The 72,089-nt window shown below is 35.8% G+C and overlaps 3 protein-coding genes across 3 annotated transcripts; 2 read left to right on the forward strand and 1 right to left on the reverse strand.

Annotated features, from left to right (window-relative positions):
• The first annotated feature begins 19,804 nt into the window (after nt 1-19,804).
• LOC126670513 (protein DOG1-like 4) lies at nt 19,805-20,867 on the forward strand. Its single transcript, XM_056104831.1, has one exon. It carries the CDS (start codon nt 19,940-19,942, stop codon nt 20,381-20,383), a length of 444 nt encoding a protein of 147 aa, XP_055960806.1. The 5' UTR covers nt 19,805-19,939; the 3' UTR covers nt 20,384-20,867.
• Nucleotides 20,868-38,399: 17,532 nt separating this feature from the next.
• On the reverse strand, nt 38,400-39,593 carry LOC126668311 (uncharacterized). Its single transcript, XM_050361515.1, has one exon. The coding sequence runs from the start codon at nt 39,591-39,593 to the stop codon at nt 38,400-38,402; it is 1,194 nt and encodes a 397-aa protein (XP_050217472.1).
• A 28,388-nt stretch (nt 39,594-67,981) lies between these two features.
• LOC126668312 (uncharacterized) lies at nt 67,982-69,672 on the forward strand. The gene is made up of 7 exons (XM_050361517.1): nt 67,982-68,123; nt 68,223-68,368; nt 68,443-68,630; nt 68,781-68,964; nt 69,079-69,203; nt 69,324-69,453; nt 69,508-69,672. The coding sequence occupies exons 1-7, from the start codon at nt 67,982-67,984 to the stop codon at nt 69,670-69,672; spliced, it is 1,080 nt and encodes a 359-aa protein (XP_050217474.1).
• The last annotated feature ends 2,417 nt before the right edge of the window (nt 69,673-72,089 follow it).

Here is a 72,089-nt window from a genome sequence, read left to right on the forward strand (position 1 = left end):
GACACTTTGACAGCTGGTACTAGTAATACACTTATTATTACTCAAGCCAATTTAGATTTCACTTCAGGTACTATTTTTGCCCCTTTGTTTTCCACTATACGAACTATTTCACGAGCTGAGCTTATTACAACCACAAAGGCTAAACCAACTATTCCCATTACTTTACCACCTCATTTTATTCGCATATTGAGCCCAAGGTTGAGAGAAAAGTATCAGAAGTTAGATGCTTTCCCTATTTTAGATGAGGTTGCTCAAGTTGAAGTATGCTCGGACCTGCTATACAGAAATGACTTGCTGAATCCTAATGCTTCTTATGAACTGAATGTATCCTACCAGGAAGAAATTGGCAAATTATTTCAAGAAGTATGTGTTAATGATTATTCTCTTCCGAAGCTTGCTGATATACCTACTACCTCTGAGGCACCTGCTAATCTGGTCATCGCTTCTCAAACCTTAAAGGCTAAAACTTGGAAGAAACTAACCAGAGATCAACCTGCTGATGCTGAACCTACGGCTGGAACTCTGATAGATATAAAAGAGACATTCTTCCAGCTAGCGTCTTCAATGATGAAAAAAATCCAGAAAACTCACCATGATCCAAATACTCCACGGAATCAAATGCTCTTCATTAAAACTACTAGGGATCCCTTACCTTGTTTCTTACCCTTCGAGTGATGATGAAGAATCAGAGAAGTTTGACACAGACATCTTTCTTAGGGAAGAGGAGAGCAGCCCTAATGGGTCTCCAAAGGGTTCATGAAAATCATTTCCTGGAATTGTTAGGGATTGGGGAGGCCTCTGACAATTCAACAGTTACATAATTTGTGTGAAGAACAACTCCCTGATTTAGTTTTCCTTATGGAAACTAAGAACAAGGTTTAAAAAATTTATCTTTTGACTAACAGGCTTGGGTTTAAAAACTCTTTTTGCATTGACCCAGTAGGCTATTATGGAGGCCTTTGTTTGCTTTGGACTTCACAGCTGCAATTATCAGGTAAGTACTATGATAGCTTTTATATAGTTATATATATTATTACTAGTTCATCTTTTGCTTTTGACCATGTGTGCTGTCATCTGAGTACTACACAATCAGTTCGAGAGGGACAACTGCAGCTTTTGAAATCCTTCCAGCAACATCTTAGTTCTAGTTATATTTTTATGGGGACTTCAATGATTATATAACTCAAGATGAAAAGATAGGAGGTTTTCCATTTGATCCAAATCAACATGTAATCTTTGAATCTCTTATTAATGATACGCATCTACATGATTTGGGTTATTTCGACTGCAATTGCACATGGAGTAATAGACGTAGTCATCCCCATTTAATTAGAGAACGTATTGATAGATGTTTAACTAATGATGCATGGCTGGATCAATTTCAACATCTTAAGGTGTTTTATTTAGATGATATAGGTTCTGATCACTGTCTGATCCTACATGCTTCAATTTTCTTAAACCTCCTAGACTGTTCTTCTTTAACAAGGAATGGATTTACAACGAACACATCACATCCATAATTGAATCAATTTGGCAACACATCATATCTGGTTCATTAATGTATCAAATCCATGCAAAATTAAAGCTATGCTGCCATTCTATTGTGCAATGGAATTCAACTCATCAAAGGAATGCGCAAACAATTATTCAACAAAATTCTGATCTCCTTATACAGGCAAAAGCAGTCAATTATTCTTAAATTGATTGGCATAGTATTAATCAACTGGAACACCAATTATATGTTGCTAGAAAACAAGAAGAACTGTTTTGGAGTCAAAAATCAAGACAAATTTGGCGTAAACATGGTGACAATAATAAGAAATTTTTTCATGCAACAACCATGCAACGATGTCGGAGGAATACAATTCACAGAATCTTGGACCACAATAACAATGAGCAATTTGAACCGCAACAATTAGGAGATCTTTTATAAATCACTTTGCCAAACAATTTTCTTCATCCAATCCTCCATCATTACCAGAGATATTCTCCAATTTCCCTTCTACTATTACTCCACGTATGAATTCTATTTTGTCTCAACCCATTACTAATGAAGAAATTAAGACAGCAACTTTCTCCATTCATCCTTCCAAGGCTCCGGGTAGTGATGGTTTTACGGCTATTTTCTTTCACAATTTTTGGTACCTTATTGGTCAAAATATTTGCTCTTCAGTTAAACATTTCTTTAGGGGGCCATATACTTAGAAGTTTTAATCACACAATCATTTGTCTTATTCCGAAAAAAACTGATCCTTCTAGAGTAGTTGTCTTTTGCCCTATAAGTCTTTGTACACTCTACTATAAAATTATTTCTAAGATTATTTCTTTTAGGCTGCAAAGAATTATCCCTCATATTTTATCCCCCTCTCAAAATGCCTTTACTAAGGGAAGATCCATCTCCGATAATATTTTGCTGGTTCATGAAGTAATGCACTACTTGAAAACAAAATCTACTGGGAATGCTTATTTCATGGAATTGACTTGATGTTAGTAAGGCATACGACATGTTATTATGGTCTTTCATAAAGGTTATGCTTATATACTCAATTCAGCTGCTAGGGCCAAAAGTCTTAATGGAATTTGCATCAATCCAAGATGCCCTACTTTAACTCATTTACTATTCGCAGATGACACAATTCTATTTTCTAAAGCTTCTCTGCCAGAAATTGCCTCCATCCAGTTGTTATTTCAGCAATATGGAAACTTAAGTGGACAATTCATCAATTATTCAAAATCTTATGTCTAAATTAGCTCTAATACAGATGTTTACCAACATTGTCTTTTTTTGAATATGTTGGGTATAGCACAACATGCCCTTCAAGAGAAATATTTAGGTCTGCCTATCCAAATCTTACGATCTAAAAAAGGAACTTTCTCTGGTATTATTTCATCTATTGCTTCAAAACTTGCTGGTTGGAAAGGATTGTGTTTATCTTCAGCAGGTAAAGAAGTTCTTGTAAAGGCAGTAGTAACAGTAATTCCTATATATGCTATGATGTGCTTTAGAATTCCAAAATCCTTGTGTGACAGAATTCATCAACTCATTCGTCATTTCTGGTGAGGGCAACAAAAGGATGAAAATAGAATGTGTTGGATTGTTTGGGATAAATTTTGTCGAAGTAAATGGGAAGGTGGTTTAGGGTTTAAAAATCTAGAAGCTTTTAATCAAGCATTATTAGCAAAACAACTTTGGCGCATAATAAAAAACTCTAATGCACTTCTTTTTCAAATATACAAAGGTAAATACTTCCATGATTGCTCTATGCTTCAGGCTAATATTGGTCACAGACCGTCTTGGGGATGGAGAAGTATCATTTGGGGAAGACATATAATACTATAAGGAACTCCATGTAGCATTTCTTCAAGACAACATATTGACTGTTTTTTTGACCCATGGATAACGAATGCTTATCCTTTTATTCCAACGGCTTTAAATCCTCACTACCCTTTCCCATTCAAAGTATTCGATTTCATTGATCAGCATACTCGGTCCTGGAAAGAAAAACTACTATATCAGTTTTTTGATCCAACATATGTTCAGAAAATTCTATCCATCCCATTATCATATTGGCCTTATTCAGATAAATTAGTTTGGAATTTTCATCAATCGGGTGTTTATACAGTCAAATCTGGATATTATATATTGCTTTCCATCAGCAACGCAGAGATTACCAATCTCTTATTCCAGCTTTATCAAAAAAGGATTGGAAATTTCTTTGGCATCTTAATCTTCCTTATAAAATCAAGATATTCATATGGAAATGCATTCGTGATGGACTTCCCTCAGGTGCTAATCTTTCTTACATGTTAAGTATCCAATGTGCATGCTTATTTTGTGATACGGAAGAGACTACTACACATCTTCTTTTTCATTGTCCAAGAACAAAAAAAAAATGGTTTGCATCCACTCTTAGTTTTCGTTCAACTTGGGATACTCACCATTCATTTTTGACAATTTGGAAGAATGTTGTAAATTCACTGATCAATATGGACTCTGGAGATAACATTAATTTGTTTTATTTCATCATCTGGTATATTTGGAAATCTCGTAATAATCTCATTTTCAAGAACAGGCTACTGCAGTCTCAGCGGTATTAGCTCAAAGCATTAATGCTTGCACTGAATTTCAGAATTGTTAAGGTATTCTCCCAGAATCCTTATCGAGGAGTACTCTCCCAAGGAATCCTTATTTTGTCAACTCATCCATTCCTGCTGGTTGGATTCTACTTTGATATGATGCGACCATAAATAAAGCTTCTAAAACAGTATAAAATTCCAAATTAAAATACAGACATTCATATAAATTGTTTTTTTTATTTTTAGGTTTAAATACACCAAAAATCACCAACTTTTGTGTGCTTTTGGTATTTGATATAATTTTTTAATTTTGACATTATTTAACAGAAACTTTTTATATTTTTACAATTAAGACTACGTGTGTGTTTTCTTTGAAAATAGTGCCATTTTACATTCAAAATGGTGCCGTTTTAATCCAAAACGGCACCGTTTTACATCCAAAATGGTGCCAGTGTCTTTAATTGCAAATTTTTAAAAGTTCATGTTAAATATGCCGAAATTAAAAGATTATATTAAATACTAAAAACACGCAAAAATTGGTGATTTTTGGTGAGTTTAAGCCTTATTTGTACTCCATATATAAAATTAATATTATTTTACTAAACAAATAATGTATAAGAAAATGGACCTAAAAATGTTATTGTTTATCACTCGCTAACTTTGAGCGTGTAATCACGCTCCTACAAACATCCAAGGAGGGATCAAATCTTACGTTTTTCTTTAGTTGAAGGACCAAGAAAAGAGTAAAAATATAATTAACGAATCAATGAATCGAAACACATACTAATAAGGGACATGATTATTGTAATATCCCAAAATATTTAATTAGCTAATTGGACCACGTGTCCAGTTTTAAGTCTTCAGAGTGGCGGTATCGGAAAACTTTCCGAGAAAATTAAAGTAATTAGAATTCTAGTAGGTCGGTTTTGGAAAATAATGATGAGGTATAAAGCACTATACTTCAATTCAAAAATTAGAATTGGAAATAAAAGGAAAAATGTCAAGAAAAGCCCCAAAATAAAGTACAGGGACTAAAGTGGTAATTTAGCCACTACGACTCAAAAATGGAAATTTTAGGTTTTAACGGGAAAATTTTAATATCAGGATTTGTATTATTTATTGGATATAAATAATACATATAAGTTATAATTAAAGTGTTAATTGATTTAATTATGGATTAAATCGTACAAAAGAAAAGTTTAAAGAATAATTTGTAACAGAGAAAGAAAAGAGGGATCAAAGTGAGCTTTTAACCTTAATATATAAGGTTTTAAATTGTGAATGATGATCAGAAGAAGGATCCAGATACATTAAGAAATCCACCGATCGATTACGTTTCGCCGCCGTTTCTCCGTTCGACGTCCGATTTGAGCGATTTTCGCGGCAATCTCTTCAGAATCTCGTCCTCTATTAATCTCAAAATTCGTTTTAAGGTAATTTTTCGAGATTGGATGTTGAATTTGAGTAACAAGGGGCTGTTTTGAATTATATGCTAAGGATTTAAATTTTTATTAATATTAGCTTGATTTTAGCGTTTTGGTGAAAACGAAGATACATGTTTTGAGCAGTAGGGTGTATAGCACGCCGGGACGGTGGCGAAACCCCGGAAAATCAGATTTCCGGGGGTGTGCACATGGTGCACGACCGTGCACCAAGTGAGGTGCACACACGTGCACCCACCGAAATGCACGCCCGTGCACCACGACTCGCCCCCACGTGTATATGAATCGTAATTGACCTAGGTATTTGACGTTTTTGAGTGTTTGACTATAAAAGATAAATTTCGGACTTCGAGAATCATAAGTCTCGCAATAAGCTCGATGTTTTCGATAGTCAACGATAACGGAAAACTTTAAGAACGTTATACGATTCTCGAATACGAGGATTGGTATTCGTTAAGTCGTAAATACGACTAAAAGTTATCGAATACGAGAATAGTATCAAGAATGAAACTAAACCCTAGAATTTGAAAGTATTAGACGTGTAACAACACGAGATTAATATCTAACTATTAAACGTTAATTAATATGTATCAGACGTACGAGCGAGCAGTGAGGGCACTAGACGTGGACTAGTACTAGCATACCACCACATCGACCTCATTATAGAGTGGATAGCGGTTACAATGAGTTGCACTTTACTTTCGTGTATTACTTATTTATATATTTTGATATTATATCTTATGTTATTATTTAAACGCATCGCATTACGTATGATTTGCTGGATTGTTATTTATGTACTATTAAGTTTATATACGAGAAACTAGTATGCGATCCGAAGAAACTAGCTACTTATTGAGTGTCAATAGGTTGTATGATCACCAGTATCGAGTCAGTCTAGTATGTTTGCATATGAGAAATGATTTGATATTAATATGATATGAATATGATATGATATGAATATGATATGATATGAATATGAATATAAATATAAATTAAAAGTTGGACAATGAATTCGATACGAGCGAGCACTCGGTTAAGGTGTAACCTGGAGTCCCCGTATCTAGTGAGTTGGACTCACACTTTGGGATTAAGCGATTGGTCGCGATCAACGTGGTAGAGTGTGAACACTCCCGGGTCGGACCATTTGGATCAGATGATTTTAAATATTCGTAAATCATGTCACATGCTAGGATATTAGTTTCGAATGGACCAAGTACCTGTTTATATGTATTACTTTTATATTATTGTTTTCTTGAAATGCGATGTTATGTTTTTATAATAATACCGTTAGTAAAATGCAAACTCATTCAATATTTTTCCAAATACTGACCCCTCACTTTTGATGTCTTTCAGGTGCTCAGCGTCTGGGCCTAGTTAGAAGCCAGTTTTGGGATCCGGAAGTCAGCTACGTATGTATAGTTCTTTGACTTTCATAGTGCTACAGTAGTGGTCCTGTGTCGAAAGAGTCGTAGCCTAGAAAGCAGTGCATTTTGATTATATATATTAATTGCTGTCTTGTTTATACTTTTGTAGGCTACTTATTTTTTGTTTTGTTCACGGCACCAGATGCCGGTGATATGTCTAATACACTAACCTATGTATATAGTACCGTGAGGCCAGTTCGTACAGGGTACGGTAACTAGAGCCTGCAGGGTTTCCGAACAGTTAGTGTAAATATTCGATTATATGTATATATGTATATTTGCTTCCGTTGTTTGATTTTATTTGTTTACTATGTGCGAAAAATTGATAGTGGTTTTAGGCTTGCTACGGGTTCCGGAGCTACCACTCCCGTTCCCTAGCGCCGGTTACGGCTCAATGATTTGGGTCGTGACAATTATAGGTTTAGCCTTAGTTTCAGTTCGCTCGAAAATAATCCCGACTCGAATATTTGAATACATGATTGGGAACCGTATCAGTTTGATGCTTTGACCTGATTCAGCAGTCAAACTCACGCATGGCTTTCGAGTTACCCAAAGTTAACCAATAAACACTACAAGCATTAATCTAGAGGTTAAGAAACCCAAGTAAGATTAATATCAAAACTACTCCTAATAAAAAAAGGATCAATTCCTTAAAAAATAATGACATTTACATGAAGTTTCATTTTATTCACAGCCTTTAAAAGTTGACATTTTAAAGGCACGACCTTTCATTTTGTTTCAAATTTATCATTAAAATAAAATTCGTATATTTTTTAAAAATTCCTAATTTTACATATTCCAAGTAAAAGATAATAATATTTGGTGTCGATTTATAATTCGGGACATTCATTATTGGTTTTGTGAAAAACTTAGTAAACAAAAATACACTGAAATGATAGATTTAAAAAAAATCATGGTTTTATATGAAAACTTTTAAATGTCGTGATTAAAATTAAATTTCGTGTAAATGTCATGATATTTTTATGGAATTAGCCCTTAAAACAATCCAGAGATTGCGGGATAAAAAGCACAAGGCTTTGGTTTTTTATTGATTGACTGAATAATAAAATTTAACTACGATGAATGCTCAGCTATTTATAGCCATCAATAACTAGACTCCTAATCTAAATCCAAGTCCTATTCCTCCGATGAGAAGAATTCTAATGAGTATAGTACTCTTATTAAAGCTAATCTCTAATTAACTAGCTTTTCCTGGGCCATACCGCCCAAATGAGACCATTCAGTTACTGGACTTTCTTATGCCCTTTTTGAGCCGTTGTAAACAATGCATGCAACATGCATATTAAGATATTATTGGGCTTGTTCCTTTCATCCCGTTTGCAACTGGATTGCTAACCTCTTCCTGAAGCTTTGTTCCAGCGCATCTATTGACTTTTCGGTACCCTATTGCCATGTCACCCCATGTATGGACGCTTCGGTTACCCCACGATTCCATGTCCTCTAAACGGTTATTCTTAATTTTACCTTAATAAGAAATTTCAATCTCATTTCTCATTATCCAATTCTCTCGCAATTCAGAAGATTCCAGAATTTTACTATTTTAACCTCTAGTGAGTGATCTCATTTCTTTCTTTGCCTTCTTTCCTTATTACTTCGCCTAACAAGCGATTTTCTTTTATAAAGCTAACATGGTTGCTCAAAACAACAAACTCGCCGCCCAAGTCAATGCCAATATTGAAGAAACTCGCTCTGCCGCTCCAACCACCGATTTCAAGGTAATTACTAACGCCGATGATAACTAGATATGTGTTGGTACTATCATTACATGGCCCTGCCAACTATGCCAAACATCTTTCCCTTTCTATGAGGAACCTCCACCATGCTTCACCCTTCCCCAACATTCGTCCATCTGGGTTAACACCACTTTAAGAAACTGGCTGATTGAACACACTGGGTTCCAAGATTGGGCAACTAGATTTCCACCTCACTTTGGCAAACTTTGGACTGATATCAACATCTACGACTTGATCCATCACTGAAAAGCTAGTAGACCTATCGCTAAGCACTACATTATGGGCGCATCGCGGTACTGGTCAAGCGCCACCAAGTGGTTATGCTCTAAGTTTGGCCCGATGACGATCACTCTTCTTGACTTGGATTTGATGCTCAACATACCCAAAAGCGGCGAGAGGATCACTCTTAACATTGATGCCGATGTTCTTGAATTTTCCTTGACCAAGGTACAACAGAGCTATGGTCCTTTTAGCAAACCTTTCAAGGGCGCCAGTAGTATCCCGGACTACCAAGAACATGTTGCTTTCTTCACCTTCTTCGTGGCTAAGTATGTCTTGTATACTGTTTCCTTCTGGGTAACCCAAGATTGTTTCATGCTCACCTCAGTCCTAGCTGAAGGAAGACGGTGCAATTTGGGCAAATTCATGCTGGCTCTACTTTACCATGCATTGAATGACATTTGCACCTTTCAACACTCAAATGATTTATAAATATCCAAGTGGTCCTCTCTGGATCGCCCAACTAAGTATTGCCTTGTACTTCCCAAAAGTATTTGAAGTTGGCCCTTCCATCAAGGCCGAATACTATTATTTCTCTCTAATTTCGGCCGGAGCACCTCTCCCTCACATCCTGAATATCTTGGAGGTGTTCAACAACAATTCTTATAGATCGCTTAAGTTGTTCTGATCGGCGTTAAGATTGAAGTATCAGCCCGCTTGGCTTTTCTTTTGGTGGGAAGCTAAGATACTGAGGAACTGAGGGCCGATACTAGACTTCAACTTGGGGGCCCTTACAACGGTAGTGCTTTGAAATCTCGCAATCTAATCGCTGGACTAGAGTATGACCAGAGTGGTATCGAAGCCCTACTGCCCTAACTGCTTGTCCCGTCAATTCGGCCTTTGTCAAGGTCTTCCCTTTCCTTTATTGATCGCCTTAAATAATCGCGGGACTCATAAACCTTCTCTTGAAAATTTCAGGGAACTTCAATACCTGATTCGCCTAAATATATCTTATCTCCCCAAAGTTTTTGACTTGTCTCGCCCTAGCCTTTCTCATGGTTGTACCTTATAATTCACGAGTTGGTGGGCTTCAATAGTAGAATCCTTCTTTGACTTTTCTCTAAAAGAAATTCTCGCCCTTCATGATTTTTCTTTACCTCCTTTAAAGAGAAATCCTACTCATGCCGATTTGTTTTTTTTTTTGCAAGCCCCAAAATTCCCCAAATTCGCAGGTAAAAACTTTATTCTTTATGAAATTGCTAAGTTTGAGCATTTTTACAAATTTAAGTATGACCCATTGATCGCCTTGTATGAACTTTAAAATGCAAGAACATAGGAGAATAGCTCAGTGTAATTTTAGTAAAAAAATGAAAGGAGTCTAGGAAGAAAAATATAGTACATTTTCTTATGAATACACCGTCCAATAAATTCGTCCAAAATTTAAGTATAAAAGTCCACCGGTCCCTAATTGTAGTATCTCTTCAGTTGTTCCCATTCCAGAATGTAAAAATAAGAAAACTAAAATCTTGATCCGAACATAAACAACAAGGGGGTGACATACACTAGCATCAAGTGCCCTTCTGACGAAAAGGGCATTAACGAGTTAATTCGTTATGGTTACCGTAGGATACCAAGAAAAAAATATTTCCTTAGCTTTACCATGTGTTAAATCGGCCCAACTCTAGTACCTTTGCAGTTGGTGTTCCCCACTTCAACAGAGCAGACTACTTCTCCAGCGAAGATGAGGAGAAGAAACATCCTGCCAAAAAGGCTAAGACAAACACTGGTGAAGAAACCCAAAACCAAGGAGCCAAAAAGAAAGAAAGAACTGAAGCATTCCAACATGTTCGACCCCAAGCCTGTTGGGATTGCGACTTTCTTTCATCGTGCTACCCCTTCCTCGAGATGCGACTTGTCATCCATGGGCGATACTCAGTTTGGTGACGAAGAAGACCATGTAGATGACTCGTTTTCCACATCCCTCACCATCTCAAAAATGCTTCACAGACTCTCCTCAGCCTGCTCTACTATCGCCGCTTTCTTCCAGTTTGATGAACTTGGTTGAATTGCCACCTACACCGAGTAAAAAGTTATTTTGTCCGAATTTACTGTTTTAATAGTCATTTGGCAGCTAATCTTTTATTACGGGCGATCATAGAAGGTTCCTGATGATGTATCTCCTGGTCATGATGACGTCGTGGCGGCCAAGATTGATCATGAGAAGCTCCTTCGGCATGAAAATGAGGCGAAAGATCACATTGAAGTTTTAAAGGGAACGGTCAAAGCTGCAGTGTCTCAACTACAAGGTCGGAGGACGAAAGTGAAAGACCTGACTGCCCAAATTGATGCTCTTCAACTTGAGCTGAAAGATGAAGAAGAAGGTGTCACCAATCTGAAGAAGAACCTTATCGAGGATATGGCTGAGGGTACGGACCTGAAGAAGCGCAAGCGAATCTTGAGGGGCGAGATCTTGAAAGGGCATACAATGTACCAGTCGACCCGCCAAGCGTTCAACCAGATTCAAAGCGAGCTAGGCGAACTTTTTATCAATTTTTAAGTTGTAATTTTATGCTCTGAACATGTTTCCTCTTGAATTCTCATACTTATATCCTGGTGATTTGGTTTGGCAATATCGCTTGTTTTAATCTATGCATTTTATGATTTCATCCCTGTTATATCGGCCTTTTGTCCGAATTTATACCACTATTAGCATAATTAACATTATTTTATTTATAATTGAGAAAAACGGCCTCAATTTACATTACTCGGCCTTTCCTCCAAATATACATCAATGACAAATCGGCCTATATGTCCGAATTATCTTACAATCTTTGGCTAAGGAGAATTCCCGCTTCCAGTCTCGAAAAGCCGCCGATCTACATTCTCCCAACAGCTGGGAACGTACTTCTTCAAGAACTGACCGTTGATCGCCATATCATATGATTGCTCATCTATATTGGCAAGAATATATGCGCCGTTGGTCAATACTTGAATTATTTTGAAGGGCCTTTCCCAATTTGGACTTTATTTTCCTATTCGCATGTCCTTTTGGCTGATAGGAAGTATCGTCTTCCAAACCACGTTGTCTAGAGAAAATCGCCTGGCCTTTACTCGCTTTTTGTAGGCTCTTTCTACCCTTCTTTTCTGTGCTTCGATATGGTCAAGTGCCATCAAACTTTCCTCATCCAAATCTAATGCCTCAATCAACATCTTGTCATAATAATCGTCTCATGACAATTTTCTCTAATTAGCACGACGAATAGAAGCCACCGAGAGCTCTATTGGTAACATAGCATCGTTCCAATATACTAACCTAAAGGGTGATGTTCCCGTAGCCAATTGTTTGCTAGTCTGATTCACCCAGACTTCCTCTGGTAATAAATTATGCCATTGCCTTGGATTATCCTCTATCTCTGGATAATTAGCTTGATGGCTTTATTCGTTGCTTCGGCCTGGCTGTACGCTTGCGCATAATAAAAGATCATGACAGAGATCTAGCATAGACTTTTAAGATATTAAAGAGGTACTGTTTGAAACTTAACCCCGAAAAGTTTATTTTTGCAATCAGGTCGGGCAAATTCCTATGACACATTGTCTCGAAAAAAAAGGATCGAAGCTAATCCGGAAAAGATTGAGGCCATCATGAGCATAAAGTTTCCCACCTCGGTGAAGAAGGTCCAAAATATGAACGAAAAAGTTACAATCTTGGGACGATTCATGAGTTGCTCGACAAATCGTTGTTTGCGTTTCTTTAAGATTTTGAAGAATACAAAGAACTTTTAATGGATAAAGGAATGTGAGGATGTTTTTGAAGAATTAAAGACCTACTTAAGCACATCACCAGTGCTAGGAAGGCCGGAGATGGGTAAGGTGTTATATTTATACTTGGAAGCCACTGAGGAGACAGTAGCGACGGTGTTAGTAAAAATACGATAGGAAAGTTAACATATCTCATCCCTAATCTTTCTCTTTTAAATTTTACGATCATTCTTCTTCGAAAATAAAGAAGCCATTGAATCAAACAGAATATGGCCTGACCACCGTTATGATCAATCAAATGGCACTTTTCTCATCACTCTTCGCACTTTTATCAGCTTCACCATCGCCCATGGAAGCTTTGGTCGCCGGCGCCGCCTCTCCTCCACGTTGTCGTCATCTTCAATCTGTCCATCTCCGACTCTCCATTCTTCGCCTTCTCTTCATCTTGTCCCTCCACGTTTCTCCAAAATTAAGTTGTTAATCCAAATTTTCTGGGTCTTAAATTGTGTTAATTTTAATTCTCTTTGGCATCAGTATTTCGGTTTTGACTTTATACTCTGTAGTTACAAGCTACCATTGTAATAAGGTATGCAGAAAATTTCTGAATAGATGGCATAAGCACTAGAATTAGTAAATAATTAATTTGTGGTATAGAGATAAAGAGATGCTTCAATCTGGATTTTATCCCAATTGTCATATTAATATTATCTTATTGGAGTATCTTGTCATTTTTTGTGAGTTATGTTTTGAACTCAAACTGTTAGTTTTATTGTCTAACTGAGTTTGTTCATATAAATATTATAGTGTTCAAGATGATAATTTTACCTATAAACACTCATTTGTCCCTTTTTACCATACAACTCTAATCAACAATACTTTGCTGATAACAGGTCTAGTGCATAATATACACTTTACTTTTTATCTTGATTCTAATACCACACTTTCAATAGCCGAGGAGATGGTTGAGCAGGTTGATCCATCAAATAAAGATGTTGCTATGCTGAGTTGATTAATGCCTTGATATTGAACCTTGTTCCTTGCTGGAATCCATTCGGAGGTGCTTCTAGTATATCAAATGGGTCCTCTTGACTACAAAATGGTGCTTCAATTATTTTACTAATTTATGGGTATTTGCCTAAAAAAACCCTAATTTTAACGTGTTATAGAGACAATATAACTAAACAAAAAATCCATGGACTTGTTAAAACTTCTTTAGTGGTTAGACTGCAGCTTTGGCAGATGAAACACAATGCATGTATATTAACTTTGCTAAACCATTCAATGGAAGTCTAATGGTTGCTTTGGAAACTTATAAAAAAAAGGCGAAAAAGGCTTACATAGACTATGTATTTCATATTGCAATACCAATAATTTTTTTATAACAAAAAAATACATACAGATTACTGAAAGTTCACTATCAGTTTACTAAACTACCGAATTTATAAAAATCAAAATAGTAAATTAAATTGTTTAAGGATATTTTTACTATTAGTAACTATTTAGTAAGTCTTTAATTACTATTTATAAATTCATTTTACTTTTTAAAAATTCTTGATTTCTAAGATTGAGAAATAGGACCATCTGATTTGATTCGTTCTCAATAGCCATGAAAACTATTAGAATATTTGAATTTTGAGTAAAGTAAGTTTTATTGGTCAAATTTGGATATAAAATGTGTTTTTATTGTTGGTGGATAATATATTTGATTACAATGGGTAACCATTTAGTAAATTATAGTAAATCTACCATCAAATTTATTGTAAAAATATAAGTAACCTATTGGTATACCATTAGTAACTCTTTAGTATGTCATTATTAAGCTTATATTGAGAGTATGTATATTATAAAAATATGTGTACTATTAAAATACCAAGATTTACAAAATCATTTATTAATAGGTTTCCTAATATTCACCGATAATAAACAATTTATATCGAGATAATATTGCTTTACGTTTGTTAATAGGTTACTAAAGGTTTACTAAATGGTTGTCAAATACTTTTTCTGATAGGTTACACTTTCAACTATTAGGTAACCTAAAGATAACCAATAAATATTCCTAACGTTTTCTAATAAATTTCTAAAAGTTAACCAATAAAACTTATTTTACATCCCTTTAACATTGTTATAAGTTTACTAATAGGTTACTCAAGTGTCTTGATAGATTTTCAAATGTCAATTACAACCAGTAGACAATTATTTCTATTATTAGTATATTATATAAAGGTTTATTAAAAATTTCCTATCAGGTTACCAATAATCCTTTATAAAAAAGATACATGTAGTTTACTGCAAGTTCACTAATAGTTTACTAAACAACTACTGAATTTATAAAAACTAAAATAGTAAATCAAATTGTTTAAGGATATTTTTACTATTTATTAATAAAATTTCAAGTGTTTATTAACATGTTATCCAATGGAAACTAATAAATATCTCAATATTCACCAATTTTGTATCAGTATACTATGAAAATATATGTGTACTATTAAGATATCCAAGGTTTCCAAAAAAGTTTACTAATCGGTTTCCTAATATTCACCGATAATAAAACAATTTAAATCGGGACAATATTGTTTTACATTTGTTAATAGGTTACTAAAGGTTTACGAAATGGTTATCAAATACTTTTACTGATAGGTTATACTTTCACCTATTAGGTAACCTAAAGATAAACAATAAATATTCATAAAGTTTTCTAAAAGTTAACTAATAAAACTTATTTTACATCGTTTTAACATTGCCATAGGTTTACTAATAGGTTACTCAAAGTGTCTTGCTAGATTATCAAATGTCAATTACAACCAGTAGACAATTAAAACTATTGTTAGTATATTATATAAAGGTTTATTAAAAGTTTACTATCAGGTTACCAAATAGTTACTAATAATTTTTTATAAAGTAAAATACATGTAGTTTACTGCAAATTCACTAACAGTTTACTAAACAACTACTGAATTTATAAAAACTAAAATAGTTAACATCCATCATTCATAGTTTTAAAAGACAAACATATATAATTTAATTTATTTTAATTTGATTGGAATTGAAGTTGCTTTTTAATTTAAATAGGTTTACTAATTAATTAATAGTTGCTTACTTGAAATTTGCTTGTCCAAGTAAAATGAAAGTAAAATAAAGATATTACAAAGCCTTTAAACAAGTAGTAACAGGAAAGCTAGTTTGGTGGAAACTAAATAATTATTTATGGTAATTAGTTTGTACAATTGTATTTGCTGAACCCTCAAAGTTTGGTTCTTCTTTCATTTATTCCAATTCCATTGATCATTGTAATGCTTTTATCGGTGATTGAGATCCCAACTTTATGCTTAAAAAGGGTCCAACATCTTCAAAGAAGTCTTAAAGAGCAAGACAAATAATATCGTCATCGTAGGAAAGAAATTAAATTATTTACACTAAAAAAATAGTAATTCCAACTAACACAAGAGAACAATTACTATAGTTTAATAGGACATAACAACACTGTAATATAAATATCACTTCAGATATAAAAGTTGTTGATGGAACAACTGTATGTGAAAATGGAGCCAAATCAGCCAAATAAACTCAGCTCATTAAAAGTCTAACTGATTAATTATAATGTTTACCTGGACCATCAAATTGAACCATTGGCACAGCTTGTAAGGTTTTGTTGAAATATAGTGGTAGTACCAAGAAATGTACAAAATACATGTCGACTTCCGAATAGTTGCTAGAGGGTTCATAAGACTCCAATCATCTGTAACAGTCAAAGCATCATAATGGTTTCATTGGGTTTAAAACCAAAATCCCTTATTTTTATAAAATCTTGATTTGCTTCTCCTATTTTTAAAGTCACAAAACTGCTAGTAATCACCGCACGAAACAACAACTCTTTAAGGCATTTCATCGAACAATTTATACCCATCTAAAATCCAATCCTCAAATCAGAATCTAAACCATCCACACAAATCAAAATCCAAACATCCACATGAACGTAGAAATCATAATCCAGACCATCTAGATAAAAAAATTTGCCGGACACCAGAATTGACGAAGCACAGCCAAAATGTGACGAAAAAACAGACTAATATAATCGAAAGATCCCTGATACTTCTTTGATTTATACCTGTTTTTTTGTAAGTTAATTTCACTCGCAAATGCCGTTCTCGTATGTAGCCATCGTCGGTCTACCCAACCAGGGACGGACCGTCTATATGACCTGAGGATGTCATGGCCCCCTCAAAAAAGGAAACCAAATATTTTTGCTAGATATTGATTTAATAACAAAATTTGCTAGTAGCTCAGTGGTAATTTTTCAATTTTTTAGTCAACCAATGTTCGAAACTTGTACTCCACCTTTTGAAAAAAGGAATAAAACCTGAAAATTAACTATCTTTTATTCTAATAGGACATTATAATTTTCTATTCTAAATAAATTAACACTTCTAATTTTATATAGAGTAGGATTTTCCAAATATTCATAAGTTTATATGGAGTAAGATTTTATCTTCATATTTTTCTATATAAAAACCTATTGAACCTAAAATCATTATTAATTTTCTAAACAAATCAAATATAAATTATTTTATTGTTGTCAAATATAAGATTGTGAAATATTCATCTTTATTCAAAATAATTATTTTTAAGATTTATGCTTTAATATACTTTATGTTATAAGATTACGTTTAAAAATAAATTATATAACAATAAGAATTTTATTGTTTAGATTATTAATTTTTTCTTTTGAATTATTTAATATTAAATATTATATGCAATATTTTAATCATATGTTGGCCCCCTCATATTTATTGGTCCAGGTCCGCCACTGTACCCAACAATTGAAACAAGCTGAATGAAGGTAGTAAGGAATAATAGAGGTCGCTTTTAAAGAAACTGTATTTTTCAAAATAAAAAGATTATATCCGTAATATACTTTTGTCAAATCGTAAATTTCAATATTTTTTAATCAATAGGTGTTTTTGAGAATATTTAGGTGTTTGATATGTATTTGTCTAAAAATTCCCTAAAAGTTTTAACCTTTTATGAAACTTTCATTAAAAATTTGGCCTTTTTAGTCATTTGATCTTTATTTTCTGGTACAAGTTCGATGAACGACAATTGAGCCGTGTTCTAGGTTGAGTTATGCATTTTATATTTTAATCAGTGTCATAAAAACCATATAGGTGGCCGAACCGGTGAAGCGATCGGTTTCCAGTTCAACCAGTTTGATAAATTAAAAAAATATAATTCACCGGTGTTTTACCGGTTCGACCTGATTCACCGGTTCAATTTTACCGGTCTGGTTCATTCAGTCTAAAACGATCCAATCCGGTTTTTTATAGTTTAGAACAGATTATTGGTTGGTTTTTGATTTATCTAGTTCGACCGGCCAGTTCGGTCTAATTTTAAAATACTGATTTTAACAGAATATCAACTTTATTGTTCTTTAGTATGATAATTAAATTAGATATATAAATGTTTTTTCAACTAATGCAGCGAGATAATAAAATATTTGGTGCCATATTTTTGTGTTCTTTTTTAAAAACGTTGGGTACAAGTATGCGAAAATTGGTTGAACGTTTTTACCTCTGTGTTTCAGATAATTGTAAAATGTGAGTCCTAATGGTGATACAAGTGTCGCTGTGCATGCCGCATGAGAACATGCAACTAGCCACGTACTCCTTTCTAACCGCTTTGACTTTCTTCTTTTGGTGGAATACTTTGTTTGCTTCGTAAGATTGTAATAATCCACCAAACTCATCGGTTTCATTAGCTCACCACTTATTTAAATTTGACTCAAATAATAAGTCGTTACTTAAATAGATTTTTTTGTTTATTTAAATAGATTTTTATGTAATCTATTATGTTATTATTTTACATATCTAAATATATAAATTTAATATATTTATACAAATATTAAATTAAGTCAAATTGAACTCTCTCAAAATAAATTAGGCCGAATCAAGTAACAAATTTTAAATTTGTTAAAAGATGAAATAGAAAAAAAACATGCATGTTATAGATTTTGACCAATTAAATTTTTAATAATTTTAACTATATTAGTTATAATTTTACTTAGATTTTTAGATGATTTGCAGTCAAAACGGTAATTTTTTCATTATAGTCATTTTGTTGTACATTAAATCATCATATTTTAGAGATTTTATAATTACAATTGTTACGGTTTTGAACACACAAGTTTTATATATCTTAAAAAAAATACAAGTTGATTAATAGTGTCAATTGACCTTTTGTCTTTTAATTATATAATAATAAATATTCTTTTATTATAAAAATAAAATAGTTAAATTACTTTCAAATACTTTTATGTTTTAAGATATAATATTTTGATCAAAGTAAATAGTATAAATTAACAGAAATTGATTACTACTATCACATTTTTTATAAACAGTCGAAATACGGACAGTTACCCAACCTCATACGCTTGGTGAAGAGACTTAGCCATTATGCCAAGCCTACAATGGCAAGTAAATAATATATAGTTGAAAGAATTTTTTATTATCGATATTTATTATATACTGTATAGTTGAAATAAATAAATAAAAACTAGATTATTTTTATCAAAAGATAATGATATTCATTGATTAACAGATTATATTTTACCATTAAAATATATCGTAAATTAAAATTACAAAAAATAAAAAAAACAACTGAAACTCTATATTTGATCTACAAAATAAAACAAAATAAAAATAAAAATTTAACGATACAAATTTAACAGGTGATTAAAAACATGATGAATTCAAGAATGAATTTTCTGGCACCAACATAATTTCAATTAACTATTTGTTCCGCTGTTAAAATATTTTAAACGTTGAAAATAAAAACTTTAAATCTTCAAGAAAGTAAAACTGAAGTTCGAACAAACGCTGAAAAATTTTGAGCGAACGAAGAATCAAAGAAAACTACGAACATGACACACCAAAACTCCAAAAAAACAGAGCAATTAATTCACACAAACAAATGTTTAAAGAAACGAGATAAGAGACGATGATCCCGTCTAACATCGAAGATCACCGGCCCCTGCACTCGAAATCGAAGAAATAAAAGTTAGTTTTTCTATTTAAAGAAAAAAGAGATGTAGACATAATTGAGTATAAAATATACAGTTTGTTACATAAATAGATGATGCGTGTAATAAGTAATTGTTTGTACGGTAGGGTGGCAAAATAAATCTTCTCTCGCCTTCTTCTTCTGCTTCTATTCGGTGGTATAGCAGACGAAACATAAAAGGCTATCGAACAAGAAAAAGCATATTGAAATGAGCAACAGCGTGAGCTTCAGCCGGTTCTACGACAACTGGTTCGAGCAGCTCCATCATCTGGTTCATCAACTCAACAAAGCCCCTAAGCCACCATCGACCGATGAAGATGCAACCCATCTGGCTCATTTAGTGGACAAGCTCATGAGTCACTACGCAGAGTACTACCGAGTCAAGTCGGTGGCGGCAGAGCGGGACGTGTTGACGGTGTTTACCGCCCCTTGGGCCTCATGGCTCGAACGCTCGCTGCACTGGATTGCTGGGTGGCGCCCCACCACTTTGTTTCACCTTGTCTATACAGAGTCCAGTATTCTGTTCGAGTCCCATATTGTTGATATTTTAAGAGGCTTGAGAACCGGAGATCTCGGTGATCTATCGCCCACTCAATTCAGGCAATTCACTCTGACTTTTGTTTACCTGTTTTATTTCGTTTTCTTGTCATAAGTTGTAATGTTTATTGAAATGTAATTGAACAGAAGGGTGAGTGAGCTGCAGTGCGAGACGGTGAAGGAAGAAAACGAAATAACAGAGGAGCTTTCGGAATGGCAGGACGGAGTGAGTGAATTAGTCGGGTCATCGTCGTTATGCTCCGATGTGGAAGACAAGTTGACACAGCTCGCGAGCATTATAGACAAGGCGGATGATCTCCGGCTGCGGACGGTGAGGATGGTGGTGGAGCTATTGACTTCCCAACAAGCTGCAGAGTTCTTGATTGCTGCTGCTGAGTTGCAGATTGGTATCCGATTCTGGGGAACCAATCAGGAGTACCGTCTACGAGATGGTATGTGATCGTCAGTTGGAATTAGGGTTTGCTTATCATCTTTTTGCTTTTTGATGTTGTTCAACTGTCAGATTCTTCTCATTTTTTTACAATCTAAATCAGATAGTATTGTATGTTTTATTTTTAATATAAAATCAGATTGTTCAATTGTTTTATAACCCAACACTTTGTACCAACTTTTTTAACCCACATTACGTGGCAAAGTTTCATTCGTCTAATTCCTACTCAAAAGTATATATCTCAAAAAACAGAATTTAATCAATCCCCCTCTTTGATTGCCACGTCAGACGGTACAAAAAAGTGAGTTAAAAGTGTTGGGTTCTATAGCATTACTCTTTAAGAAATCACAGATAATCACATATAAATTATGCAAATTAGAAGCGAATTTCAGTTTCTTTCACAAGGAAACTACGATCAGTGATTATTTATTGAATATCTGGATACATAATTAATTTGTAACATGTATCTTAATAGTGTTAGTCCAATTTTATTTTATGTTTGAGATAAGGATGTATTAATTAAACAAAAAGCTGATGATCAGCCAGTACAAAGCAGTTAATTTCTGGACGAACGACTCCTTCCTAGATATGGCAAGAAACATTCTCTCTAAGAGCCTTCTTTGCCAAGTAGTGAGCTACATTGTTAAATTTTCTAAGGTCTCAAAATTTCTACTGGTAGACTTATCCACCATGTCAGGTGGGTGATGCGGGTTGGATCGAGATTAATCATGGCCAAGCCTTGAAAGCCGGATACAATTATACCAAATAAACAAAAAACATAGCAGCTCCTATTGGCTACCAAACTATAAGTGAGCAGCTCCTCTTTGTGATTGAAAGCATCTATTATACTTTTAGCAATTATACTTTTAGCATCAGAATTGACACAAAAAAGAGTTAGATTTTCTTTCATTGCCACCATGCAACATTTGTTTTAGTATTGTATTGCCGCCTTCATCGCACAATTTAATAATACATACTAGCTCATTAACGAATTATAAATAAGAGTATGTTTAAAAATTAGAAATAGAAAAGAATTTTGGGGTATCTTTTTTAAAACTGGACATTTATATTGGACGAAAAAAATAATTATTTTTATTGATTAAACATCAATAGAAAGAGTCGTCAGATTTTATAGTAAAAATATTTACACGTGTTCTGAATGTATTTTTCTCCGGATAGAAAATCATACGAAAACTGAAAAAGCATTACCAAACAGTTAGTATATGTTTGCGTGAAAATAATTCCAAGCTCTGCTTTAATCGGTTGTACTTAAATTTGATTCAAAAGTCGCAAATTATAACTCACGAGTTATCAGGGATAACTCAAGAATCACTTACATGCAAGTAGGTACTAATCTGAGAACCTAGGTTCAAATGGGATCAGTGTCAAGTTATAAGTATTAATCCGGAGGTTAAGGAATTCAAGTAGAATTAATGTCAAATTTACTCCTAAGTTAAATTTAATTTGGAGATTAAGATAATAAGCCTGAACTTTGCTTTTTGGTTTGTTTGATAATTGATGTGTAATTTTTATTAAATGAAAAATTAACTATTTATAGGGACAACCCCCTAAAATAGGAAAACCTATTCTAATATGACGAAAATTCTAAATAAATAAAAAATAATAATAGAAATTCTAATCTACTTGGCTAACCATGCCCAAATAAGCCCAACTCAGCTCATGATCCACGCACTCATAATTCAGCAATATTTTGGGCCAGTATAAACAATGCCCCCAACAAATTTGATATTCAAAATATTAAGCTTGTTTAATCTTGACCCAAAATTATAATATTAACCTCAGTCGAATGCAGAACTTGTCGTACTAACCCCGCTAAAAACGTTAATAGCGCCGAAGCAATTTAAGCTATGTCGAACTTAAAGGAGGTTGCTTTTGCCAAACTAATTTGAGGTTGTCCTTGCCAAACTTCATCATCTGAACCACCTTGTTGAATTTTGTCGCTGAACAAACTCCACCTCCGAGCTGCCGCATCTATCACTGACCCTGCTGCCGGACGAACCTCAGAGCCGAAGACCGAACTCACATAAAAAAATTGCCGAACTTGGTGGTAAACTTACCATTAAAACTTTTTAATCTTTGAAATCGTTGAACCCAAGTTAGCTTTTGTAGTGCTGAAACTTGTCAGAATCAAAGGTACCGCAAAAACGAGCTCAAGCCTACCTATATAAAACTCGCTGAACCGACTCGCCGAGTTGACTCACCGAGTTAACGAGTTGACTAGCCGAGTTAACAAGCTGACCCGCCGAGTTGCCGAATTGATTTTACCCAATTGTTGAACTCAGATGAGGCTAAATGGTCAAACCCACAGAACCAATCAGCTCACCAAACTCAGTAACCTCGCCGAATTACTTAGATTGTAAAGAATACCCTTAAACTATCAAAATTTTATCTAACTATCAAATTCCAACTAAGCACCAAATTTCACCTAAGTGTCAAACTTTTAATGTTAGGTACGAATTTCACCTAAGTGAAAAATTACCAGCCTTAGGTATGATCTTTAAATCTTGAACTTTAGGTGAAATTTCACTTAAATGTCAACCTTCACCCAAATGTCAAATTTCACCTAAGTGTTGAACTCTTAACTTTAAGTACGAATTTCACATAAGTGTTGAACTTTTGACCTTAGGTACAAATTTCACCTAAGTTCCAAACTTCACCCAAAAGCTGAATTTTGCCTAAGTGTCGAAATTTAACCTTAGGTATGAATTTTACATAAGTGACAAACTTCACCCAAGTGTCAAATTTCACCTAAGTTTCAAACTTCACCTAAGTGTCGAATTTCTCACAAGTGTCGAACTTTTAACCTCATGTACGAATTTCACCTAAGTGACAAACTTCACACAAGTATCAAATTTCACCTAAGTTATAAACTTCACTTAAGCGTCGACTTTCTCACAAGTTTCAAACTTCATGATGTTGGTCGAATGTAATACCCCAAAATAATTAATTAGCTAATTGGACCACGTGTCTAATTTTGATTCGCCAGAGTGGCAATATTAGAAGAATTTCTGAAAAGATAAAGTAAATAAGTTTCAAGTAGGTCGGTTTTGGGAAATTGGTTATGTGGAAATCAAGGTTATATTTCAATTCTAAAGTTAGAATTGGAATTAAAAGGAAAAATGTCAAGAAAAGCCCAAAATAAAGAGCAGGGACCAAAGTGGTAATTTAGCCACTTTATGTCAAAAATGGAAATTTATAAGTTTGACGGGAAAGTGTTAATATCGAACTTCGTATTATTTATCGGATATAAATAATACGTATAAGTCGTAATAAAAGAGTTTAACGATTTAGCTATGGACTAAATCGTAAGAAGGAAAAGTTTAAAAGATAAATGATAAGAAATAAAAAGAACAAGGACTCAAGTGAGCTTTTAACCAAATCATATATATTTAAGGAATTATGAATGAAGAAGAAGAATCAGAGTCCAGAAGCTTCAGTCGATCGATTTCCGTCGTTTCGCCGCCGTTTCTCCGTACGACGTCCGATTCACGTGATTTTCGCGGCAATCTCTTCGGAATTCAATCCTCTACTGATCTTGAGCTTCATTTCAAGGTAAAATTTCGGGAATTGGTGCTGAAATTGAGTTATTTGGGCTGTTTTAGTTTAGGAATTGGAATTATGGATTTAAACTTGATTTTAGCGTTTTTGGAGAAACAAAGTTACGGGTTTTGTTGGAAACGGAGAAATTGACATGTATGACAAGTGATAGCATGACGGGAAGCCCGGAAACGATGTTTCCGGGGACTGCGTGCAGATTGCACGTGGTGTGCGATCGCACACCCGTGGTGTGCGAACGCACACCTGAGATGGTGTGCGAACGCACACCAGTGGTGTGCGAACGCACACCAGTGAAGGTGTGCGAACGCACACCAGTGAAGGTGTGCGAACGCACACCCACAGTGTGCGGACGCACACCGGTGTGCGAACGCACACCCATGGTGTACGAACGCACACCACCTTGTGCAGACGCGTATTTCATGAGAGACTAAAACAGACTTTTGTCCGAGGGACTGAAATAAACTTAGCTCGACGTTTTACGCGAGTGACGATAATGTAAAGTATTAAAAGAAATATATAACTCTCGGATACAAGAAGTAGTATTTAATACGTCGTGGACACGACTAAGAGTTTCTGAATACGAGAGTAATACAAAGAATGAAACCAATAGTTAAATTATGAAAGTATTATATGTATTAAAGTATAAAGTGCACGTCTAATCAAAAACAATGTACCAGACGTGTCAGCGAATAGTGGAGTCAGTAGAAGCGGACTAGCGGGGGCATACCATCAGATCGATCATATCATTTCTTGGTTTGCGGTCACAGTGAGTTGCACTTTACTTTCGTGTATTATATATTAAAGTTATTTTATATAGATATATATACTGTTTATACGCATCGCATTACCTATAATTGATTGAAATGTTATATGTTTACTTAATTTCTATGTACGAGAACTAGTATGCGATCCGATGAAACTAGCTACCTATTGGGTGTCAATAGGCTGTGTGATCACCAGTATCGAGTCAGTCTAGTATATTTGCATTTAAAAAAAGACTTGACACAGCTGGGAGCTGTTGATGATTATAAAATTTATGTGGCTGGGCCACCAGCGAGTTAGACTCGCGATTGATATTTACGATTGGGTATATGATTTAGATACGCAGAGTGAACTCGGCTACGGTGTAGCCTGGAAGTCCCCGTATCTAGTGGCTGGGCCACCAGCGAGTTGGACTCGCAATTGATATTTACGTTTGGATTGAATGATATGTGATTATTCGAGAGATGAGTCGCATGCTAGGATATTAGTTTCGTACGGATCAAATACCTGTTTATATGTTTTACATTAATATTTTCTTGAGATGCGATGCTATGTTTTTATATTAATACCGTTAGTAAATGCAAACTCACTCAGTATTTCCCCAAATACTGACCCCTCACCTTTGATGTCTTTCAGGTGCTTAGCTTGTGGACTTAGCTAGAGACCAATTTTGGAGTGCAGAAGTCATCTGTATATGTTAGTTTATGACTTCTGTTAATGCTGCAGTAGTGGTCCGGTGTCAGCAGAATAGTAGCCTAGTCAGCAGTTTTATTTTGATTGTACATATCGACTGCTGTCTTTGTTTATATGTTTTTGATAGGCTACGTGTTTGTATATGATCCACGGCCCCAGATGCCGGTGTGACAGTTGAGACACTAACTGCTGTGTATAGTACCGCGAGGCCAGTTCGTACAGGGTACGGTAACTAGAGCCCGCGAGATTTTGAAACAGTTAGTGTGTATATTTGGTAATATGTTATATACGAGTATTGGCTTCCGTTGTTTGTTGTTATTTGTTTATTTTATATTTGCGAAAAAAATAAATTGTGATTTTAAGGCTTGCTACGGGTTCCGGAGCTACCACTCCCGTTCCCTAGCGCCGGTCGCGGCTCAATAATTTGGGTCGTGACAAAGTTGGTATCAGAGCAGTTTGGTCCAGTTACCACTGCAAGTTTATTTCAATGTTTGTTTGAGAGCAGTTTGGTCCAGTTACCACTGCTAGAGTTGTCTGATTGTTTGTTTGACAGGGAGTAATTGTCAGTAAGTATACCTAGGAACTACTGCAGCAAGAGTCAGACCGTGGTTGTCTGTAATTGTGTTAGATGTGCATTAGTAGTACGTGGCATTACGCGCGCGAACCAGGACTATTAAGTTAGTAAGTGAATAGTATCTGTTCATGCAAACGGTTAAAGCAATTAAGTATGTGTTGCTTGTGCTAAGATATAGAAGATGGTTACATGTTTGCAATTATGAACAATTGAGAGGGTTAAGTATTTGCTACTCGCGCTGAAATTGTTAAGTGATTATCTGCTTGCGAATTACGTGCAGTTGGATTAAATGCTAAATGTTTACAGCATTATATAAGCTGATTTTGGAATTGCGTGTGAAATGGGCTCAGATGGTCGCTTACGTTCGAAATTGTTTCTTTTCAGCATGTCTGGGCAAAACGGAGCTCAGTCGCATGCTGAGGAAGAACGGGAGGAAGCGCCTCCTATATTTCAAAACGGGTTTCATAATGAAGTAGGCGAGCCATCTGGGGTCCATCAGAATGGATTCCACGCAGATAATGGAACATCACCAGAAATATATCAAAATGGTTTTATGTCTGTGTCAGAGATAGGTAGTTCTTCCAGGAACAGAGTTAGAGAACATTCGCCGGAGATTGAATACAGCGAAGAAGAGGAAGAAGAACCGGAGGAAGATCCGGAAGAGGATCTTGAAGAAGATCCTGAGGAAGACCCTGAGGAGGATCCTGAGGAGGATCCAGAAGAAGAATTGGAAGAAGAAGCAGAAGAGGAAAATCCTCAGGAAGAAGAGTTTGAAGAAGAAGAAGAGTTAGATGAATTAGATGTCGAGGAATACAGAGGTGACTATTTCTGGTCAAGTGTGCGGAGATACCGCAATTTAAGGGAAGATGCGGACATAGCTAACGGTCAGGCACAGATAGCCTTAAATCAGGTTAGGAGGCAGATGCGTTCTTTTTCTAGAGGGATGTTAACTGTAGGAGCGTACTCTACTGACTTTCTGCGGATGGCAGAGGGAGTTCCTAATCTGAACGAAGATAATAGGACCATTAATCGCAGATATGTCAGGGGTTTAGGACCTCAGTTTGATGAGCTGTATGGGCATGTGGACGAACATTTCAGCACACTTACTACAATGGCCCGTAGGATTGAAACAGAGCATGAATGGTCGGGTGATCCGATACGACCTTATTACTTTAGACGTGAGTACCACCCAGATTACGTCAGTGCATCCTCCAGAACTACAACTAACCCTTATTTTGTGCAGAGAGGTGGACGAAACTCAGGTAGAACAGTTAGGGGCCGACATACAGGCATAGTTATTAGGGAACCTAACGTTCCGCGTCAGGCACCTCCAGGTATTAGTGATTTATATGCTTTGGGTAATTGTGTTTATGTGTTTGCATTATTGCGTTTATATAATTGCTGCATTGCATAGTAGAGTGTCAGTAATAGGTTTTGCCTTTAGGATAATACCTCGGAAAGCGAGAACCTATAAGAAGCACTATTGTTAAACACGCGCCTAATAAAAGAACATATAAACATAACACATAAAAACAATAATACAATAAACATCATAACATAATTATCGCAAACGTAATTCCTATATTACGTTTTAGTATTTGAAGAAAGAAATGAATCGCTTGCAGGAAGTCGATGTGAAACATCGGTATCTGCGTCTGTATATGACGTAGAATAGAATATTGCAGAAGTGGATGTGGTGATGACAGTAATAAAGAATTTTGAATTTAATTGAGTTATCGGAGATATGGAGAGAGAAGTGATGTGACAGACGAACAGTCTGTAAATGACGGAAAATGACAGCAATACAAAAATTTGACAGCAGTACAAAAATTTGAAATATACTCAATAAGTATAAAGGAAGCCGTTAATAGTCGCAGAGCGTATAATCTAGAGTAAGACTTACAATTTTATGAAGATTTTGAAAGTTTTTATGATCTTTCAAGGTACAATTGTGCTCAGGCGTCGCATGTGACATTGCATAACCACGATAGAAATGCATAAAAGAATGATTTTTAAAATTTTAGATCATGCATCATATCTTTGTAATGGAAAAAGAAACTGCGATTTTGAGCAACTCCTTGGTGATGAGAGATGTCATCACTCTGAGCAACAATTGTACTAACGATTTTAAGTGATTTATGAAAAATGGTTTAGAAAGAGCTGCGCAGCCAAAAGAAGTTTTAAAATCGTTTTGTTTAGTAAGTAAACTCGGATATAAAGCCCTGCGACAAAGAATAAAAGATTCTTATTAAATAAGAATAAAACTGTGAAAGAAACTCCAATAAAAGAATAAAGCCATGTTAATAATTATTGTAATTCGGCTAATGAAGCTAAAGGAGTGATTATCGGGAAGCATACACAGATACGCTGCGATACACTAGCGATATTTAAGGATACAGCAATTATCTTTATACAAGAGTAAAGGATGGAACGACAGGGAGTCGTGCAAGACGAAAGAAACGTAACATATATATAAGGATATATATGATTATTCTTATAATTGAAATAAACGAAGTAGCATTAGAAAATCGTAATTGAAGAGGAGAAATTAAAAGTATGAAGGCCAAAAGAGATGGTAATACGAATGATGGATATCAAATGATATTTAAAGGAGATATAACGTTAACAATATCAGTATTTAAGGATACAGGAGTAGAAAGAGGAAGGATACGAATTGACGAAGCATACGATTTTGCAAGATACGAAAGTTTAAATTAAATAGATCAAGAGAGATAGTAATGTTATATGACTGATATTAAGTAAAATTACTAATATCAGCCTTAAGAATTGTAAGTTACATTAACAGAAAGGAGAAAGGTACACGTATAGACATACGTATCAGTAAATGTAAGAATGGTGGATGATATGAAGAAAAGTGTAAGGGTAAAATTCAAGTACCCTCAAAATTTAGTAAGGTGATTAGAGAAGTGAAAGTTCTAGAAATACGTCATAAGAATTATCAGAATAGAATAACAGTAATAGAACTGCTATAAACGAAGGAAAAATGTAACGAATATAACAAGTAAAAGACAAGACAAGAGTTGATACTAGTACAAAGAGACCAAGATATTTGAAGACAATTAAAATCAAGATATAAGTGCTAAGGAAGCATAAAGCGAATGGGATGACAGTGAAATTAAAGAATTGACAGTAAGAAGCAGAAGTGTAAAATAGAAAGAAAGCTGATTAACGAGAAAAGTTCTCGAAATAGTTAAATACTAAAGAAGCATGTAGGATTATTATGAGGTCATCTTGAATAAGGAACTATGACGTAAAGGAAAAACATTATTGAATGAAAAGTCAATAAGAGATTCAAGGTAAACTTTCAAAGCGCAATTAGATGAAAGTGAAGGGGATAAGAATATAAGTAATATTAGTGCATAAGAGAGACTATACAAGCCATACGATCAGAAGTAATGTAAATTACGTATCTAAAACTATGGTAAAGAACAAAGGATCACGACCAATAGGACGACGTAAAGTTTTCGATAGCTTAAAGAAGCGAAAGAATAAGAAGTGGGAGATAATGAAGGATGTATCAAGTTTAGCTATGTTAAGAGATAGTAACTGTGCTAGACAGGGTACAAGTTGAAAGAAATTAGTTAATCAGGAGTAAGATGTCAGATAACGGTAGAAAGGAGTAAGCAACGACGATAATCAGTAAGGAAGAAGGATGATATCATTAGATAATAATAAGACTAAAAGTCGTAGGTTGTGATTACGAAAGGAAAATACTCAAAGAGTATAAATAAAGTAAGTACGTTATTAAAGGTGGAATCAACACGTTGTGACCATTCACGTATAAAGAAGATGAGTAACAACCCCATGGCTACTGGAAATGAAATGATGGAACGAAAAATGTTAGACAATGATTAGTAACAATTAGATAGCAATGACGCAAGGACTACGACATCAAGGATACGTCCAAGGTTACTCTATTTTGGGGAAGACAACAAATGAAACGAAAGTAGCAATGAGAAGATTCTCAACTATGCAACAGCAAGAAGCTACTATGAACAAGATAGATAATCGATTAACAATAAGTACAAAGTCATAACTATAAGTGAAAGCTAAGATTTAAAGTAAAAGAAGAAACTAAGTCTGACACGTAGTAATGGACGTCAAGGAAAGTATAAGGACGATTTTAAGATCCCAACAAGTTTTATGAAAATTCGAGGACGAATTTTATTAAGGGGGGAAGAATGTAATACCCCAAAATAATTAATTAGCTAATTGGACCACGTGTCTAATTTTGATTCGCCAGAGTGGCAATATTAGAAGAATTTCTGAAAAGATAAAGTAAATAAGTTTCAAGTAGGTCGGTTTTGGGAAATTGGTTATGTGGAAATCAAGGTTATATTTCAATTCTAAAGTTAGAATTGGAATTAAAAGGAAAAATGTCAAGAAAAGCCCAAAATAAAGAGCAGGGACCAAAGTGGTAATTTAGCCACTTTATGTCAAAAATGGAAATTTATAAGTTTGACGGGAAAGTGTTAATATCGAACTTCGTATTATTTATCGGATATAAATAATACGTATAAGTCGTAATAAAAGAGTTTAACGATTTAGCTATGGACTAAATCGTAAGAAGGAAAAGTTTAAAAGATAAATGATAAGAAATAAAAAGAACAAGGACTCAAGTGAGCTTTTAACCAAATCATATATATTTAAGGAATTATGAATGAAGAAGAAGAATCAGAGTCCAGAAGCTTCAGTCGATCGATTTCCGTCGTTTCGCCGCCGTTTCTCCGTACGACGTCCGATTCACGTGATTTTCGCGGCAATCTCTTCGGAATTCAATCCTCTACTGATCTTGAGCTTCATTTCAAGGTAAAATTTCGGGAATTGGTGCTGAAATTGAGTTATTTGGGCTGTTTTAGTTTAGGAATTGGAATTATGGATTTAAACTTGATTTTAGCGTTTTTGGAGAAACAAAGTTACGGGTTTTGTTGGAAACGGAGAAATTGACATGTATAACAAGTGATAGCATGACGGGAAGCCCGGAAACGTGCAGATTGCACGTGGTGTGCGATCGCACACCCGTGGTGTGCGAACGCACACCTGAGATGGTGTGCGAACGCACACCAGTGGTGTGCGAACGCACACCAGTGGTGTGCGAACGCACACCAGTGAAGGTGTGCGAACGCACACCCACAGTGTGCGGACGCACACCGGTGTGCGAACGCACACCCATGGTGTACGAACGCACACCACCTTGTGCAGACGCGTATTTCATGAGAGACTAAAACAGACTTTTGTCCGAGGGACTGAAATAAACTTAGCTCGACGTTTTACGCGAGTGACGATAATGTAAAGTATTAAAAGAAATATATAACTCTCGGATACAAGAAGTAGTATTTAATACGTCGTGGACACGACTAAGAGTTTCTGAATACGAGAGTAATACAAAGAATGAAACCAATAGTTAAATTATGAAAGTATTATATGTATTAAAGTATAAAGTGCACGTCTAATCAAAAACAATGTACCAGACGTGTCAGCGAATAGTGGAGTCAGTAGAAGCGGACTAGCGGGGGCATACCATCAGATCGATCATATCATTTCTTGGTTTGCGGTCACAGTGAGTTGCACTTTACTTTCGTGTATTATATATTAAAGTTATTTTATATAGATATATATACTGTTTATACGCATCGCATTACCTATAATTGATTGAAATGTTATATGTTTACTTAATTTCTATGTACGAGAACTAGTATGCGATCCGATGAAACTAGCTACCTATTGGGTGTCAATAGGCTGTGTGATCACCAGTATCGAGTCAGTCTAGTATATTTGCATTTAAGAAACGACTTGACACAGCTGGGAGCTGTTGATGATTATAAAATTTATGTGGCTGGGCCACCAGCGAGTTAGACTCGCGATTGATATTTACGATTGGGTATATGATTTAGATACGCAGAGTGAACTCGGCTACGGTGTAGCCTGGAAGTCCCCGTATCTAGTGGCTGGGCCACCAGCGAGTTGGACTCGCAATTGATATTTACGTTTGGATTGAATGATATGTGATTATTCGAGAGATGAGTCGCATGCTAGGATATTAGTTTCGTACGGATCAAATACCTGTTTATATGTTTTACATTAATATTTTCTTGAGATGCGATGCTATGTTTTTATATTAATACCGTTAGTAAATGCAAACTCACTCAGTATTTCCCCAAATACTGACCCCTCACCTTTGATGTCTTTCAGGTTCTTAGCTTGTGGACTTAGCTAGAGACCAATTTTGGAGTGCAGAAGTCATCTGTATATGTTAGTTTATGACTTCTGTTAATGCTGCAGTAGTGGTCCGGTGTCAGCAGAATAGTAGCCTAGTCAGCAGTTTTATTTTGATTGTACATATCGACTGCTGTCTTTGTTTATATGTTTTTGATAGGCTACGTGTTTGTATATGATCCACGGCCCCAGATGCCGGTGTGACAGTTGAGACACTAACTGCTGTGTATAGTACCGCGAGGCCAGTTCGTACAGGGTACGGTAACTAGAGCCCGCGAGATTTTGAAACAGTTAGTGTGTATATTTGGTAATATGTTATATACGAGTATTGGCTTCCGTTGTTTGTTGTTATTTGTTTATTTTATATTTGCGAAAAAAATAAATTGTGATTTTAAGGCTTGCTACGGGTTCCGGAGCTACCACTCCCGTTCCCTAGCGCCGGTCGCGGCTCAATAATTTGGGTCGTGACATCGAACCTCTCATGGCCGAACCACCCCTAGGCCGAGCTTCTTTCTTGCAAAATTTTACCCATGTGCTAATTCTTAGGTTGCAAAAAAAAAAACACCCTTAGGCTGTGGAATTTCTCATCAGCATCAAACTTCACCTAAGTGCCAAACTTCACCGGAACGCCAAATTTCACTTAGGTGTCAAAATTTTAACCTTAGGTACAAATTTCACCTAAAGGCCAAACTTCACCAAGTGGCATATTTCACCCAAGTGTCGAACTTTTAACCTCATCGTCGAATTTCTCCTAAGTATAAAACTTTTAATCTTAGGAACGAATTTCACCTAAGTGCCAAAATTTTAACCTTAGGTACGCAAAAATTGCTGAACTACTCTAGGTAAAAAACTTTGTTATTTTGGCAAGTCATATTCGGCGCAACTATGAAGACAAGAAGCTTGAAGAGACCCTCCTAGATGAGCAAGTCCAAAATTTGAGTAATGAAGGGAAGGACCTTGCCCCCAAGATTGATATTTGTTAGGATGAAATTGTTGAACCCTCTCCAAGAAAGGTTTGGAGTTGGCTTGGCAAAAGGTGTACCTCCGAAAAAACGGTGATCCATCCTCAAGAACGAACTCACTACCAAACAACTCAGTATGATGAATCTTGCAAGGAGTACGCCAAAAAGTGGAAGTTGATCAACGATCTTTTTAGCATAGTCTAGTTTGACATTATTTTGTGGGCTTTGATACTTAGCTATTCTTTTCTGGAACTTTTGGAACAAGGGTATTTAAGCTCAAAAACTTTAGAAATTCGGCCAACTTATCCGAACTAGGGTTGTTTCTTGGTCTTACGTGGTTCAATATTTACTATTATTTTCGCCTTCTTCTTATCCATTTCCTCCCCCCGATGGTGAACCAAGAAACCTAAGAAATTATCCGTCGATCGGCCAGATGTTTACTTAAGTCCGAATGGTATCACTATGTACATATAAGCGCCAATCGGTCCAGAACAAACGGAAAGCCGTCTTGGAGAAGTCCTCTTTTGCAATCGGTACTTGATTTGTACATTGGGTGGGCATCCAAAGACGCTAAGGATGGTATGTCCAGCCACACCTTCTACTCGCATGTCGGCGATCGACATAGGGTACTCATCCCTGGGCGAAGTTAAGTTCAAATTTAAAAAATGCACACTTAAGTGCCGATCTATACCACCAGGTTACCAAATTACATATCTTGATCTGAGCTTATCTTGCACCCGAGCAAAGCCATCCTCTAACTTTCCTGAGGTTACTCGCAAGTCAGTTACTTTCAACAAGTTGGTTGGATCTTGATCTGGATTCTCATAAATGCACCTAGTTGAATACATCTCAGACTTTCCCTCAAGGTCTCTCACCTCACTCTTAATCTTTTGATGCTTATTAATCATCGGGGTTTGGGAGTATGGTAGATCGTCCCTTGCCTCCGAGGGTTACCGCTATCGGCCGATCCGTAGTTACCACAAGTTGTGGAGTGTTGCGGTACCTTGTGCTGAGCGACTGGATATCTTTAACTTGATCATCATACATTAAGGCCTCCAATACATTGCTATTCTCCTCAAAAGGGTTTGGATCGCCTTGTACCACCTCTGCTACACCATCTTCATGCCACATGATTAACATTTGATGCATTGTGGATGGTACACACATGTTTGAATGTATCAAGTCACGGCCGAGTAAGATGTTGTAATTACTCCTTGCATTGACAACGAAGAAACCTTCTTCTGTCTCTACTCGGCCAACTTTTACCTTTAGGATACTATACCCTTCAACTGAAGTCTCAGCACCAGCAAAATCAGTCATGTAAACATCAGTGGGTTCCAATTGGTCTCTCTCGACTCTAATCATTTTCAGCATGCGCGTAGGCAAGATGTTCACCCCAGCTCCGTTATCAATTATAATTTGGTTTAACGCCACCTTGTTAACATTAGCCTTAATATATAGTGGTCGAATGTGCCTTGTCATGCTAGTCGGTGGTTTGTTGAGTGACATCATAGCCGAACTTTTTTCTTCTTTGTTTGGCATCACTACATCTTCATCTAGTATGCCCTTATGGCTATGTTTATTATAAAAAGAGTTGGGAGATTTTCCTAAGTTACCTTTACTTTTAACCTTAGCCTTTAATTTCCCATTAGTATTGGAGACCATCACATCCTTGTAGGAAAATATTTTCGCCACTTCAACTTTTGAGGGAAGTGCCTCCTTTTCCACTAGTTTTTTTTTTACCTTGATCTGAGTACCCTCATCTTTTGGGGGTGGTACCTCCTTTTTTTCAACCCAACTCTTGTGTACTTTTTTAGCCGGTCAGTCTGACCTACATAATTTTAACAAGGTCAGTTGGTTAGGTTGATTGATAGGTTTACCTGGAAATACAAAACGTCTTTGAACCGATGGGATAGTCGCAATCGGCTTCTTACTCTCTGCTTTTGATGTATCAGCCAGTTGTCGAGACTCTTGTCTCAACCTTTGCATTCTCCTCTTTTATGTTTTGCTCATTCGAGGTTTCTCCTCCGTTGGCCGAAACACCCTTCTTAAAACTATAGTTCCAACCAATTGCTTAGGTTAATGTTTTCGCCATTTTCTAGTAGGGGACTTAGGCTTGAATGTTTTTGCATTTGCCCGGGAGTGACATACTGCGAAGCACGTTTTACAAGTTGGGCAAGTTACCTCAGGTGTTTGATCCTAACACATCCTTATCGAGTTCAACTGTACCATGTTTACGGTGATACTCTTAGCTTTGACCTCCTTTTTACTTGGAAGCAACAACTTGCCCTCTTTTTTATTTGAGAATATGGAGCCCCCTTTATTGATCTCGTTGTGACCTCCATAATTCTCTTGGCTCGGTGATTCCTCTAAGCCAAAAGATGTTTGTGGCACCTCTCTTAAACCTGAGGTTGGATCGGCATTATTTTTGCTCAAAATTTGAACCGATCCATATTGTAAGAGGGTAGTTTTTGGTATTTCTCTCAAGTCATTGTTGTGAGTTGTAGCACAATACTCCAAATGCCCCCAAGTATTATCATGAGTCGATTTATTACTATGGTCTACAACACCGTACTTCATATGCCCTGAGTCATTATCGTGAGCTGCAACACCATACTCTGTATACCTCGAAGAATTATTGTGAGTTGCATCACCGTAATTTATACCAAGTGGCTTGATTAGCTGTGTATGATAGTCAACCTTTATTTGCGAGTCGATGCACGCTGGTGTATAGCCAAGATCAACCCTCTTGTTGGTAGTCTCGATAATATCCTGTCCAATTATGACTCTTGACATATTGTCGATTTTGCTTATCATGTTTTCCATGTCCGACGTAATTTCTCTTTGAATGGCCTTTTGTTCGTCTCTGAAGGGTTTCAAGGCTCTCTCCAATTTATCTCCTCCATAATATCCAAGCCGATTTTCACGTGTGATCTCATTTCTCAAAAGATCGGCATGAGTTAGAGATGGCCGAACGGGAGGTACTTCATGCCCATAATCGGCCAGGTCATCTTCATACCTGAGGTTCGAATCCCCATTTGAAGGATCGGTGGGAGGTACCTCTATGATAGGTGCCTTAATTGATGGTACCACAGATTTATCCTTAGCCATAATCTCTTCAATGCCCGAGTCAATGCCGTCAAAAAATGTTTTCTTCCTTTCGGCTAATGAATGACTTATTGATCGGGTGTACATTTGATCGTCTTTTAAGTTACCGATTTTTGTGCTAACCATAAACTGATGTCCCCAGTGGAGTCGCCAAAAGATGTATGCGTGAAAATAATTCCAAGCTCGAATCTTTGAATTTGTAGGTAGGTTCCGTTTAGGTTTGATGTTTTAATCAGTTGTGCTCAAATTCGATTCAAAAGTCACAACTTGTAACTCATGAGTTACCAGGGGTAACCCAAGAATCAAGTCAGGTACAAGTCAATCCGGGAACCTAAGGTCCAGGCAGGATTTACTCGCAAGTAGGTACTAATCCGAGAACCTAGGTTCAATTAGGATCAGTGTCAAGCTATAAGTATTAATTCGGAGGTTAAGGAACCCAAGCAGAATTAATGTCAAATCTACTCCTAAATTAAATTTAATCCGAAGATTAAGATGAAAAACCTGAACTTTGGTTCTTACTTTGTTTGATAATTGATGTGTAACCTTTATTAAATAAAAAATTAACTATTTATAGGGACAACCCCCTAAAATAGAAAAATCTACTCTAATATGACTGAAATTCTAAATAAATAAGAAATAAATAATAGAAATTTTAATCTACTTGGCTAAACAGGCTTCATGCCCGAATAAGCCCAACTCAGCTCATGATCCACGCACTCATAATTCAGCAATATTTTGGACCAGTATAAACAATATTAAACCGTATTGAAAAGTAAAAGTTCAAAACGCACCGAATTGATATATACAGTACGGTTCAAGAGATTTCATTAAAATCTCCTTGATATGATCCGAAAATTTTCCAATCTCTGGATTCTCCAAGACTGTGCACACTCCTAAGTATTTGTCCATTTTTATTTAAGAGAAGAAAATATATGGTAATTTAGAGTACTGTGTAAGGATCCTATAAGTTACATTTGGAAGATCATTTCCATCATTATTTACTTTTACTTTAGTGCCAAAAATTTAATTCATAAAATGTCTTTTTTATTTATCTACAATTATAATCCATTGTTGAAATGTTATATTTTTAAATCGTGTCAGTTTCATTTATTAGATCTTCAAACAAATAATAGTCATTTTAGAATGATGACGTTTTAATTCTTCAAAGAAGTCAGGATAGATTGATATGAATTTAAAATCGGGATATATTTGGCAAATAAACCATAGTAACAACATTTAATGGTCATAGTATCTTTCAATTTTACTTTTGTATTGATAAAAATTTTGCTATTATTTTAGCTCGGTTACTGTTAATTTTTATAATGTGATGTTCTATTGGAGAGAGCTAATTATTTAAATCTACGCATTTGATGTGTTTGTTTACGAGCGATTTTCTCGAATAAAAATATGGTTTTCTTGCAATATTAATTTTTTTATTACAATATATAGTATATAGCTTGTTTTGAATATACTAATTGGCTAGTAAATGATAAGCTATTGTAAAAAAAAATTCGACAAAAAATAGAGATAAAACATTATCGATGATAATGATATGAAATTGAAAAATTACAAAATATTGACTAAGTATCACAATATTCTCTGCAAGTAACTGATTTAAATTCAATTAAGTATTAGGCTAAAAGTGTATTTAATTAAGATCATATAATATTTTGTTATTATAAATGGAATTTGAATTGTTCAATTTTTTTTAACGGAGATATATTAATGAAAAACAGTACAGTCTAAACGCTAACAAGAGAAAATCTTAAGTAAGGATACAATGTTTTATTTGTTGGGCCCATTTGTGAGCTTCGGAATTCTGGATTCGTGGCACGTACTGGAAAAAGACCTCTGTGAAGGATGTTTTCAGACGCCAAATATCTTCGCAAATACCCCTTAATGCAGAGATTGTACATTGTCCTGAGTTGACAATGTTGGATACTTGGAGGGCATCACCTTCAAATATGGCTTTATTCCATCCACGAGAAATGGACCAATTCATTGCTTCCCTCAAAGCTAGCATCTCCAATATGCCTGGATCCCATATAAATTGGAATGTAGCCGAGAATTTACCTTTCTGCATATCGCTCGCATCTTTGGCAATAATACCAGGAAAACCCTTCTTTCTCTGGACATCTACAGCAGCATCATAGTTGATTTTCATAAAGCCCGGAGGTGTAGCCCTAACTGTCATTTGACCTTGCTGCTCTTGGGAAACATGTCTTCTATCCCTCTCTGTTAGTTCCTGGGACTGCTTGAATTCTTCTGCGTCCGCTAGGATTAGTCGAATGGTCTCTGTTGCTGTTAACTGCACATCATTGAAAATCTTACTGTTTCTTTGTTTCCAAATATGCCAAAGGGTGAAGCAGTACAAAGGGACGGCCTCCATGTTATCATCTATTTCCTGCAGCTTTGTGATTGTAGATTTCCAGTGGGTTGCAAAATCTGTCGTTGGGCCCCATGATGATCGGAAGTTGAGTGGACTTTGGAACCAAACCTGTCGGGCCGCCGGGCATAAATAAAGCAGATGCATAAGAGTTTCATGAGCTCCACAAAATTTGCACTCTGAGGGCGTGCGAAGTCTTTGTTGGAGAGCTGCACCCGAAGGTAAACCGTCATGTATACATCGCCAAACAAAAACTTTAATTTTGTTTGGGACAGGCAGTTTCCACAGCATTTTCCAGTCTGATTTAGCTAGGTGAGGAATGAGAGACTGGTAACCTCTGAAGCCATTATTCAGAGCTATGAAATAACCTGATTTAACCGTGTAGTTGCCATCTGGACTATATTGCCATATCAATTTATCTTCATGGGGCCAATATGGAAGCGGAAGTGCCAGAATTTTGGTCGCATCTTCTCTGTCAAACATCTCCATGATCAATTCTGATTTCCAATTTCTAGTTATTGGGTTAATAAGGCTAGCGATATCTACAGGGTTTGCTTGAGTTTGAGAAGGCATTCTCGGCAAAAATGGAAAGACCCCCGGAATCCAAGGATCCTTATAACAATTTAATGAATTCCCACTATTGATTTGCCACCGCAAACCTTAAGTTAGCAGATCTCTCCCCCAAAGTAAACTTCTCCAGCCCCACGAGGGTCTTCCTGTGAGTCTACCTTGTAGAATAGTGGTGTTTGGAAAATATCGGCTCTGGAATACTTTATAGAGCATACTCTGAGGGTTTTGCATAATTCTCCAAAACTGTTTTGCAAGAAGGGCTTGATTGAAGCTTTCTATGTCTTTAAATCCTAAGCCTCCTTCCCACTTGCGGTGCCTCATTTTGTTCCACGCAATCCAGCATATTTTGTTTTCATTCGTTTTTTGGCCCCACCAGAATTGTCTCACTAGTTGATGGATTCTATGACAGAGCGATTTTGGCAGCATGAAGCACATCATTGCATATATTGGAATAGCCGTAGCCACTGCCTTAATCAAAATTTCTTTTCCTGCTGATGAGAGAAACTTTTCCTTCCAGCCATCTAATTTGCTTGATATGATGGATATGATGTTAGCAAATGTTTATTTTTTGGATCTTAGTATCTGGAATGGGAGTCCCAAATATTTTTCTTGAACTGATTGCTGGGGTATGCCAAGCATTGCTGTAAATAGGGCTCGTTGATTTATGTCAATATTAGCACTAAAGAAGACCGCTGATTTTTTGTAGTTGATAAATTGTCCACTTCGCTGCCCATATCTGTTGAGAAGCTGATGTATGTTGCTGATGTCTGGTAGAGTTACTTTTGAAAATATGATTGTGTCATCTGCAAACTAAAGGTGGGTGATTTCTGGGCATCGACAGTTTAATTTAATACCTTGCAGAGATTTCGCTATAATTGCTGAGTTTATAATCTGTGTTAAGCCTTCTGAACAGAGAACATACAACAGGGGAGAGAGTGGGTCTCCTTGTCGAATACCTCGCGTTGGATGGAAATACCCGTGGCTTGTACCATTGATACGTATAGAATAAGTGACCGAGTGGATGCATTCCATAACCCAAGTAATGAATAGAGAGTGGAACCCCCACGCATGTAATATGGATCTGATGTAGTTCCATTCCAGCCTATCATAGGCTTTGCATGTCAAGCTTGAGGGCCATAAAATGAGTGTTGCCAGTGGTTTTAGTCTTAAGATAATGAAGAATTTCATGTGCCAGCAGTATGTTATCAGATATGGAGCGACCCTTAGTGAAAGCATTTTGGTTTTGTGAAACAAGCATTGGAATGATATGTTGAAGTCTGGAAGTGAGGATTTTTGAAATAATTTTATAGAAAACAGTGCAGAGGCTAATGGGTCGAAAGTCTGAAACTGTAGTTGGTTTTTTAAGTTTGGGAATCAGGGCAATAGTGGTATGATTCAAGCTTTTAAGCATATGCCCATGTTGGAAAAAATGTGTAATGGCTCTTGTTATGTCATGTTTAATGAGGTACCAGTAGTGATGAAAAAACAAAGAAGTGAATCCATCAAAGTGCTAAATTTATCGAAAATGTAGCCATTTCTATCTCTTGGGGAGTTACTGGTTTGCAAAGTGCTAAATTCATATCTAAAGAGACTGTAGTTGTAAATGGATCAATTACCTCTCTTGTGTTCGAGATGATAGAAGTTGTGAATTGCTCTTTGAAATGATCCAGGATAAGCTGTTGTATTGCAGTTGGGTTTGTCTGCCAGTTCCCTTGTGAATCATTAAGACCAGTTATTGTGTTTATACGTCGACGATGCACGGTGGTTGCATGAACGTACTTGGTGTTTTTATCTCCTTTTTGTAACCAGAATTGTCTTGATTTTTGTTTCCAAAATGTCTCCTCTTGCTTTCTGGCGAGATAAAGTTCTTGTTCCAAAAATTGTTCAATTGAATTATGATTAATTTTATTTTATTTATTCATCCATCTTGACAAAGTGCTTTTAATGTGTATTTTGACAGTTTGTTTTCTACTTCAGCCACATATCAACTATTTCATCTTTAGATTCAAATTTAATTGCAAAATTAAAGATGAAAATTCCATCATATAAACTTCAAATTTCTACCGAATTAGACGATCTACAAAAAAATATCAGATTTTGTAAAAGCAGCAAATTTAGAAATTTATATTTATTAAATGAAAAATGAAGATAAAAGAAAACAAAATCACCACCGATCTTGAAGAGTATGCTTTTTTTTTTTGCTATGACAACAGTAAATAAGATTCTTTTTTGGCCGCGGGAACGATAAATAGTTTAGAGTATATTTTTTCTCTTCTACAAGCCATTTTTCATTTAAAAAAATGTTAAATACCACAGTTACATTAAGGAATTCGGCAAAATAGCCCCGTAACTTCGGGAGAAGGGGTGCCGGAGTTAATAAATGTACTGGAACGAAAGCGAAAGAAAATCAGAAACCTTATACATTCACACTTTTATATTAATGATGCCCTAATCAAAAGGTACGTTCAATGTCATGGTCCCGCGTCATAGACCGAGTTATAGGATGATTAAATCACCTTGTAATCTAGAGAACAAGGTTTGCTTAGATTGTTTTCTTTCTTATTCACCTATTTTTATTGAACAAAGTGAAGGAATTAAGGGCTCATTAGGAGAGAATCGTAGGATCTCTTTTAAAAACTTTTGATGAAATGTGTTTTACTTCTCTTATTTCATGTTGAAGTTTAAATACAGATATATTTAATAACTAACAATACATAACTAATGTAAAACATCATATTAAATCAAAGATAACTACCTTAAGATATAAATGCAATAACTGAACAAATTACTTAAAATACATCATCTATATCTATACTATAATATAATCTTGAACTCCAAATTAATTTTGACAAGTGGATCGACTACGAATTGCCATGTGGCAATTACTCATTTAAAATTATTATTTTATTAAAAAATCTAATAATTAATATTTTTTAAGTTATAAAATATGAAAAGTTAAAACTTGCAATAATTAAATTTGTTTCATAACTTATAAATATTAATAGTATAGAAAAACTCTTAAGATTATATAACTTATAAACATGAAGAAAAAAAACTCTTCAAATTTCATCGCCATCAAATTTATAAAATTCTATAAGTCTAAATTTAAATTAAATTAAATTAAATTTTTTTATTTTTAATATATAATAATATAAAAAATATTTTATTTCTCATAATTTAAAAATACATCCCATTGAATATTACATATTTTAAAATAATATTATAAGAATTAAAAAATTAAATTATGAGAACTAAAATACTTTTATTTCATTATATGCTAAAATCTATACTATAATATAATCTTGAACTCCAAATTAATTTTGACAAGTGGATCGACTACGAATTACCATGTGGAAATTACTCATTTAAAATTATTATTTTATTAAAAAATCTAATAATTAATATTTTTTAAGTTATAAAATATGAAAAGTTAAAACTTGCAATAATTAAATTTTTTTCATAACTTATAAATATTAATAGTATAGAAAAAGTCTTAAGATTTTATAACTTATAAACATGAAAAAAGAAACTCTTCAAATTTCATCACCATCAAATTTATAAAATTCTATAAATCTAAATTTAAATTAAATTAAATTAAATTTTTTTATTTTTAATATATAATAATATAAAAAATATTTTATTTCTCATAATTTAAAAATACATCCCATTGAATATTACATATTTTAAAATAATATTATAAGAATTAAAAAATTAAATTATGAGAACTAAAATACTTTTATTTCATTATATGCTAAAAATATGAATAATTTTCAAACTAAATTTAGTAAATTAAAATTTAAAGTCATAAAATTTTATAAATGTGATGGTTATAAAATTTGAAAAGTTTCTATTTTTGTTTATAAGTTATAAAATATTAAGAATTTTTAAATATTATTATCATTTATAGGTTATGAAACCAAATGTATTAATTTTTTTTGTCTTTTCATATTTTTAAAAATAAGTTTTGTATAACATCTAACTTTTTATATATTTCAATTAATTACAACTTATTTGTCATGAAATATATAAGTGTATATATATATATATATATATATATATATATATAAATTCATGCACACATATTTAATTATAAACAAACATGGTTTTCTAGAGTTATTTTTATATCTATTTCTTTCTATTTTTTCATACTTGATATTGTCTCATGCAACTTTTTCCCACAATAAAAGAGTTTTTAATCATTCATAATGAAGAACGCTTGGAGTAAGTATCGTCTATCTTTTTGAAATTGTTTAGTTTATGTGTATGGCTGTTGTTGTTGTTGTGTTTTAATTTATTTTAGTGACATGTGACCTAACTTGCTAAAGAATTCAAAGAAACGAGGATTGAATCCCATTGGAATATATATATTTTAGACATGAACCATACAATCGTAATTATATAATTTCAATGATAATGTTGATTTTATGAGGTTCATCAAAATAATTTAACATAAAAGATTTTATGTTTTGCATTGAATTGATTTAAGGTTGACAATTATTTTCCATCAAATGTCTTTTTTATTCATTTATATGACACATCTCTTATTTTTTTTAATTATATTAAAAAAACGTACGTTAATAAAAAATTGATTATGAATTTTAAATTTTTAATTATAATATCATTATTTATATGTTATGAAATATGAAATATTTTTAAAATTAATTAAAAGTAATTAAATTTTAATCTTATTAATTTTTTTGTTGTTTTGGTTATAAAATTTAATGAAATTTAGTTAAAATTTAATGAAATTTCCTTAAAGTTTATGAGTAGTTCTAATTTACGTTTAAAAGGTATGAAATATGATAAATTTTTATTAATGTATTAAATATATGAAATTTGAAATTTTTTTATTATATTGAAAACTTATGAAATTTATCATGTTTAAAAATTATGTATATAGAGAATATTTTTTAAAATTATTAAAATAACCCGCGCAACGCGCGGGCATCGATCTAGTAATTAAATAATACATTATTCTGAATCAACACTTGTCTTCTTCTTATTAATTCCATGAGTAAACCTCTTATAAGCTTGAGCATATAAACGTGAACCCCTAACATTAGTCTCACGTGCTTGACCTCATGCGCGAAGTCTGGATAATGGTGTAGGACGCCTGCACCATCTTCCCATGAAGCATCAGCAGGGAAAGGACCCTCCCAATGTATGAAGATATATGTTTGTCTAGATTTCAGTCAACTATCTAAGATGGCTTAAGGAGTGGGTCGAACTTCACCACGAGAAAGAACCGGTAAAGTGGAAGTAATAACGGCAACACTATTACCATGAAACTTATTAAACAAGAAACATGGAAGACATGATGGAGTTTGGATGTGTCAGGAAGTTGGAGACGGTAAGCCACTTGACCAATTCGTGCAAGTACACAAAATGTTCCTTAATAACAGGATGCCAACTTGCGATGACTCTGAGAAGCAAAAGAAATTTGCCGATAAGGCTGCAATTTGAGTAGAACCATATCGCCGCAATTTGAGTAGAACCATATCGCCGACAATGAACTCAAGTTCCCAATGACGAGAATCATATTATAGCTTCATGTGATTCTGAGCTGCCAACAAACGATCATAAAGATCTTGTAAAACATAATCTCGATTACGTAGTTCACAATCGATCGCTTCAATGCGCGAAGCTCTTTGACAATAAGACATCAACCTGGCAAGAGATCGGCCGTATACAGCCTCAAAAGGATTAGCCTTTAGGGAGGAATGAAAACTAAAATTGTAAGAGAACTCAGTCCAAGACAGCCAAAGCAAACATTTTTACGAACGATCTCCACCCCAGCGAAGCTACAAAGATACATTATTAAAAATTTCAGTTTGACCATCGGATTATAGAAGGGTAAGCGGACGTATATGATATCTGAGTTCCACTATGACAAAAACATTCATGCCGAAATGTACTTGTAAAAGTAACTTGTCGATAAGTAACGATAAACTCCTACAACATATGTAGCTTAAAAATATTGCCAAAAACATAACCGAGCAACGGTATGAGCAAGAGGCACAAAATGTGTATATTTTGGGAAACAATTAACGACGATTAAGACAACATTTTTACCATAAGAAGGAAGTCCCTCCAATTTGTTCTTTTGAAAAACTCCGCAAGAACGAACAAAATTATGAACCATTTTCTATACCCTTCTAATAAAAATCAGCATGAAGCCTTTTCAAGGGTTTTTGATACCATTCATGATTGGTTAAGAACAACAAAGATATCTAATAAAATTATAGGAGAGTCATAAGAAAAGTAAACTCGTCCTTTGAAGAAAAATAATCCATCATGAAAATTTTAAGGACCACTTGCTTCACCATTTTGAACATTTGCAACAATTTACTGTAAAATTGGCAAAGTTATGATCTCAGATCGAATAACATCAAATAAACCTAATTGTGGAATGAAGATAGCCGTAGTACTACCCTTTTTAGATTGGCGAGACAATGCGTCTGTAACTATATTTCCTTTTCAGCACGATAATCCAATAAACAAAATCAAAACCCATAGTTTACCAACCTAACGTTGTTTGGAGATGTAACAGTTCACTGTTTTAAGAGAAATTTGGGACTATAATGATCAGTCTCGACAAGAAAATGCCTTCCCCGTAAATAAGGTCTTCAATGCAAGTTTGCCTTAGCCAACCCAATTAATTCCTTATTGTAAGACGATAAACAATGATGGCGGTCTGCTAGTGGACGACTGAAAAACGACAGTTTACTATCTTGCCACAATACTGCTTAAATACCCGTGTCTGAAGCATCGTATTCCTGCAATGAATATTTTGTTAATATTTTGTAGTACGAGAACCAAAGTTTTTGTATTGCGAGAACCAGAGTTATCGTCATTGATGTTTTGAGCTTTGCAAAAGTTTGGGATGCCTCATCACTCTATAGAAAAGGAATAATTCTAGAGAAAGGATGTCAATGTTGCTGCAATAATCCCAAAATTTTGAACAAACTTGCGGGAATAGCCTGTTAGTTGGCTGTGGCCATCTTTGCATTGTAGAAATTTTATTGTTATTAGCAGCCGCGACATTTGAGATATGATATGCCTAATATAAGATATCTTAGATTGAGAAATCAAACACTTGGATTGTTTGAGGAAGAGGCTATGTTGCCGAAGAAGAGAAAACACAATTTTGCAGATGGTGCATGTATTAAGTGTTAGTGATATGTACTAGGTCAATCATGTTTGACCATGTTTTGACTGTATTATTTTGTTATTTATTGATTGGCAATTTTATCATTTTATATTAATGATTAAAATACTTGAATGGTTAATTCTTTCTAAGGTCATCAAGTATGTGACTTGATAGTAAAACTCTTAGGTTTAATAAAAGAATTATATACCATCTATCCCTAGTCTTAATACAACATTGAGACTAGTATGATGTTGACTGATGATTATGTTTTACTAATCATGTATATGAGATATTAAGTCAAATCATAGGTGCTATTTGAGAAATAAGACACTGGATGACCCACTGTGAGAATACTACATAGATCACTGTCATAAGTAATTCTCATTACAGTTCTATTAGTATAATCCTTTGACCTTGAAATCATCATGGATTTCTACATAGCTATTTCATATTTTCATACAGTCTTACATTATCTTTAACAGGATAATGGAATAGATTGTCATTGGATATGAAAGTAACTATGTGAGAAATGTGAGTGACTGAGAAGGAATTTGTCCCTCATTTATTTGAGTAAGATATCTATGGGCCCCTTGAAGAAGATAGACTGAAGGAAATGCATGGCCATGCTAATTGATAAGGATTTATCATTTTCAGTCTACTTAGAGTCAAGAAACTAATGATTGAATATTATAAGGATGACAGGACTATGTCTTATATTCAATCTGGATATCGAGTGACAAAGGGATTAAAATATTATTGTAAATGGTTAAATCGGATTATCGATATTCGTATAACTTGGGTAGTCATAATGTCTTGCTAGAGGCCACTTATGACTTGTGGGCTGAAATAGGGATTTCGAGCCTACTGCCAATGTTATATGAACCTACAGGGTCGCACACTAAGAACAGGCCCAAAACAGTTATGGGTTGTACAAGCCCAATGTGATTAAGTGATTAATTATATATATATATAATTCGTAATATATATATCAATAAATATATATTAATTCGAAATTTAAGGATAAGTGTTTTCCTTAATTTATTATTTTTGGAAGATAATAAATATAGTAATTAATATATATGGATAATTATCAAAAAGGAGTTTTTGATAAACATAAACTTGTAGAATTGCAATGAGATTGAAATTCGAATTTGTCTCAAACCCTAGTGTTGTTTATCACTATAAATACACATTAAGCAATTGGTTTGAGAATCACGAAATTCATTATTCACTAAATCTCTAAAATTTGAAATTGCTTGTGAAGCAATAGTGCTAGCACACAAGCACTAGTTTTGGCTAAGGTCTGTTCGTGTGGATACTCGTAGAGGACGCGTTCTTTTGGAGGCGTTTCTGATCCGAGGCCAGGTATCACCAAAGTGAACCAACTCCTTCCTTCCTACATTGCTGTTGAATTTGACATACAAGTAAGTAATTATTCTGTTAATTCGAATTACATGGATCTTGGTTTGGGTTTTTAGATAAATTTTTGAAATTTCGCTGCGTTATGAACCTATAAAACCCAACAGTGGTATCGGAGCTGCTTGTAATTTGATTAATAAGATTCTGAGTATGTATGTGATATATTCTTATTGTATGTTCTGTTTTGAAAAAGGGGTTGTTTTTCCAAACGGTTCTTGAAGGAATTATAATTCGTTGTAATTTTACATAAAACGTTTATGTGATTAATTGTATGAAAAACAGTATGAAGGATTAATTTGATTAATCGTTTAATGTGATTAAAACTTCGAATATACTGTTCTAAATTAATATTACGTTTTAATTTGATTAAAGGTTTCGTAGTATTAATGTTCATACGAATTGATAAGAAAAGGGGAAACAGAATAATAAAACTGTTTTTGAATAAGGATTAGTAAACTGTTTATGAAACTGTTTTAATTCTATTAAGAAAACTGTTTTTGAATAGGATTAGTAGACTGTTTGTGAAACTGGTTTTAATTCTATTAGTAATTCTGTTTTGAATAGGAGTAGTAAACTGTTTGTGAAACTGTTTTGACTCTATTAGTAATTCTGTTTTAAATAGGATTAGTAAACTGTTTGTGAAACTGTTTTAATTCTATTGATAAAACTGTGTTTAATTATGTTATGAACATAATTTATAAAACTGTATTTAATTCTGCTATGAGCCGAATTAATGAAACTGTTGTTATTTAAGTGTTAAATAAATTGTTTCTGAACAGTTTTTAAGATGTAGTAATTAGGGTTTTGGGGTTATTTTAATCTGTTTTAAACATATTAAAATAAACCGTAATCAGTTAAGATTATTGATTTCGGATAAAGAAATTTTAATTCTGTTAAGAGTAACATATGAGAAAAATTTATGGACCCGCTAGTCGGTTAGTGGGACTGTTTTTTAGAAGTAACCAAATTGCCATCTAATATAGGACTTATAGCTGTGTTTAAAGCTAATAACCTTCATTGTTCTTAGCTTTTGGCCTATATAAATAAGAATCAAATCCTTTCTAATGCACAAATTGATAAATATATAAATTATTTTAAAAATTGTTAGTGGGTTGTCGTAAATTTCTATATGAACTTTAAAACTTATCAAGCTATCCTGTTTGTGGCTTTCAAAATTCAAAAAAATTATTTTCATTCTTTGTTTATCAAATAATTTTATTTGTGGCGTTATTAAGAAGTCAAAGTGTTGTTTTAATTATTTAATCATAATTCAATTGATAAAGTGAATAGTTAACCTTACTTCAATATTAAAAGATCCAAAACTATTTCAATTTATTGAAGGGTGTAGATTTGCATTTCAACTCTTTAGCTATTGGGGAAGTGTATAATTTTTAAATTGATAATTTTCATCTCTGTTTATGAGGAATGCAACTTGTTTGTACCATAGACTGGACACCTTTCTTGAGTTGATTTGGAACCCCTATCAATGCATTGGCATACCGACTAGCGGGACCACCGCCTGGGGCTCTGCCCCCGGGCCCCGCCAGGGGCGCTGCCCCTTGGACCCCGCTTGGGGCGCTGCCCCCAGACCCCGCCAAGGGGCCGCGCCCCTTGGACCCCGCTGATACACCCCATTAAGGACCGTTATCCTTTTAAACCGGCGTGTTTTTGTCATGTATTTTATTTTAATACTTTAATGATAAATTTTAAATATGATTTAAATTATCATGAATAACATATTTATATGATTGTTGTTAAATATGATTTAAAATAGTAAAATAATATGTTTTTAATGTTTATCTTATTGGTTATATGCTTTGCATGATTATTTTATATGTGATAAGATAGGATAACTAAATAGGATAAATAACAAACCCTTATTTAATATTAAGTCTTCAATATACCTCCCATTGTAATAACACTTATCAAGACTTAGATTGCTATGTATAGGCTATGCCAAAGCATGATGTATAAAGTCATCTAAGTAAGATAAGTTGGATAAAAGTGATATCCATATGTTTGATTTGGTTAGACTTAACTAGGTTATCAAAATAGTTTTGAACCTAGGGTATATGATAGAATATCAAGATTACATGTGATGTTAATATTCTATGTTCAAGAATTGCATGAGATGTAATTGGTAAAGTGTTACCTATCTAAATAAACCACACTTAAAGTGATAAGCCAAAGCTTACTTGAAGTAGGGTGAAATATGGATCTTGTCCCACTATTATTTTTCAATTGTTGAAATTAACATTAAGGGTTTTTATATGAATTATGGATATATGTTGTGGGAATTTTATTGTGCCTTTTATTAAATGCTACTTGTATATTTATTGTTGTACAGATGGCTACAAACACTACACATACTTTATCAGTGCGATCAATCCTTGAGAAGGATAAGCTCAATGGCACTAACTTTCTGGACTGGTACAGAAATCTGAGAATTGTTCTTAGGCAAGAAAGAAAGGAATATATCCTTGATCAACCCCTCCCTGAGGAACCAGCTCCTGCTGCTACTAGAGCTCAAAGGGATGCTTATACGAAGCATCTCAATGACTCTACTGATGTCACTTGCATTATGCTTGGATGCATGGAGAATGAACTCCAAAAGCAAATGATGGAATTGGATGCGAACACCATGATTACTGATCTCATGGAAATGTTCCAAGAGAGAGCAAGAATTGAAAGGTTCAATACCATCAAGGATTTGCTTTCTTGCAAGTTGACTACTAGCGGCTCAGTTAGTCCTCATGTTTTGAAGATGAAGGGTCATCTTGAACATTTGGACAGGCTCGGTCTCCCAATTGCCCAAGAGTTGGCTACAGACATTATTCTCCAATCTTTGCCTGAGGCTTATGATGGTTTCATCATGAACTTCAATATGCATAATATGGAGAAGACCACCACAGAGTTGCATGGGATGCTTCAAACTGCTGAAAAGAACATCAAGAATGAGATTAAGGATGTTCTTATGGTCAACAAGGGAAAGGGTATGAAAAAGTCTGGTAAGGGCAAGGGAAAGGCTTTCAAGAAGTCTAAACCCAAGTCCAAGCCCAAGACCAAGGATGAACCCAAAGCAAAACCGCCAAAGAAAGGAACTTGCTTTTTCTGCAAGGAATCTGGACATTGGAAAAGGAATTGCAAGAAATATCTGGATGATCTGAAGAAGAATAAGGGTAGTGAGATGTAATACCCCAAAATATTTTAAGATAATTACGTCGTGCCACGTGTCGTGATTTCCGATAAATTAAATTAAGAAGAATTTAATTTAATTATATCGGGAAATTTGAATAAATTTTAATAAGTCAATTAGCGGGATTTGGGGATTTAACTTCAGAAATTAATATAAAATAATTTATAAATCCCGTAAGGAATTTTATTTCGCCAAAGTCCGCGAAATAATTTATAGTATTTATGGTAAAAGTTTCAAGTCAATCGGAGACTGTTTAAAATTTGGACGCGAATAGGTTTTGGACTAAATTGAAACTTTTGAAAAGTTTCAAGGACCAAAGTGCAAGTTAGCCAGATATATATATAAAAACCCTTCAGATGAAGGATCCAGACACTCCATTCCTTTCATTCCTTTCGCTCGTCAGTTCATCGCCGTTTCCGTCGCTCGATTCCGTTTCTCGTCCATTTTCGACGTTTAATAACTCGAATTGATCGTATTCACGAGGCGAATCACGGTAAGCTTGACGTTTTACCGTTTTGTTGATTATATTTTGAGTTATATTGATTCAAAGTTTTAGGCCACGAAACGATTTTATCGTTTATTCGATTATAGGATCGTATTTGGGTGTTTTGAAGTTAGAAATAGCGTTTTAGTTACGTTTTGAGCGTTTTGGCACGATGGAGCACGTCGGAAAACGATTTCCGGGCAAAAGCCCGTGGCTGTGCGTCCCACAGCCGAGCTGTGCGAACGCACAGCAGGACTGTGCGAACGCACAGTCAATGGACTGTGCGAACGCACAGTCAACTGTGCGAACGCACAGTCAACTGTGCGAACGCACAGTCAGGTGACTGTGCGAACGCACAGTCATGGACTGTGCGAACGCACAGTCTGCTAGGACTGTGCGAACGCACAGTCACACCGTGCAGACGCACAGTCCCATGTGCAATCGCACAGGCAGACGTGCGTACGCACAGTGTTTTCGTCTATCGACCTAGTTCTTCGAGAAATTTTATACGCGCATATCGAGACGTGAAATGGGTTAGTAATTGATTAATGTGAGACATTAACCTAATGAAGTTAAAAGTGATATTTTATCCATAAACGAGTTTGATACCGTTTATCGGGATAATCACGTGAGAGGCACGATGGTTAATAAAGCTCAGTGTGTCTAGTCTTGAGTCTAGAGTCAATCTTAGAATAGGATTCTGATGTCAGTCAAATGTTTTGAAATTTGTTTTAGATCCAGCAAGGCAAGAAGGAGCTGGACCAGGAGTTCGGGAAGCTTGACGTTCTAAAGCCCCGACGTATTTTTGGATAAGCGTTTTCTGTGAGTTTATACGATTTGCTTTTAAAGTATTTAAGCAATTATTTTATATTGCTTTGTGTTTGAATTTCATGTTTGGTATGCGAATTCTTTTTATGAATTGCATATGTTTGATTTGAAACCAGTATTGATCCGATGGAACGTGCTACCTATTGGGCGACAATAGGACTGTGTGATCACCAGTTTTGATATGACTCAGCTGGGAGCTGATGATGAATATGAAATTTACGATTGGGTTATTATTTAGATACGCAGAGTGAACTCGGCTACGGTGTAGCCTGGAAGTCCCCGTATCTAGTGGCTGGGCCACCAGCGAGTTGGACTCGCAATTGATATTTATGATTGGATTGATAGATTGATTATTAGTATGTTTGAGGATTAAGGTTTCAATCGGATCTTATACTTGGCCGCATATGATTGATTGCGATTTTACGTTTTATTTGAATACTTATTAGTAAATGTATGAACTCACTCAGTATATCCCAATATACTGACCCCTCACAGATTTCCTTTCAGGATAAAGACGCTTTGAAGCAACGGACTTCTATCCTACTTCCAGAAGTCTGTATTTTTGAGTATGTAAAGAAACAGTACTTTACTCTTAGAGCTGCAGTAGATAAGTATTTTGTGAGTCAGCTGTAATATATAGTTTTTCTGTAAATATTACTCTAACGTTTTAAAGTTTTAAACGTTTTACGCTTGCTGCGTTATTTATATGTGGTGACTGCCAGAGGATATGTGTGCCTGGCATGTGTGCTTCTGCATGACACGTGTTTGCTTATGTCATGCATGACGTTTACATTTATAATTGCGAAAAATTATTTTACGTTTTTAGGCTTGCTACGGGTTTCGGAGCAACCACTCCCATTCCCTAGCGCCGGTCTCGGCCCTGAGATTGGGTCGTGACAAAGTTGGTATCAGAGCATGGTCCAGTTACCATTGCTTATGTTAGAAGAGTGATTGATTTTCATAGGATTCTACTGCAGCACCTAGAACTCGAGTCTTGTCTTGTCTTTGTTACGTATTCGTTTGATTTTCAAACTTTTAGCTTTCCCTCTAGGATGTGAGTCTGTCTTACGTGTGTGTTCGCTTGTGATGAGATGCGCGTTTATTACGGTATGCGTTTGCAATAATATGCGGTTATGTGGCTAAATAACGCTGTTTGTCTTGGTCAGGATGTCTGACCAACGACAAGAACTAGAGCGAGCTGCCGCTGCAGCACGTAACGTTATAGAAGGGGCGCATGACGTCCATCCAGAAGCTCAAGATGAGTCTTCTGTTCAGGGAGGAGGTGGTGGCCAAGAGGCCCAGGCGCAGGCACCTGGAGTGCAAGCGCAAGCCCAGCAATCTAATGTTGTGGGTTTCGATCTGAATCAGTTTCTTACGGGAATTGCGGCTATGCAAGCCAATCAGGCTGAGGTACAGAATATGCATCGTGAGCAACTACAGCAGCAACAGTTACGCAATGTGGCTTTCACTGATCGAGATATCGTTTTGGCCTATATGCGCCTTAAGCCAACTAAGTTCGACAGTACAGGTGATGCTCTCGATTTCCTCGAAGAAGTAGAACGTAATGCTCGACGCCTGCAAGCTAATGAGAGACAGACCATCATTATGGTGGAAATGTCATTGAAAGGACCTGCGAAAGATTGGTTTCAGCAGCATATTCAGCCAACCATGGATACTATGACCTGGGCTGAATTTGCAAACCACTTTAGGGAATACTTTTTACCATATGCAGTGACAGAGAGTTATCGTAGCCAGTGGTTGACCCTGAGTAGAGGCAATCGGTCTGTGCAAGAGTATGTGACGGAGTTTACCAGGGTGAGTAGGTTTGCACCAGACCTGACTACAGACCCAGTCAGAGTGAACTCGAGGTTTGTAGAGGGTCTAGGAGCTGAATTTGTGAGTCTGACGTCTGATATCGGAAGAACCCTAGTGCAACTGATTGATAGTGCTAGGCAAATGGAAGTTTCTCTGATTCGTTTTGGAAGAATTCCTGACCCTTCCAATGTTGCACTTGTGAGAGATAATACGTTTCGTAGCGTACAGAGCGCACCTACCCGATCATATGCTGGGAATTATTCTCGACCTCCATCACGTCAGCAGAGAAATAAGAGAGCTCGATATGGAACTAGAGTCAGTACTTCAGGCACTGGATTTAGTGCCAGATCGATGAGTGACATGGGAGGCGGAGTTCCCATATGTCTGAACTGTAATAGGAGGCACTATGGCGCGTGTTACACTGCTAGTGGAGCATGTTTTAACTGTGGTCAACGGGGCCATTTTGCTAGAGATTGTCCAAGGCAGATGCCCCAAGGTTCGATGACTACTGTAGTACAGCCTTCCTATCAACAGCAGAGAACTGCGCAGCAGATAGCGTCAGGATATGATCAAACAGGAAGTACCTTCACTGGCCAGAGAGGCCGTGGCTATGGAAATCGTGGAGGAAGAAATGGCGGAGGACGCGGTACTGGTCAGACTTCGCAGGCTGGCGGGAGTCAGGCCAGAGTCTTTGCACTGAATCCTCAGGAGGCTCAGGCTTCCAATGCGGTGGTGCAAGGTACCTTTTCTATCGCTTCTCAAGACGCTCTAATTTTATTTGATCCGGGCGCTACGCATTCGTTTGTTTCACCTAGTTTTGCTAGTAAGTTAGGAGTGCAACCAGCGTATCTTAGGAACCCTTTATCTGTAGCTACCCCAGTTGGCGAGAGTGTGGAAGTTAGTATCGTTTATCCGTCCTGTCCTGTGAGAGTTCAAGGACGAGATTTGTTAGTTGACTTGATTTTACTCGAAGTATTAGCTTTTGATGTCATATTAGGAATGGATTGGCTAGCTCAGCACTACGCCAATGTGGATTGTCGAAAGAAGACGGTGACGTTTAACACGCCTGGAATTGAAGCAGTTTCAATTCAGGGTGATAGAATGGAATCTTCTGCAAGTATCATTTCAGCTATTAAAGCTTGTAGTATGTTGAAGAAGGGATGTCAAGGATTTTTAGCGATAGTACGAGACACAGAGAAGAAAAGTATAAATTTAAGTGACGTGCCAGTTGTGTCAGAGTATACAGACGTTTTTCCAGAAGAATTACCTGGATTACCCCCAGACCGCGAGATTGAGTTCTGTATCGAATTGGCTCCTGGCACGAAGCCAATATCGATACCACCTTATCGAATGGCGCCAGCAGAGCTCAAAGAACTTAAGGATCAATTAGAAGAATTGTTTGATCGTGGTTTTATCAGACCGAGTGTATCCCCATGGGGTGCACCAGTGCTATTTGTGAAAAAGAAGGATGGATCGCTTCGATTATGTATTGACTATCGACAATTGAACAAGGTGACGATTAAGAATAGGTATCCGTTACCTAGGATCGACGATTTGTTCGACCAGTTACAAGGAGCGAAATACTTTTCCAAGATTGATTTGAGATCAGGTTATCATCAGCTAAAGATTCGCGATGACGATGTTCAGAAGACTGCTTTCCGAACTCGATATGGACATTACGAATTCCTCGTTATGTCATTCGGATTGACGAACGCCCCAGCAGCCTTCATGGATTTGATGAATAGAATATTCAAACCGTACTTGGATCAGTTCGTGATCGTGTTCATCGACGACATTTTAATCTATTCGAGTACAAAAGAAGAGCACGCACAACATTTGCGGATGGTACTACAGACGCTAAGAGAGCATCAGCTTTACGCCAAATTCTCTAAATGTGAATTTTGGCTAACGGAAGTGGCTTTCTTAGGTCATGTGGTTTCACAAAGCGGCATTAAGGTTGACCCAAAGAAGATTGAAGCTGTGATAGAATGGAAACGACCTGAATCAGTTACGGAAGTTAGAAGCTTCCTTGGTTTAGCGGGATATTATAGACGATTTGTACAGGACTTTTCGAAGATCGCTGTACCTTTGACGAAGTTAACTCAGAAGAACGTGAAATTCAACTGGACGGACCAGTGTGAACTCAGTTTTCTGAAATTGAAGGAGTGTTTAACGACGGCACCAGTCCTAACGTTACCAGAAGGAACGGAAGGATTCACAGTTTACTGTGACGCGTCAAGAGTTGGGCTAGGATGTGTCCTTATGCAACACGGTCGAGTGATTGCATACGCTTCGCGACAGCTCAAGAAGCACGAAACGAACTATCCCACGCATGATCTAGAGCTAGCAGCGGTGATTTTTGCATTAAAGATTTGGAGACATTATTTGTACGGCGCTACGTGCGAAATCTTTACAGATCATAAGAGTCTCAAGTACATTTTTGACCAACGAGAGTTAAACCTCAGACAGCGGAGATGGATGGAGCTACTGAAAGATTACGACTGCACGATACAATACCATCCAGGCAAGGCCAACGTAGTGGCAGATGCCTTAAGCAGGAAGTCAGCTGGAAGTCTCGCGCACGTTACAACGACATGGCGGAGGCCATTAATCAACGAGATACATACGATGTTTAGCCAAGGAGTGGAGTTCGAGATCTCATCTCTCGGAAACCTAATGGCTCAGTTAACGGTACGATCGACGTTGATTGATCAGATCAAAGAGTTGCAAGCAGACGACCCTCAATTGACGCATCTAATCGAGGAAGTTCAACAAGGAAAGAGTCAAGATTTCAGTATCGTCAACGGAATCTTGAAATACGGCAGTCGAATGTGCGTTCCAGATGTGGAAGACTTAAGACAGAAGATCATGGAAGAGACTCATGGAACGATTTATAGCGTTCATCCTGGTTCCACGAAGATGTACCATGACATCAAATCAACGTATTGGTGGAGCGGAATGAAGAAGGATATCGCAGAGTTCGTGGCGAAATGCCCGACTTGTCAACAAGTCAAGTTGGAGCATCAACGGCCTTACGGATTTCTTCAACCATTACCCATTCCGGAGTGGAAGTGGGAGCAGATCACGATGGATTTCGTAATCGGACTACCCAAGACACAGAAAGGTTTTGATTCTATTTGGGTAATCGTGGATCGTTTGACGAAATCAGCGCACTTCATTCCTATCAAGACGACTTATTCTGCAGCAAAGTTAGCGGAGATTTATATCACTAAGATTGTGAGCCTACACGGAGTTCCCGTGTCAATCGTTTCCGACAGAGGTTCCGTATTTACCTCTCATTTCTGGAAGAGCTTACAAGACGCGCTGGGAACGCGATTGAATTTCAGCACTGCGTTTCACCCTCAGACAGACGGTCAGTCTGAACGGACGATTCAAACGTTAGAAGATATGCTTCGACTTTGCGTATTAGACTTTGGAGGTAGTTGGGATACGTACCTACCCCTAGTCGAGTTTGCCTACAACAACAGCTATCATTCAAGCATCGAGATGGCTCCTTACGAAGCATTGTATGGGCGAAAATGTCGATCTCCTATTTGTTGGGACGAAGTCGGTGAACGAAAGCTCACTGGAGCAGAGATCATCCAGATTACGTCAGAGAAAGTTCCGTTGATAAAGCAGCGTTTGAATACTGCTTCCAGTCGACAGAAGAGTTACGCGGACCCCAAGAGGAAGGATATCGAATTTCAGCTCGGAGACTACGTGTTTCTCAAAGTGTCACCGATGAAGGGAATAATTCGTTTCGGAAAGAAGGGTAAATTGGCTCCGAGATATGTCGGACCATATCAGATCGTGGAGCGTATAGGCTCAGTTGCCTATAAGCTAGACTTGCCACAGGAGATGTCGCAAGTTCATCCTGTCTTTCATATTTCCATGCTTCGGAAATATGTACCAGATCCTTCTCGAATAATTCAACCGCAAGTGGTGGACGTGAGCGAGGAACTAACATACGAAGAACGACCAGTGCAGATTGTCGATACCCAGATACGACAACTGCGAACGAAGAGAATCCCTATGGTGAAAGTTCTTTGGAGAAGTCAATCTGTAGAAGAGTGCACGTGGGAGACAGAGGAGGATATGAGGCAAAAGTACCCATATCTATTTACGCAAGGTACGTGGCTAACTTTTAAATTCGAGGACGAATTTATTTTAAGGGGGGGTGAATGTAATACCCCAAAATATTTTAAGATAATTACGTCGTGCCACGTGTCGTGATTTCCGATAAATTAAATTAAGAAGAATTTAATTTAATTATATCGGGAAATTTGAATAAATTTTAATAAGTCAATTAGCGGGATTTGGGGATTTAACTTCAGAAATTAATATAAAATAATTTATAAATCCCGTAAGGAATTTTATTTCGCCAAAGTCCGCGAAATAATTTATAGTATTTATGGTAAAAGTTTCAAGTCAATCGGAGACTGTTTAAAATTTGGACGCGAATAGGTTTTGGACTAAATTGAAACTTTTGAAAAGTTTCAAGGACCAAAGTGCAAGTTAGCCAGATATATATATAAAAACCCTTCAGATGAAGGATCCAGACACTCCATTCCTTTCATTCCTTTCGCTCGTCAGTTCATCGCCGTTTCCGTCGCTCGATTCCGTTTCTCGTCCATTTTCGACGTTTAATAACTCGAATTGATCGTATTCACGAGGCGAATCACGGTAAGCTTGACGTTTTACCGTTTCGTTGATTATATTTTGAGTTATATTGATTCAAAGTTTTAGGCCACGAAACGATTTTATCGTTTATTCGATTATAGGATCGTATTTGGGTGTTTTGAAGTTAGAAATAGCGTTTTAGTTACGTTTTGAGCGTTTTGGCACGATGGAGCACGTCGGAAAACGATTTCCGGGCAAAAGCCCGTGGCTGTGCGTCCCACAGCCGAGCTGTGCGAACGCACAGCAGGACTGTGCGAACGCACAGTCAATGGACTGTGCGAACGCACAGTCAACTGTGCGAACGCACAGTCAGGTGACTGTGCGAACGCACAGTCATGGACTGTGCGAACGCACAGTCATGGACTGTGCGAACGCACAGTCATGGACTGTGCGAACGCACAGTCATGGACTGTGCGAACGCACAGTCTACTAGGACTGTGCGAACGCACAGTCACACCGTGCAGACGCACAGTCCCCTGTGCAATCGCACAGGCAGACGTGCGTACGCACAGTGTTTTCGTCTATCGACCTAGTTCTTCGAGAAATTTTATACGCGCATATCGAGACGTGAAATGGGTTAGTAATTGATTAATGTGAGACATTAACCTAATGAAGTTAAAAGTGATATTTTATCCATAAACGAGTTTGATACCGTTTATCGGGATAATCACGTGAGAGGCACGATGGTTAATAAAGCTCAGTGTGTCTAGTCTTGAGTCTAGAGTCAATCTTAGAATAGGATTCTGATGTCAGTCAAATGTTTTGAAATTTGTTTTAGATCCAGCAAGGCAAGAAGGAGCTGGACCGGGAGTTCGGGAAGCTTGACGTTCTAAAGCCCCGACGTATTTTTGGATAAGCGTTTTCTGTGAGTTTATACGATTTGCTTTTAAAGTATTTAAGCAATTATTTTATATTGCTTTGTGTTTGAATTTCATGTTTGGTATGCGAATTCTTTTTATGAATTGCATATGTTTGATTTGAAACCAGTATTGATCCGATGGAACGTGCTACCTATTGGGCGACAATAGGACTGTGTGATCACCAGTTTTGATATGACTCAGCTGGGAGCTGATGATGAATATGAAATTTACGATTGGGTTATGATTTAGATACGCAGAGTGAACTCGGCTACGGTGTAGCCTGGAAGTCCCCGTATCTAGTGGCTGGGCCACCAGCGAGTTGGACTCGCAATTGATATTTATGATTGGATTGATAGATTGATTATTAGTATGTTTGAGGATTAAGGTTTCAATCGGATCTTATACTTGGCCGCATATGATTGATTGCGATTTTACGTTTTATTTGAATACTTATTAGTAAATGTAAGAACTCACTCAGTATATCCCAATATACTGACCCCTCACAGATTTCCTTTCAGGATAAAGACGCTTTGAAGCAACGGACTTCTATCCTACTTCCAGAAGTCTGTATTTTTGAGTATGTAAAGAAACAGTACTTTACTCTTAGAGCTGCAGTAGATAAGTATTTTGTGAGTCAGCTGTAATATATAGTTTTTCTGTAAATATTACTCTAACGTTTTAAAGTTTTAAACGTTTTACGCTTGCTGCGTTATTTATATGTGGTGACTGCCAGAGGATATGTGTGCCTGGCATGTGTGCTTCTGCATGACACGTGTTTGCTTATGTCATGCATGACGTTTACATTTATAATTGCGAAAAATTATTTTACGTTTTTAGGCTTGCTACGGGTTTCGGAGCAACCACTCCCATTCCCTAGCGCCGGTCTCGGCCCTGAGATTGGGTCGTGACATGAGACTACCACTTCAAGTATTCATGTTATAGAAATTAATCTTTCTACTTCTGATTCATGGGTATTAGATACTGGATCTGGATCTCACATTTGTACTAATGTGCAGGGTCTCAAAAGGAGTAGAAGTTTGACAAAAGGCGAAGTGGACCTACGAGTTGGCAATGGAGCAAGAGTTGCTGCTTTAGCTGTAGGGACTTATGAGTTATCTTTGCCTAGTGGACTTATTTTATCTTTGAACAATTGTTATTATGTACCTACCATGTGTAGGAATATTATTTCTGTTTCTTGTTTGGACAAGGATGGTTTTGAATTTATTATTAGGAATAATAAATGCAGTATTTCGCATAATAACATTCTTTATGGATATGCTCCACGCAGTAGTGGTCTTTATATTTTAAATGTTGAAGACACTAATGAAAAATCAATCTATAACATCAATATTAAGAAGTTTAAGTCAAATGATTTAAACTCTACTTATCTCTGGCATTGTCGTTTAGGCCATATAAATGAGAAACGCATATCAAAACTTCAAAGAGATGGACTTTTGAATTCATTTGATTATGAATCATTTGAAACATGTGAATCTTGTCTAATGGGCAAAATGACAAAAACACCTTTTATTGGACAAGGTGAAAGAGCTAAAAACTTATTGGGCCTTATACATACAGATGTATGTGGTCCATTAAGTACAAATGCTAGAGGTGGATTTCAGTACTTCATTACTTTTACTGATGATCTCAGTAGATATGGTTATGTTTATCTGATGAAACATAAATCTGAATCTTTTGAAAAGTTCAAAATATTTAAGAATGAAGTACAAAATCAACTTGGTAAAAATATTAAAACACTAAGATCTGATCGAGGTGGTGAATATTTAAGCCAAGAATTTGTAGATCATCTAAGAGATTGTGGGATCGTTTCTCAATTGACTCCACCTGGAACACCACAATGGAATGGTGTGTCTGAACGGAGAAATCGAACTCTATTGGATATGGTTCGATCAATGATGAGTCAAACTGATCTTCCAATATCATTTTGGGGTTATGCTTTAGAAACCGCTGCATTCATTTTGAATAGAGTTCCATCAACGGCAGTTGAAAAGACACCATATGAGATATGGACTGGAAAAACTCCTAGTTTGTCTTTTCTTAAGATTTGGGAATGTCAAGCTTATGTGAAGCGACTAATTTCAGATAAATTAGCACCCAAATCTGACAAATGCCTTTTTGTAGGATATCCTAAAGAAACTAAAGGATATTACTTCTACAATGCTTATGAGAACAAAGTGTTTGTTGCTCGAAATGGTATCTTTTTGGAAAGAGAATTTATTTCCAAAGGAACCAGTGGGAGTACAGTACAACTTGAAGAAATTCAAGAACCACAAAGTAGCATTGTACCTAGAATGGAACCTCAAAAGAATCAACAAGCAATTGCTGAACCAGTACAAGTACCACAAGGCCAAAGGAGGTCTGATAGGACACGTCATAATCCTATGAGATATGGATTTCTCATTACTGAGAACAATGATGTGATGATTGTGGATCAAGAAGAACCCACATCCTATCAAGAGGCCATAAATAGTCCTGACTCTGAAAAATGGCTCGAAGCCATGAGATCTGAAATGCAATCCATGTATGATAATCAAGTTTGGACCTTGATTGACTCAACGGATAGTGTAAAAACCATTGGGTGCAAATGGGTCTTCAAAATGAAGACTGACATGGATGGCAATGTGCATACCTATAAAGCAAGACTAGTTGCAAAAGGTTTCAGACAAATACATGGTATAGACTATGATGAAACCTTTTCACCAGTTGCTATGCTCAAATCCATTAGAATTCTCCTTGCCATAGCTGCATATTATGACTATGAGATATGGCAAATGGATGTCAAAACAGCGTTTCTTAATGGAAACTTACTTGAGGATGTGTACATGACACAACCTGAGGGTTTTGCCAGTCCGGAGAATTCTGGAAAGGTTTGCAAGCTTCAAAAATCCATTTATGGATTAAAACAAGCTTCTCGGAGTTGGAATCTTCGTTTTGATGAAGCAATCAAAGAGTTTGGATTCATCAAGAATGAAGATGAACCTTGTGTGTACAAGAAGGTTAGTGGGAGCGCGATTGTTTTCTTAGTGCTTTATGTTGATGACATACTACTCATTGGAAACGACATTCCCATACTGCAAAATGTTAAATCATGGTTAGGGAAGTGTTTTTCAATGAAAGACTTGGGCGATGCTGCTTATATATTAGGCATCAAGATCTATAGAGATAGATCTAGAAGACTCATTGGCCTAAGTCAAAGCACTTATGTTGATAAGGTATTAAACAGGTTTAGTATGCAAGACTCCAAGAGAGGATTCTTGCCAATGTCACATGGCATCAGTCTCAGCAAGACTCAGTGTCCTAAGACACAGGATGAGTGAGACCGCATGAGTAAGATTCCGTATGCTTCTGCTATTGGATCTATCATGTATGCAATGTTGTGCACTCGACCTGATGTCTTGTATGCTTTGAGTACAACGAGCAGATACCAGTCAAATCCAGGTGAAAGTCACTGGGCAGCAGTTAAGAACATCCTTAAGTACTTGAGAAGAACCAAGGATGCATTCTTGCTATATGGTGGTCAGGAAGATGAGCTGATTGTAAAGGGTTACACAGACGCTAGCTTCCAAACTGACATTGATGATTATAAATCACAGTCAGGATATGTGTTTTGTTTGAATGGAGGTGCTTTCAGCTGGAAGAGCTCGAAGCAGGACACCGTTGCTGATTCTACAACAGAAGCTGAGTATATAGCTGCTTTAGACGCAGCTAAGGAGGCTGTTTGGATCAAAAAGTTCATAACTGGATTAGGAGTTGTCCTAGTATATCTGATCCAGTGAACTTGTTATGTGATAACAATGGGGCCATAGCACAAGCAAAGGAGCCCAGATCACATCAGCGATCCAAACACATACTTAGACGCTATCATCTCATTCGAGAAATCATTGAGAGAGGAGACGTGAAGATATGCAGAGTTTCGACAAATGATAATGTTGCTGATCCGCTAACTAAGGCTCTTCCACAGCCTAAGCATGAGAGTCATACTAGGTCCATGGGAATTAGATTTAATGTAGATTGGGCCTAGTGCAAGTGGGAGATTGTTAGTGATATGCACTAGGTCAATCATGTTTGACCATGTTTTGACTGTATTATTTTGTTATTTATTGATTGGTAATTTTATCATTTTATATTAATGATTAAAATACTTGAATGGTTAATTCTTTCTAAGGTCATCAAGTATGTGACTTGATAGTAAAACTCTTAGGTTTAATAAAAGAATTATATACCATCTATCCCTAGTCTTAATACAACATTGAGACTAGTATGATGTTGACTGATGATTATGTTTTACTAATCATGTATATGAGATATTAAGTCAAATCATAGGTGCTATTTGAGAAATAAGGCACTGGATGACCCACTGTGAGAATACTACATAGATCACTGTCATAAGTAATTCTCATTACAGTTCTATTAGTATAATCCTTTGACCTTGAAATCATCATGGATTTCTACATAGCTATTTCATATTTTCATACAGTCTTACATTATCTTTAACAGGATAATGGAATAGATTGTCATTGGATATGAACGTAACTATGTGAGAAATGTGAGTGACTGAGAAGGAATTTGTCCCTCATTTATTTGAGTAAGATATCTATGGGCCCCTTGAAGAAGATAGACTGAAGAAAATGCATGGCCATGCTAATTGATAAGGAGTTATCATTTTCAGTCTACTTAGACTCAAGAAACTAATGATTGAATATTATAAGGATGATAGGACTATGCCTTATATTCAATCTGGATATCGAGTGACAAAGGGATTAAAATATTATTGTAAATGGTTAAATCGAATTATCGATATTCGTATAACTTGGGTAGTCATAATGTCTTGCTAGAGGCCACTTATGACTTGTGGGCTGAAATAGGGATTTCGAGCCTACTGCCAACGTTATATGAACCTACAGGGTCGCACACTAAGAACAGGCCCAAAACAGTTATGGATTGTACAAGCCCAATGTGATTAAGTGATTAATTATATATATATATATATATATATATATATATATATATATATATATATATATATATATATATATATATATATATATATATATATATATATAATTTGTAATATATATGTTAATATATATATATTAATTCGAAATTTAAGGATAAGTGTTTTCCTTAATTTATTATTTTTGGAAGATAATAAATATAGTAATTAATATATATGGATAATTATCAAAAAGGAGTTTTTGATAAACATAAACTTGTAGAATTGTAATGAGATTGAAATTTGAATTTGTCTCAAACCCTAGTGTTGTTTATCACTATAAATACACATTAAGCAATTGGTTTGAGAATCACGAAATTCATTATTCACTAAATCACTAAAATTTGAAATTGCTTGTGAAGCAATAGTGCTAGCACACAAGCACTAGTTTTGGCTAAGGTCTGTTCGTGTGGATACTCGTAGAGGACGCGTTCTTTTGGAGGCGTTTCTGATCCGAGGCCAGGTATCAACAAAGTGAACCACCTCCTTCCTTCCTACATTGCTGTTGAATTCGACATACAAGTAAGTAATTATTCTGTTAATTCGAATTACATGAATCTTGGTTTGGGTTTTTAGATAAATTTTTGAAATTTCGCTGCGTTATGAACCTATAAAACCCAACATTAAGCCCATCCATGACTGTAAATCAAAGAAAACAAGCACGGATGTTTGTAAATAAGGGCGGAAAGTTGAATTTATTAAATCCTAAAAGGTGGAACACACATTTTTCAAGTCAAACAGCATAACCAAGAACTCGAAGTGACCGTGAGTTCGAAAGGCTGTCTTTTCCACATCAAAAATTTACATCTAAACTTGAAAACTTTATACACTAAATCCAATTTAGTATAAAATTATGCACCGTGTAATTCTTCCAGCAGTTCATTGATTAGTGGAATCAAAAATTTATCCTTCTGTCACGACCTGATTTTGTTGGACAAACAGCAACGTTAGGGACTATGAGTGTTAGCTTTGAAATTCATAGCAAGCCTAAATATTTACATCCAGTTCAATCCTCGGTTGGTTAATTAGGTCATACCCGAATAATGCACACCCCATGATTTGAAGTTTTGGTTGGGATTATGGATTTGGTGGATTATTTATTATTGAGCTTTTTCTATGAAATACTGTTTTCTAGAACATTTATTCTTTTACTACCTGATACAGGTCAAACTTCTGAGGTCGCCTAGTCTATAATTTCTGTACACGTAACAATGTAAGCTCAAAGGACCTCAGGCTGGTATTGCCTGAAAGCCGCTCTGATGCTTAAGTCAGAAAGGATTTTTTGCTAAGAAGATGAGCGTATAAGTATTCGGGTCTAAGATGTGATTACCTTCTCAAGCATCAGTGGGCTTCTATTTATAGGAATTTGATGACCAGTTACTCACTAGGAAATCGTGGGTATTAGCCACGATTTTTGATGGATCTCAGGCCACGTTCTCCGACTATCCATGGGAAGTGGGATAGTGGGGATGGTGTTAGCAATGTACTTCATAGACGAAGTACATTCTCATGCTTGGGCGATCCCTTCATGGTGTTACCAGCGAACTTTAATTAGGGCGCTCTCAAGGCACCTTGGGCGATGCCTATATGATCATGTGGGCGAGCTATGACCATGACGTTCTTAATATCTCTTGAGCGAGTCTAAATTATTTAGGCGAAGCCTGGAGTCCAGTCATTTACAGACCGGTATCACTACCTTTTCTGAATTTTTACATTTCATACCAAATGTTTTTTCTTTTTTATACTACTGTTTTTAAAACTTTAGTGTTTGTACTAATTCTTATCTTCCACCAATTTTTTTCATTATTTTTCACCATTATATTTCTGCATTTAATATTTATTATATTTTTTATTTTTTTGATTTTTTTTGGATTTTAACTTTTTTTAGCTGTTGACGTTTTTCTTCAGTTTTAATATCAACACAATATCAACAACATTTAATAAACTGGGTAATATTAATTTTTTAAATCTTTTTTATGTTAATTTTTACTTTTTCTATATGTTTTTCTTTATTTTTTTGCTCATAGTTAATCAGCATTTATTATTTAACATATATCTAATTTTAATTTTTTTATATATCAATATAAAATCAACATTAACAAAATAATTATTTGAAGTTTTTAAAAAAATTATCGCTAATTTTTATTTTTCCAGCATTATTTTAATCTAATTTTTATTTTATTTTACTTCACGAACAATATTTTTACTAATGTTAAAATCACCCGAATATCAACCGAACATCAACACAATATCAACAAAATGTCAACACAATATCGATACAATAGTTTAACATTATTATTATGTTTTTCAGCAATGATCAACAAAATATCAACCGAAATCAATATAAAATCAACAATGTTACATTATAACAATTTAACATCGTTATTTATTTTTTCACCAATACTAAAATTAACACAATATCATGTTGCTGACTAATTTAAATTTAGAAGTTACATAATAGTAATCACATGTAGTACAAGTATATAAAGAACTAATTTAAAAATAGAAATTACATTGTGGCTCTAGTTTAAATTCCAAAACTAAAAATGAAAGCAAAAATGTGATATTGTTGCAATGCTCCTCAAGCTAGAGAAGTTAACAGTCCCACACACACATTTTACTAATAAGCCTAACACCTCTTTTTCTTAATCGCTTATGTTTGTCTAATCTAATTTGAACGGACATCATAACTACATGCAATACGCGGTTTATGCAAATTGTAATAATTAAAAATTGTCGCTTGCAAATTATTATTTCAATTGTTAATGAGTGCTCTGAAATTCACCATTTTTGCTATGAAAATGTCCACCAACAACATGATCGGAAAGTGAAAATTATTTAAGGAACAAAAATAACTAGCTGAATTTTATTTTGAAACTAATAAAAACAATTAACAATCAAAAGCAACAATATCAATATAACTACCTCAGCACGGTAATTAGGATATGCATTCACTTTTTCGGGCACGATTTTTGAATGTATTAAATGGAGGTCCCTTCTCTAATGCACTAAACAGAACCCACATTGTTCTTATCCCCAAAATCAAAAATCCAGAATCTATGAAAGACTATAGACCAATTAGTTTATGTAACGTCCTTTACAAAATTGTGTCTAAGGTTATAACTAATAGGTTTAAGTCTGTACTATCTCACTTGATATCTAAGTACCAAAGTGCTTTCTTTCCAGGTAGACTCATAACAGATAATATCCTCGTTGCATTCGAATGTTTCCACTATATGCACAGGAAAACAAAAAATAAAACAGGTTTTATGGCAATGAAACTAGACATGAGTAAAGCTTATGATAGGATCGAGTGGGTGTTTGTAGAAGCTGTTCTAAAAAAATAAAATTCCATCCAGCTTTGGTTGCCTTAGTTATGCAATGTGTCACCTCTGTTTCTTTTTAGGTGATGATTAACGATGCCCCAAAAGATTTATTTTATCCTAAAAGAGGCCTTCGTCAAGGAGACCCTCTTTCGCCTTTTTTGTTTATCCTTTGTGCAGAGGCTTTTTCATATTTGATAACAAATGCTGCGAATGATGGAAAAATCCATGGTGTGCGAGTTGCAAGAAACGCTCATATGATATCGCACTTGTTTTTCGCCGACGACTCTATCATATTCGCAAGGGCTGATGAGAGGGAAGGAGAAAAAATCAAAGCTGTCATTAAATGTTAAGAAGAGGCATCGGCTTAAGAGATAAATTTTGACAAAACCGCTATCTCGTTTAGTCGGAATGTGCATAGGGAGAGGAGGGGAATCATTGCTGAAAATCTGGGTGTGAGGGAAATTGTTCATCATGATCGTTATCTTGGGCTTCCTACTTTTGTGGGTAGATCGAAGAAAGAGATTTTCAATATCCTTTTTGAATGGGTGTGGAAAGAACTTAGCGGTTGGAAAGAAAAGCAACTCTCAAAGGCGGCTAAAGAAGTCCTTCTTAAAAGATAGTTCAAGCGATTCCCACTTACACCATGGGGTGTGTTTTAATTACCGATTGCGGTGTGTAATGAGATGCAATGTTTAATGTCAAGTTTCTGGTGGAAGCACGGTGGTAGCGGTAGAGGAATGCATTGGGTTGGTTGGGAAAAATTGTGTAGAAGAAAGGAATGTGGAGGTTTGGGTTTCCGTAACATCGAAAGCTTTAATAAAGCTATGTTGGCAAAACAAGGGTAGAGATTGATACGTGATAGCAGCTCACTTGCTGCCCGAGCGTTAAAAGCTAGATACTTTCCGCGAACTTCTTTCCTTGAAACAAAAATAGCACCCAGGGCAAGCTTCACCTGGTGTAGCATTGCTAGCGCGATTCCGTTGTTGACTGGATTGAGATGGAAATTGAGCAATGGAAATACTGTCAAAGTATTCAAAGATCCATGGGTTAATAGGGAAGGAATGTTTCGAGCTTATCCGAGTAATGAGAACGTTGGCTAAGACATGTAGGTTTGTGATTTATTGAAAGACAATGGATACCAATAGAACGAACAATTAATTGATGCGGTTTGTCGAGATTTTGATGCGAAAGCGATAAAGGAAATGCGATGGAGGAGATTTGATCATGACGATAGGCCAATTTGGAATTACTCGGAAAATGATTTATTTTCAGTTCGTTCAGCCTATTGTAATGATATGGACACAAATTAAAGAGTACTTTCGGCACCTCAAACCAATCTGGAGATGGAAGTCCCACTGCTTGGAATAAAATATGAAAATTATCAATTCCCCCAAAGATAGGCTTAATTACTCAAAACCCCCTCACCTTTAGCCACTTTTGCAATTATATTTTCAAGTTTACCCTAATTTGCCTTTTATATTTCAATCGTACCCTAAAGTATTAAATTGACCTCTTTTTTCTTGAAAAAGTGTTTAAAATAGTCCTTCATTTTTAACATATTTTCTAAATAGATGCTAATGTTATTAATAATATAAAAAAACTTTCTTCCTCCCTAAAATCACCAAATAATAATTATTTTTTTGTTTAATTTATATTAATTATCAATTACTTTTTAAATCAAAACCGTTAAAAATATCATTTCAACAGAATAAAACAAAGTCGTATTAAGAAAAAAATAAAAAATACAATACAAAAAAATGATAACGCCGGACAGAGATGGAGCTGCTCAGCTCCTTCTCAAATTTGAGAAGGAGCAAGAGTAGTTCCTTCTCCATTGAGAGGTCCTCCTTCTCAAATTTGAGAAGGTGGAGCAGCCTCTCCGATGAAAATTCGGTGGGTCAGTTGAAATCGATGCCGACGGTGGGGACATAAACAGTTTTAACAAAATTTTGATTTTTTAATTTATTTGATTTTTAATAAAATTTTAAAGATTAAGTAATTATTCATTTAAGATTATTTGAAAGTTTATAAAGAATAAGGATTTATTTGTATTTTTTCAAATAGTAAATAATATGATATTATCTTTCTATTTGATTCTTTTGAATTTTTTTCATCTTTAAAGTTATTAAATTGTCATAATTTTTTAATATGGGGTACAATTGAAACATAAAAGGATAAAATAGGATAAAATTGAAAAAATTATAATTACAAAAAGGGTGAAAGGTGAGGGGCGTTGAGTGATTAAGCCCTAAAGATAAAACACTTCGTTTGGAGACATGCCAATTTGAGTTTGCCTACCAAATTTCTCTTTTGCACAGAGCTAATATTGGTGATGGAGCATGTTTATCAGGTGTGGACAAAAGAAACAACTGCTCATATTTTTAAGAATGTCATTGGGTTAGAAGGGGGTGGTTTGGAAGTCATTTTAGAGTAGGAAACTGTAACTTCATAGAATGGTTGGACAGTGTCTTGTGCAGATTGAATAAGGGGGAACGAAATGCTTTCTGGATGATTTGTTGGTGGATTTGGTATGCCAGAAATTAATTGTGTTTTGAAGGTGTAGATGTTGCTTGGGATAGAGTGTTAGAATTGGCATCTAGAATGTTGGCAGAGTTCAATGAAGCTAATGTGAAAGCTCAAAAACTGAAACCAAAGAAGAGTAAAAAGTGGACCTGCCCAATTGTTTACACCGGCCCAAATAAATACCGGATAGAACTTCATATGGGCTTATCAGGGATCAAGGCCCAACGGAAAGCTTGTTTATTGTTGCTTTTTCTATTTTATTAGGAGTTTGTAGCTCATTAGGAGTGATTTTCTTTCAGAGTCTTAGTCCTAGTCAAATTAGGAGTCTTAATTATGAGGAGCTATAAATAGCTCAGAGCTTTATTATTTTTGTATCAACAAATCAATCAATCAAAAACCAAGCCCAGTGCTTTTTATCTCGCAATCTCCGGATTGTTTTAATTTAGGAGTAGTTTTCGGTATTAATCTCGCCTGAGTCCGTGACTCCCAGATTATTACTTTTTAGATCACGTGGTTAAGTGTTTTTAACCAAACAAGCCCTGTGAATATCTGCATAGGTTCGTTAAAGTATCAAACCTCAAACCGATCCCGATTATAAATTCAAAGATTCGAGTCCGGAATATTTCCAGGCGAACATCTTTTGGCGACTCCACTGGGGACCAGTTTATGGTTAGCACAAAAACGGACTTTAAGGACGATTCCAGGCACGCTCGGTCCATACGCCGACAACAACGGAAGGAGGGTGACACAGTAGACGAATCAGATTCGGATAGATCGGAAACCATGGCCAAGGACAAACAGGTGAACCAATCAAGCAAGGTGCCGAATACAACGGATACCGAGGGAAACCTACCTAAGGACAAGGTCGACGACGCGACCGATGATATGATAGACTACTCGCGCCAGCTTCCTCCCTCTCGCCCTTCTTTATCACAGGCCGACTTCTCGGCCATGAGGGGCGAAATAGCGCAAGAGAACAAGCAAATGTTCGACGGCGCGATGCATCAGATGTCCGAAGTAATGAGGAACATCATGGCCGACCAAACGTCGGTCCAGAGACAGATCCAAGGGAACTTAGACGGCCTCAACAAGGCAATGGAAAACCTAGGGCGATTATTTTCTGGGCAATCCGCGGCCGATCAGGGGTACAAGAGGGCCGAACAGAACCAAACACCGAGCCGTTTTGGTCAACCAGGTGGTTCGG

The sequence above is a fragment of the Mercurialis annua genome, linkage group LG2, assembly GCF_937616625.2.
Source record: "Mercurialis annua linkage group LG2, ddMerAnnu1.2, whole genome shotgun sequence".
Classification (NCBI taxonomy): domain Eukaryota; kingdom Viridiplantae; phylum Streptophyta; class Magnoliopsida; order Malpighiales; family Euphorbiaceae; genus Mercurialis; species Mercurialis annua.

Bases quoted from the DNA above. Each gene is read 5' to 3' on its own strand.
- LOC126668312 (XM_050361517.1), top strand. From the start codon at position 67,982: ATGCATTCACTTTTTCGGGCACGATTTTTGAATGTATTAAATGGAGGT. The intron at 68,124-68,222 runs GTAACGTCCTTT...CTTTCTTTCCAG, and splicing joins CTATAGACCAATTAGTTTAT to GTAGACTCATAACAGATAAT. The intron at 69,454-69,507 runs GTTGGCTAAGAC...GGATACCAATAG, and splicing joins CTTATCCGAGTAATGAGAAC to AACGAACAATTAATTGATGC.
- LOC126670513 (XM_056104831.1), top strand. From the start codon at position 19,940: ATGAGCAACAGCGTGAGCTTCAGCCGGTTCTACGACAACTGGTTCGAG.
- LOC126668311 (XM_050361515.1), bottom strand. From the start codon at position 39,593: ATGCCTTCTCAAACTCAAGCAAACCCTGTAGATATCGCTAGCCTTATT.